This window comes from Gadus morhua, chromosome 6 (genome assembly GCF_902167405.1).
Source record: "Gadus morhua chromosome 6, gadMor3.0, whole genome shotgun sequence".
Taxonomy (NCBI): Eukaryota; Metazoa; Chordata; class Actinopteri; order Gadiformes; family Gadidae; genus Gadus; species Gadus morhua.
The window spans coordinates 171369-226065 of NC_044053.1; the positions used below are offsets into that span (position 1 = coordinate 171369).

General features: G+C 45.1%; 4 protein-coding genes across 4 annotated transcripts; all 4 read right to left on the reverse strand.

Annotated features, from left to right (window-relative positions):
• Positions 1-7977: 7977 nt before the first annotated feature.
• Positions 7978-11161, reverse strand: LOC115545323 (beta-galactoside-binding lectin). Its single transcript, XM_030358351.1, has 4 exons — positions 11073-11161; positions 9965-10041; positions 8993-9164; positions 7978-8442 (listed from the first exon to the last, which is right to left on the reverse strand). Exons 1-4 carry the CDS (start codon positions 11082-11084, stop codon positions 8296-8298), a joined length of 408 nt encoding a protein of 135 aa, XP_030214211.1. The 5' UTR covers positions 11085-11161; the 3' UTR covers positions 7978-8295.
• Positions 11162-18030: 6869 nt separating this feature from the next.
• On the reverse strand, positions 18031-21251 carry LOC115545327 (beta-galactoside-binding lectin-like). The gene is made up of 4 exons (XM_030358354.1): positions 21152-21251; positions 19997-20073; positions 18934-19090; positions 18031-18496 (listed from the first exon to the last, which is right to left on the reverse strand). The coding sequence occupies exons 1-4, from the start codon at positions 21155-21157 to the stop codon at positions 18350-18352; spliced, it is 387 nt and encodes a 128-aa protein (XP_030214214.1). The 5' UTR covers positions 21158-21251; the 3' UTR covers positions 18031-18349.
• Positions 21252-27849: 6598 nt separating this feature from the next.
• LOC115545322 (beta-galactoside-binding lectin-like) lies at positions 27850-30951 on the reverse strand. Its single transcript, XM_030358350.1, has 4 exons — positions 30823-30951; positions 29767-29843; positions 28782-28953; positions 27850-28314 (listed from the first exon to the last, which is right to left on the reverse strand). The coding sequence occupies exons 1-4, from the start codon at positions 30832-30834 to the stop codon at positions 28168-28170; spliced, it is 408 nt and encodes a 135-aa protein (XP_030214210.1). The 5' UTR covers positions 30835-30951; the 3' UTR covers positions 27850-28167.
• An 8444-nt stretch (positions 30952-39395) lies between these two features.
• Positions 39396-42981, reverse strand: LOC115545733 (beta-galactoside-binding lectin-like). The gene is made up of 5 exons (XM_030359152.1): positions 42952-42981; positions 41807-41876; positions 40304-40319; positions 39911-40079; positions 39396-39608 (listed from the first exon to the last, which is right to left on the reverse strand). The coding sequence occupies exons 1-5, from the start codon at positions 42979-42981 to the stop codon at positions 39462-39464; spliced, it is 432 nt and encodes a 143-aa protein (XP_030215012.1). The 3' UTR covers positions 39396-39461.
• Positions 42982-54697: the final 11716 nt, after the last annotated feature.

Sequence of the window (54697 nt, forward strand, 5' to 3'; positions counted from 1 at the left end):
CTGTTACTTCCAGTTTTTTCAAATTGGCTTAAGCAAAGTTTTCAAAACAAGTCCAGTTTCTTCAAAACACTACACACAATTAGCACAACCACACACACAATTAACACACATCAGACCCTTTGCACAATGAAACACCCAACAAATTCATAAAAAATAAAATCGTCACCATATGAAACACACACGCGAATGACTTTGATTCGGTTGGAACCAGTTAAACACTGCCGTTGTTATCCTTAAACACGTTTAGCCATTCTACTTCTCAGTGATTAGAGTACAGTTTATGTAGCCGGCTCGGTCTGCCCGTTGCCGACTGCTGCGTTGTGTACCGGTGCACTGAGAACAGGACGCTGACCTTCTCTTAGGCCCTTTCTGTCTAATATCACAGAGAGCACGCATTCACATTTACATCTTCAATGAGAATCAGCCTCTCTCAGTCAATAATAATACGGACCGCTATCTAATAGCATTAAAAAATAAAGAAAAGAAAACAAATCTGGGCTGTTCAGTGTGATAAAACATCAGACAATACAAGAAAACTTTTTGGTTCATCAATTTTTAAAGCACAAATCTAAAATTGTACATCACAAATATTAATCCGAAAGTCCAAGAGCACAAACTCCCACCACCCCAAACCCTCCCACACACCCACCCTAACCCTCCCTTGACAAAACAGACACCCAAATACATCACAGACACACAAATCATATGCACAGTAAAGCCAAAAAAATAAATAAAAAACATGGTAGACAGATTATTGGTGGTTGGCTGCAGAACAGCCACAGTTAGGGTGTGTTGGTGATAATGGCATAACAACAGAGACATAGAGGCCCCAAAGTGGAGGGTTGGAAGAGTTAACAGTTAGAATTGAGAAGAATAGATATGTGTCCTAGAAATACTAGGCCAGGTAGAAGGAGAATATAATAGAATATAATTTAAGTCAGTAAAGTATTGTATAAAACAGTTTGAAACATCTGCTTGTGTCCCCGCGTAGAGTGAATTGGACTTTCTCTAATTTACAAAAAGACATGAGGTCTATCAACCAGACAGATACAAGAGGGGGCTGTGGGGGTTTCCACTTGAGTAGAACTCTACGCCTAGCCTGTAGGATGGCGAATGCCACAACATTTGCATGGGTCTTGCTGAGGACGTGTGGGGTGGGTGAAATACCTAATATGGCCACAAGAGGGCACGGTTCCAAAGTTAACCTAAAGTTTCTAAGAGGATTTTAAAGATGGAGATCCAGTAATGTTCAAGTTTGGGGCATGACGCAAACATATGAGTCAAGTGGCAGGGTGTGCCTCCACACTTAACACAGATGTCCTGATTGTCTGGGTATATTTTGTATATTCTTCAAATATCATCATCAAATCATAATATTCAAATGTATAAAATTGTTCAGAAATATCTTACTTTTTTAAAGTTGCAATTAGGTGATACATACAGTATAACGACTGTTGCCACATTGTACAATACTGTGAATATATCATGTAACATTCTTCATTGACACAATGGTATCAGAATACGATACAATGCATATTTGTCTTTCCAATTAGCTCAAATGGGCTAAAGTGGGCTTTAGTTACTGTAGCACAGTTCTTAGAATACACCAACGTTGCCTATTTCGGCAAAACTCACAGTACATTAATTGCACTGATAAGTACAATGAAAAACACTACAGAAAATCAGATCTACATGTAAATCAGTCTGTATCCCTTGTAATTTGCTCAAATCGAAAGTACTTTGAGAGGGAGACAAAGACAAAGAGAGAGAGAGAGAGAGAGAGAGAGAGAGAGAGAGAGAGAGAGAGAGAGAGAGAGAGAGAGAGAGAGAGAGAGAGAGAGAGAGAGAGAGAGAGAGAGAGAGAGAGAGAGAGAGAGAGAGAGCATTTCAAATACATTGTGAAGTGCATAATATAATTGGAGGTCCGTGTGTCAGAGATAGTAGAGTTATAGTATAGATACAGGGATAGCATATAGTATTGTATTTTATAGTAGATAGTTTAGTATTGAGATTGTATTGTATAGATAGTATAGTATTGAGATGGTATTGTTCCCCTAAATCGTTGAAAAGATCATCCTTGCCGAATTACACACAGTATGAAACTATGAAGTTCTATTTCATGTAGGCTACGCCGTCTAGGCTTCGCCTTATGGGTTTGTCCCGTGCGCGCGCCTGCGCGCGCTGAAAATTCAAACTATGCACCTATCAGCGTGGGCACCGCCCACATTTCCCACGGTATCGTGTCTATATAACGCGGTGTATACCGTCGCTCATCCTCCTTTTTCTTTCAGCACTTGTGCTTATCAGCGAGAAATTGAGAACTACTATTAAGAAGATGAGAACTACAACACGGATCTCCCAAGCCGGTGGCAGCGGCTCGGGCGAGGCCGCGGACAAACGGCCCTTTTCAGGGCCACCTGAGAGCGCTCCTAGAGCTAGGTCCTTTTCAGGACTCCTATGCGCCTCCTGTCCCGCCTCCCTGGCACCGGGTGACGGGCACTTGGCGTGCTTTTGGTGCCTCGGCGCCGACCACGCCGCGGCTGCTATGGCGGCCCCCGTCTCCTGTGTCGCCTGCCGGGAGCTGCCTGAAGAGGGGATCCTCTCCAGGCATCTCTTCTTTTCCCCTGCGGTGGAAATGGCTGACGCCATCGACCTATTCGGACCTGACGTCGACGATGGCATCATCGACGCCTCCCTGGACGACGTCTTCGGCGACTCGGCGTCCGGTTTTTCCCGCTCTCGGGTTACAACCGCCACCGTCATACAACACGAGGGTCCGCGCCGGATGACCGATCTCTTCCGGGAGATCATGGGTGAGGCGGCGGCCATCAAAGGGATTCCCATGCCGGCCCCGCCTCTCGCCCCCGTATCTGACGATATGCAGGGCGAGTGCTTTCGCACCCCATCTTTTTTCCCGGCGGGTTACCCAGTGCCCCTTGTTCCCGCCTTTGCAGCACTTGTTTATTGCTGCCGGTGAGGACCCTTCGACCCTGAAGGCTCCGGTAAGATCCTACACGGATTTCACCACCGTGGAGGGGTGGGCCGATACTCAGGCGAGGGGGATCCCTCGTCTGGAGCCTCCCCTGGCAGCGCTTCTCTGTCCGGGCGCCGGATGGCTCCTTGACGAAAAGCCGCTGCCCCCCGACCGCCTCCAGAAGCAGATTGTCGGCCTAACGGACAGGGTGTTCGTTTGTGCCTCTCAATCCGCGGCGGCGGTCAACAACATCGCCCTGCTCTCCTCTGCCATGGTCTCCTTGTCGGCTGACAGGGAGGCCTACGGCCCGGAGGAAGCCACGAGATGGCTGGCGGTTTCCCGCTTTTCCAGCACCATCCTCCAGTTATGCCAGCCGATAGCCGTTTCGGCCGGCCAGCATATGGCGGGGCTACCATGATTCAAAGGGTCATATGGCTCTCCCACACTGCGGTGCCGGAACGAGAGCGGGCCAGCCTCGTCCAGGGTCCACTAGCGCCGGATGGCCTATTTGGTCCCAGGTTTTCCGAGGTGCTCGCGCACCAGCAGTCAGTCCGTGAGAATCGTTCCCGGTTCGGGACGATTCTCACGGGCTCCTCCCGCCAGCAGGCTGAGAGGAAGCGGGGTCTAGGCCGGTCCCAGCGTTCCATGGGGCCACCTCCGACTCCAGCCCCGGTGCAGCAGCCGCAGCCGCCGCGCACGGGGAGAGCAGCAGCGCCACGGACCGGGAAGTTCCGGACGCTTGCTCCTACTTTTTCTTTCCCTATTAAAGAAAAGAGTAAAGACCGTTTGTCCCCCACCCTTTATGGGGTTGGTGGAGACCACGCTACGGGACCCGGCTGCGAGCACGGCTCTGGCAGCAGAGGTGGCACGTCTCTTGGTAAAGGGGGCCATCACTGTCGTTCCCCCCCACGAGTCTCACCTAGGTTTTTATTCCCGCTACTTCCTGGTTTCCAAGAAGTCAGGGGAAATGAGACCTATTCTGGATCTTTGCGTGTTCAACAGATTCGTTGCCACGAGGAAGTTCAGAATGCTCACGGTCGGAGCATTGTTCCGGTGTGTGAGAGAGGACGATTGGTTCACATCCCTGGATCTCAAGGATGCTTACTTCCACGTCCCAGTTCGGCAGGCGCACAGGAAGTTTCTCCGCTTTGCCTTTATGGGGATGGCGTACGAGTACCAGTGTCTGCCGTTCGGCTATTCCCTGGCTCCGCGCACCTTCTCGAAGTGTGTGGAGACGGCGTTGGAACCGCTCAGACGTCAGGGAAAGAGGATTCTCTTCTACCTAGACGATCTGCTTATTCTGAGCAACTCAGAAGAGACCGCGAGAAGGGTCACCATGTTGGTGATAAACCATCTCTCCTTCCTGGGTTTTGCCATCAACTGGGAGAAGAGCTCCCCGCTCCCCAGCCGGCAGACAGTCTACTTGGGGCTTTGCCTAGACTCAGCCACCATGACTGCGATGCTTTCGCCTCCTCGGCGAGACGCCATCCTGTCGGCGCTCTCCCGTTTTCACGTTCGCAGAAACGTGACCGCACTGTCCACCTGTTGGGGCTGATGGCAGCTGCCCACCCCGTGGTTCCCCTGGGTCTGCTTTTTATGCGCAGACTCCAGCGGTGGTTTGCTCGCCAACGGTTGGACCCCAGACGACACAAGCTCAGGGTGCTCCTCGTCCCCCGTTCGGTGTCGCCAGACCTGGAATATTGGAAAGGACCCTCCGCCCTTCTCAAGGGTGTTCCACTGGGCAGGGTGGCGTCCTACGTAGTGGTCTTCACGGACGCCTCGTTGACGGGTTGGGGAGGAACGTGCCTCTCTCACTCGGTCGGAGACGAGTGGCGCACGCCCCCTACAGCACACATAAATGTGTTGGAGCTCGACGCTGTGAGGAAAGTGCTGTTGCATTTCTTTCACCTGGTGCGCGGCCGCCACGTTCTGATCAGGAAAGACAGCGTGTCGGCGGCGGCGTACATCAACAGACAGGGGGGAGTCCGCTCCCCTGCTCTCCACCGAAAGGCGGTCGAGCTCTGGCTTTGGGCTCATCAGTATCTCCGCAGTCTGAGAGCCCTGCATATCGCGGGCGCCCAGAACTTTGGGGCGGACCTCATGTCTCGAGGCGGTCCCCGCCGAGACGAGTGGCGGTTACATCCCGACATTGTCAGACTGATCTGGCAGAGGTTCGGGACAGCGCAGGTGGACCTCTTCGCGTCCCGGGAGAACACGCACTGCAGGTGGTGGTTCTCCCTCAGCCCTCGGGATCTTCCCCCGTTGGGGGTAGATGCGTTGGCACACACACCTTGGCCGCGGGCTCTCTTGTATGCGTTTCCCCCGCTCCAGCTGATCCTTCCTCTTCTGGAACGGGTCAGACAGTTGAGACTGTCCCTGATATTAGTGGCCCCGGAGAACCGTTCAGCTCTGTGGTTTCCAGAGCTGGCCGCGCTCTCGCGGTCGGCGCCTTGGCCAGTACCATTCAGGCCGGATGCGCTTTCACAGGCCCACGGGACGGTGCACCACCCGCCCGATGTCTCGGGACGGCTGTTGGTTTGGCTCCTGAGAGGTTGATCCTGCAGGGCAAAGGTTTGCCTGAGACGGTTATCAACACTATTCAGAGTGCTCGTGCGCCTTCTACTTCTTCCCTCTATGCGGCGAAGTGGTGCGCCTTCTCTAATTGGAGTGAGACGAACCACGCTGTCCCATCTCAATGCGAGGTGGGAAGCGTGCTTTCGTTTCTGCAAAACTTATTGGAAAAAGGTTTGGCCTTCTCCACTATCAAGGTCTATGCGGTAGCCCTTTCGGCTGGCCATGCAGGCTGTGATGGTGGACCGATCTTCAGCCATCCACTGGTCAAGAGATTCTTGCGTGGGGCTAGACGGGTTAGGCCTGTTTCACGCGTGCTTACACCACGCTGGGATCTCCCCACCGTGTTGCGCGCATTGTCCAGGGATGGCGAGCCTCTCTCCCAGGCCCCTTTGGATGCCCTGTTATTTAAGACGGCGCTCTTGTTGGCCTTGTTTTCTGCCAAGCGGGCCGGTGAGCTAACCGCTCTGTCTGTCAGCCCGAGTTGCTTGTTGCTAAACGAGGACAGCTCCTTCGCGTTGCTCAGACCTAATCCTGCGTTCCTCCCGAAGAACATTAATAGTTATTTTCGGTCGAGGGATATTGTGCTTAAGGCTTTTCACCCCCCGCCTCATTCTAGTGAGGCGGAGGCGGGGTTGCATCTCCTGTGCCCGGTTCGGGCGTTGGCTATGTACGTGAATCGCTCGGCAGCGTTCCGCTCCACACAACAGTTGTTTGTGTGTTAAGCGACGCTAGCAGGGGCCGCGCTCTCTCTAAGCAGCGGTTTTCTCGCTGGGTATGTGAGGGTGTTTGCCTAGCCTACTCTCGGCAGGGCTTGGCGCCACCGTTGGGCGTTAAAGCTCACTCCACACGGAGCGTGGCCGCTTCAACGGCTCTACTCAAGGGCGTTTCGGTGGAAGACATCTGCGCGGCTGCGTCTTGGTCTTCCCCCGGCCCCTTTGTCCGTTTTTACATGTTAGACATGTCCAGGGGCTCACTCGGCAACTCTGTGCTAGAGTCCGGGACCCCCTTTACGGCTTAAGAATATAGACATGTTCTTTAAAGCGGCGTGGTTGGATTTCCTCTCGCCGGCTGGCGAGTTGGTCTTGATTACCAGTCTCTTACTCTCCCACCTTTTTTCAAATGAAAAACAGGCTAGGGGGTTTTCTATTGGCTCGCCAATTGTCTGGTGGTTTTGTTTACCAGTGAGGCACTCCCGCCGTTTTCTTCAAATAAGAAACGGCCGAGAGAGTCCCATTATTGGAGAGCCGAATTCCGTAGCTCCGTCCCCGGTGGTAGCGGACCTAATGGAAACCGTGTTGCTCTGGTTTTCTTTTCCTTTTCATGGGTTCCATGAAGCACGGAATAGAACCGGAGTCTTTACAGACTCACTTTTTTTCTCCCTTGATCATTGCCTTGCTTGATCTAGGAGGAATTAGTTTTTATAAAGCTGTTGTGTTTTACACTTCCTTGGCTTTTTGAGTCTTAATGTGCTCTGGTGACTTAGGTCGTTTTGACTGGGGTCCAGCAGGAGTACATTGATAGGGCTCCGCTCGCAGCTTCACCTTAGCCCATAAGGCGAAGCCTAGACGGCGTAGCCTACATGAAATAGAACGATAGTTATGTTATTATAACTCTAGTTCTATGATTGTAGGCGTAGCCGTCTAGTTTCCCACCTGCTGTACCCTCCAAATGCTGAAAGAAAAGCGTGGAGGATGAGCGACGGTATACACCGCGTTATATAGACACGATACCGTGGGAAATGTGGGCGGTGCCCACGCTGATAGCTGCATAGTTTGAATTTTCACGGGACATGCCCATAAGGCGAAGCCTAGACGGCTACGCCTACAATCATAGAACTAGAGTTATAATAACATAACTATCGTTATATTATTAGCTAGATATTATAATTGGTATTATTTCCTAGTTATTGTCATCATGTTATTTTCAGGCCAGACTAGCGTGTGAGATAGAGATGTATCAATGCCTGGAGTCCAGGCTAGGGCATGAACACCAAGGTGCGGGTTCGATTCCCAAAAGGCCAACCCATGCACTGCATCAAATATTTATTCTGTGGGAAGTATTAATGAACACTTTCCCTTATATGAAGCTTAAGTTAAGGAAATATGGAATATTAACTGCCTCGCCAATGGAAATGCTTATTTTTCCATTCCATTAGCTACAGAAACTACACGCACACACACACACGAACACACACGAATACACACACACATACACACATTTACATGTACACACAAACAAACACGCATACACACACACACACACACACACACACACACACACACACACACACACACACACACACACACACACACACACACACACACACACACACACACACACACACAGAAACATGCACACACACACACACACACATACACACACAAAATGGTAGACAGCGACAACTTGATAAATAAATCACTAGATGCTGATTATCATTGCTAAAAAAATCGTTTTTTAATCCACATCAGTTTTACGATTCAAGGAGGAAGGGCTGACGGGCAACAGATGGAGAAGATGGCCCAAGACAGGCCATGGTGGAAGCGATCATCAATGGCCGATGTTCCCAAAGGAATACAAAGGCCTAAACAAAACAAATCAATCAGTTTTACCATTGCAGAAAAAGCTTTGTAAAGAACATCTAACACAGGGATGTCAGAGGTTGATGTAGTGAGTGGTTCTCATCTGCCTGTGAACCGGTCTGCTGTGAGGAGAGGCCACCAGACTGAAGGAGGAGATCCAGCTCAGGGTTAGTTGATCTCAAAGCTGCGGATGAGGACGCCCTTTTCGAAGGAGAAGTCGTTGTACTCACACGCCCCCATGCGGTTGGGGAAGTGGACCTCAGAGCCATCGCTCAGGATCACCAGGAACTCCTCACGGGTCAGGGTGACGGTGAACTACAGAGAGTGAGGGAGAGAGAGAGAGAGAGAGAGAGAGAGAGAGAGAGAGAGAGAGGGAGAGAGAGAGAGAGAGAGAGAGAGAGAGAGAGAGAGAGAGAGAGAGAGAGAGAGAGAGAGAGAGAGAGAGAGAGAGAGAGAGAGAGAGAGCAACAGGAAGAAAATGGTAGTTCATTTACTTAATGTATGTTCAATCACCCCCCATCTCCCTCCCCCTCCCTCCCCCCACCTCCCTCCCCCTCCCTAACCCTCCCTCACCCCTCCCTTCCCCCTTTCCCTCTCCCCCCTCTAGCTCTCCCCTCCATCCCCCTCTCAACTTGAAAGACTCATCGTAGTTGAAGGGGAACCACCCCTCTCCCTCGCCCCTCTCCCCCTCTCCCTCGCCCCTCCCTCCCCCTCTCCCCCTCTTACCTTGAAGCGCTTGTTGTAATTGAAGGTGAACCCCCTCTCTCCCCCCCTCTACCTACCCCCCCGCCTCTCCCCCTCCCTTCCCCCCCCCCTCTACCTACACCCCCGCCTCTCCCCCTCCCTCCCCCCTCTCCCCCCTCACCTTGAAGAGCCCCGTTTGTTTGAAGGGGGACAACCCCGTATGGATCTCCTCCTGCCAGCATCCCCCCTGCTTCGTGTTGTAGACCACCAAGTCCTTGTAGCCTGATGTTGTGTTCAACCACACGCTCATGTGGAACGCGATGTCGTCCCCGTAGTCGATGTTCATTATAAAGCTGGAGGGAGGAGGAGGAGGAGGAGGAGGAGGAGGAGGAGGAGGAGGGAGATGAGGAGGAGGGAGATGAGGAGGAGGAAGAGGAGGAGGAGGAGGATGAAGACCACCCGGTACTCATTAGTCACTACAGCTGCAGTACAATAACCGCGTCACGCACGGGACTGAAGCTGCTCCAGTCACCGGTTCAGACCCCGATCCATCGATGAGTCGACTCATCGACTTCACTGGGGATTGGGGATTCACTTTATCTGAATCATTACAGCGAAACAGCTTCAAATAACATTCAACCCCAGGAGAACAGACTAGCAGGTGTGCTTGTATGATTGATTGATTGATTCTTTTTAATGACCACACAGCCAGGCTGGTGGAATTTGTTGTCAGCTTGGTACAGGTTCGAACTTACAAAACATATAACACAGAAATACATACAGAAATACACACTACACAATACATAAGGGCCGTGCTTAATCCTTAACGTTCAGAGTTCTGAAAGTTTACTGCAGTTGGGATAAAACTGTTTTTTAACCAGGTTGTTGTGGAGGCAACTGTCCTGTAACCTTTGGCCCCTGCACCCGGCCCCCACCCTCATGATTAACCTCTGAACTCCAGGACTGGACTTTGAAGGATTTCTATTGCAGTTCAACTTCCTTAAGTAAAATGAAAAAAACAAACAAGGAAACGTTCCAAGCTCTTTGTTTTAAACTTTGGAGGACAGATTCATGGGCTTTCTGCGCGTGGAAGGCACCGCCCCCTAGTGGGTGAAAGTGTTAGCGGAGAGATGGTGGATCCACTGATACTCACCGTTCAGCACCCTCCGTGGGGAACCCGGTGACGGTCAACGTGTGGCCCACCTTCAGGGGCATATTCTTCACCATCATCTGAGAGAGAGAGAGAGAGAGAGAGAGAGAGAGAGAGAGAGAGAGAGAGAGAGAGAGAGAGAGAGAGAGAGAGAGAGAGAGAGAGAGAGAGAGAGAGAGAGAGAGAGAGAGAGAGAGAGAGAGAGAGAGAGAGAGAGAGAGAGAGAGAGAGAGAGAGAGAGAGAGAGAGAGAGAGAGAGAGAGAGAGACAGTTGAGCTGTTTGATATAGAAATACACTGGTTTATTACCGTTGAGATATGGTTTGGACCCTCTCAGTCCGTCTGCTGGCTTCCCTCGGTGGGGTCTGGCCTCTAAACTGAGGCCTGCTAATACTGAAACTACTCACTCCTTATTCTACTACTGGTAATCTATAGTTCTACTGGTCACACTTCCTCAGGTTGAACTGAAAGAAGGAAGGTAGTATGGTCTCAGTAAGATGTTTGCACCTTCTGTTTAGTTTAAGATTTGTACATTTTTATAAAAGGATAACTTTTACAAGCATTTTTTAACAAATTGTGTGTCAGTAAATCGACATGAGAACGAAAAGGTGTGTCATGTCTCTTACAATGATAGAGTAATCCTACACTCACTTTAAATAGGTTACAGTTTAAATATAACTTTCTTCAAATTATCTTTAAAAGTCGCAAAACCGTGTCCAGAGTTTTCACCGGCCGGGTGAATATATATATAATATTTAATATCCCATGTTAAGGCAGTCTAACCAATGATAAGACTGGATGTCTCGATCAATGGCCAAGCCAGCAAATAGTTTGACGATAAAAGGGAATAAAACAAATGCACAACAGATTATGAAAAGTTATGAATGATGCCCGGAGTAGTGATCCCATCACCGCAAGAGACAACTATTGGTTCTGATCCGCGCGTCTGGAGAGGTGCCCACATTTAAACCACGCGTAATGACACGCGTAATAACAGCTGTCACTCTATTCAGAGCAGAGCAGCAGTAAACCATCCGGAATGACACAAACACAACTGATGTCCAGAGAAACACTGCAGGGATCAGTGGAAACGCTCGTTTCTTTATACTTACAATCCCAGCCATGTTGCCGTCCGATCGGTTGAGTTTACGCGCAGGGAGGAGAGGATGCAGCAGATGAGAGTTCTGTCTGCTGGGAGGGTATTTATAGAGAGACGCTCTATGCTTCTGTTTTCCAAAATGAGTGACGTATTCAGGAAGATATTCAGAAAAGAAATCCTACCCGGCAAACATTTAATCGACCTGTGTCGAGGCCAACAAGTCTATTAGACGTCGAGTCACAACAGGTCTTAATTTCCAGCTTTTGCCGACATGAAAACATAATCTTGTTTAGGTGTAACCCTAAACACTCCCAGCTAAATGTCTGCATCCACAAGTCTAATGTATGTCGAGTCACAATGTGACTTTATTTCAACCATGTGCGCGACATGAAAACATGCCTAGGGAAATGGTGATTTCGAGGAAAGCTTGTTTGACAGTGTTGTGACTGAATAAACACTGTATAAATCAACAAAGATATAACTTTGTAACTTTGAACGGTAATGTTTTACACATGTATGGCATTGAAAATCCAGACTGTCCGGCCTAAAGCCGGATGCCTGGTCACCCTAAGGTGATATCAGTTCGCCGTCAAGGTCAACAGGCATGCGAGTGGCAGGTGAGCTTCGAAAAGACACTCCAATTTAAAATGCAAATGTACTTGTAAAGACATTATCCTTTATCATTTGCATGCTAGACTGTTGAATTTGAAGCAACATGGCGTATTCTCATAGATAGTTTGTTTTCGTATATGTAACGTTACATACACATGGTATGGTTGTATATAGCCAATGTAGGGGCTAAAATGTTTTATTACAGTATTACCTCGAGTTCGATGTAGGAAAAAAATTGTCATTGCCCACTAACACGTAAACCCAACAAGTAATCCATTTGGCCTCCAACGCATGGGCAGTAGGTGATATAGGGTGACCATTTCCAAAACACCAAAAAGGAGGACATTATGTGGCATATCAATAAATTACTACGGTGTACATAGGACTCTGGTAAACTCTCATTTATAGTACAATTTTGAGTGGTTAAAATATGATGTTTGTGTAGCTGAATAGTAAAAAATATACTAATGAAAAGTCAAAAAGTGTTTGTTCACAGTATTTGTATTTATTCAATACATTTTGGTGTTCAAAAAGTGACCACTGAGATTAATCTTTTAAACTGAAGAGTGCCACAAAGCATAACATGTGTGGACTTAAATGTCCAAAAAATTAACAGGTAACATGCATGATAAAAAAAAAATGCTTTTTAAAAAAGCCTAAATAACCATTTATGTAAACAACAAAAGAGATTGTAAAAAAAAATATACATTCAACTGGTCAAAAAGTATAGCATTTCTAAAGTGCTTCAGTCTTTTGGGGACTTGTCTTCAGTGTCTGTGTGTGTGCAGCAGACCTGTCTTTAGGCAACTCCACATTCACCCTCTGTAGCAGCTCAGGATCCACAGCCCCTCTGTCATCATGGCTTCCAAGCCTCCACTGCCCTGGGCCTTTTTACATCCTGCAGAGACAAATAACAACAGAGCAACAACATAGTTATCAACCTTCCAAAATCTGCATTGTTTTCAACCCAATAATATTATAAATATTGCATGTAGCCCATCAGTGAAATCCTAAGATTAGTGTGCTCACCAAAATAGTTGATTGTCTATCTGCAATACTTCTGTTCTTTCATGGCTGCATCCAAGAGTTTTTTGTTTCCAGTGAACTTCTTGTACATTTCAGTGTGGGGATAAGTGCAATTGACACACACTTGCAGCTCAGCCTTGACATTGTCCACATCAAGACGATTCCTCTCATTTGTCCATGCAGTTGTCATTATTGAAAAGACACGTTCTGTGTGTGCATTGCTGCATGGGATGGAGAAAATATCTAGGCGCTGACCTTCCTGAGATTCACAAGTGGTACATCTGCTTTGGAGAACAGTTTTAAATATCGTTCCTCACTGTGGCAACCTTCCATTTCTGGTGAACTGAACGAACCTTCCACCCTGGCATATTCCTCATACAGTCCATCCATATCAATGTCCAGATTGCAGGCCTGGACAGCAGCACTGTAGTCTTCAAATGGCACAGCAGTTGTGAGGCCAAGCTTGGCCACTTTGCTATGAACGTTTGAATCAGACATTTCTTTAACTGATGTATTTCTTTGCTCTTTCATAAAAAAGCAGAAAATCTGCCTCACATTTTTTTGACTGGCAAGGGGGCAGCTGCTTCAGTTTGGTGTTGACTGTAAACCCAAAGAACCTGTCCTTCATTCTTCTTTCCAGCATTTGTTTTAGTTCAGTCATTACCTTAAACACCGATGATATGCTGAAGGATTTTGACTCAAGTGCTTCGATCGTGTCAGAGAACACCTTAAGAACATGGCTGAGAAACAGACAATATGTCTCTGATACCTCATTTCTTTCTTCTCCAAAACATCTCCAAACAATTCTGGCACATTCCCCCTCACCCTCACTCTGGACGTAGCTGGTCAAGGCCTTTCAATATTTCAGGATTCTGTCAATGGATGGCAGCAGGGACAACCACCTGGTGACTACATGCCGCAGCAGGTTGCATTCCCCCACCTCCACAAACTCACAGACTCACAGAATTCCTTCAATTGTGCTGCTCTGCTTGCTGATATGTGGAAATGGCTAGGCTTCTGAGGCCTGCTGCCCTCAGAGACCTACGCCCTTGGATTGACATCTTCAGCGAGATATTCAGATTCTGAAGCAGAGATATTCCGAAGAAAAATCCTAGTTGGGACTCTTTTCCTGCGAACATGATAACATCAGGTTATGCCGGCCTGACAGACACCCTTCCAGAGCATTCTAGCTGATATTCTGAAGAAAATTCCATGAGTCACTCTTTTCCTGGGAACATGATAACATCACATCATGCCGGAAGGCTATAACAGAAACACATCCATCAATCTCCTGTCAGATTTCTTTGCTCATCTGATACTTCCAGTTTTTTCAAATTGCTTAAGCAAAGTTCAAAACAAGTCCCGTTTTTTCAAAACACTACACACAATTAGCACAACCACACACACAATTAACACACATCAGACCCTTTGCACAACGAAACACCCAACAAATTCATCAAAAAAACATATTTTCGTCTTATGAAATACGCACGCGAATGACTTTGATTCTGTTGGAACCAGTTGTTAGATTTCAGCTTATTTCTAAACTGTTCGGACAGACTCTGCGTTGTGTATTTTCAGTCGTAGTAGTAATTCTTGAAGTCGAAATCAAAGCAGCTTGACAGGTTGGATTAGAGGGTGGAATAGATGGTTGTAGTCTTCAAATGGCACAGCAGTTGTGAGGCCAAGCTTGGCCACTTTGCTATGAAAGCTTGTGTCAGAGAAGACACATTTTTCACTGATGTATTTCTTTGCTCTTTCATAAAAAAGTAGAAAATCTGCCTCACATTTTTTTGACTGGCAAGGGGGCAGCTGCTTCAGTTTGGTGTCGACAGTAAACCCAAAGAACCTGTCCTTCTTCCTTCTATCCAGCTTTTGTTTTAGTTCAGTCATTACCTTAAACACCAATGTAATGATGAAGGATTTTGCCTCAAGTGCTTCGACCGTGTCGGAGAACACTTTAAGAACATGGCTGAGAAACAGACAATATGTGTCTGACACCTCATTTCTTTCCTCTCCAAAACATCTCCAAACAATTCTGGCACATTCCCCCTCACCCTCACTCTGGACGTAGCTGGTCAAGGCCTTTCAATATTTCAGGATTCTGTCAATGGATGGCAGCAGGGACAACCACCTGGTGACTACATGCCGCAGCAGGTTGCATTCCCCCACCTCCACAAACTCACAGACTCACAGAATTCCTTCAATTGTGCTGTTCTGCTTGCTGAAATGCAGAAACGGCTAGGTTTCTGAGGCCTGCTGCCCTCAGAAACCTACGCCCTTGGATTGATGTCTTCAGCGAGATAATCCGAATTTCCTGCGAACATGGTAACATCAGGTTACGCCGGCCTGACAGACACGCTTCAGAACATTCTAGCTGATATTCTGAAGAAAAATCCATGAGTCACTCTTTTCCTGCGAACATGATAACATCACGTTATGCCGGTATAACAGAAACACATCCATGCACAGCTCTCAATCTCCTGTCAGATTTCTTTGCTTACCTGTTACTTCCAGTTTTTTCAAATTGCTTAAGCAAAGTTTTCAAAACAAGTCCAGTTTCTTCAAAACACTAAACACAATTAGCACAACCACACACACAATTAACACACATCAGACCCTTTGCAAAAAGAAACACCCAACAAATGAATCAAAAAAAATAAAATCGTCACCATATCAAATCCACACGCGAATGACTTTGATTCGGTTGGAACCAGTTAAACACTGCTGTTGTTATCCTTAAACACGTTTAGCCATTCTACTTCTCAGTGATTAGAGTACAGTTTATGTAGCCGGCTCGGTCTGCCCGTTGCCGACTGCTGTGTTGTACCGGTGCACTGAGAACAGGATGCTGACCTTCTCTTAGGCCCTTTCTGTCTAATATCACAGAGAGCACGCATTCACATTTACATCTTCAATGAGAATCAGCCTCTCTCAGTCAATAATAATACGGACCGCTATCTAATAGCATTAAAAAATAAAGAAAATAAAATACATCTGGGCTGTTCAGTGCGATAAAACATCAGACAATACAAGAAAACTTTTTGGTTCATCAATTTTTAAAGCTCAAATCTAAAATTTTACATTACAAATATTAATCCGAAAGTCAAAGAGCACAAACTCCCACCACCCCAAACCCTCCCACACACCCACCCTAACCCTCCCTTGACAAAACAGACACCCAAATACATCACAGACACACAAATCATATGCACAGTAAAGCCAAAAAATAATAATAAAAAACGTGGTGGACAGATTATTGGTGGTTGGCTGCAGAACAGCCACAGTTAGGGTGTGTTGCTGATAATGGCATAACAACAGAGACATAGAGGCCCCAAAGTGGAGGTTTGGAAGAGTTTACAGTTTGAATTGAAAAGAATAGATATATGTCCTATAAATACTAGGCCAGGGAGAAGGAGAATAGAATAGAATATAATTTAAGTCAGTAAAGTATTGTATAAAACAGCTTGAAACATATGCTTGTGTCCCCGCGTAGAGTGAATTTGACTTTCACTAATTTACAAAAAGATCCAAGGTCTATCAACCAGACAGATACAAGAGGCGGCTGTGGGGATTTCCACTTGAGTAGAACTCTACGCGTAGCTTGTAGGGTGGCGAATGCCACAACATTTGCATGGGTCTTGCTGAGGACGTGTGGGGAGGGTGAAACACCTAATATGGCCACAAGAGGGCACGGTTCCAAAGTTACCCTAAAGTTTCTAAGAGGATTTTAAAGATGGAGATCCAGTAATGTTCAAGTTTGGGGCATGACGCAAACATATGAGTCAAGTGGCAGGATGTGCCTCCACACTTAACACAGATGTCCTGATTGTCTGGGTATATTTTTGTATATTCTTCAAATGTCATCATCATATCATCATATTCAAATGTATAAAATTGTTTAGAAATATCTTACTTTTTTAAAGTTGCAATTAGGTGATACATACAGTATAACGACTGTTGCCACATTGTACAATACTGTGAATATATCATGTAACATTCTTCATTGACACAATGGTATCAGAATACGATACAATGTATATTTGTCTATCCAATTAGCTCAAATGGGCTAAAGTGGGCTTTAGTTACTGCAGCACAGTTCTTAGAATACACCAACGTTGCCTATTTTGGCAAAACTCACAGTACATTAATTGCACTGATAAGTAAAATGAAAAGCACTACAGTAAATCAGATCTACATGTAAATCAGTCTGTATCCCTTGTAATTTGCTCAAATTGAAAGTACTTTGAGAGGGGTGGAGAGAGAGAGAGAGAGAGAGAGAGAGAGAGAGAGAGAGAGAGAGAGAGAGAGAGAGAGAGAGAGAGAGAGAGAGCATTTCAAATACATTGTGAAGTGCATAATATAATTGGAGGTCTGTGTGTCAGAGATAGAGTTATAGTATAGATACAGCGATAGCATATAGTATTATATTGTATAGTAGATAGTTTAGTATTTAGATAGTATTGTAGTGTATAGATAGTATAGTATTGAGATGGTATTGTTCCCATACAACACAATCGTTGAGAAGATCATCCTTGCAGAATTATACACAGTATGAAACCATGAAGTTATATTATTAGCAAGCTATTATAATTGGTGTTATTTCCTAGTTATTGTCATCATGTGATTTGCAGGCCAGACGAGCGTGTGAGATAGAGATTTATCAAGGCCTCGACTCCAGGCTAGGGCAGTAACACCAAGGTGCGGGTTCGATTCCCAAAAGGCCAACTCATGCACTGCATCAAATATTTATTCTGTGAGAAGTATTAATACTACTAAGGAACACTTTCCCTTATATGAAGCTTAAGTTAAGGAAATATGGAATATTAACTGCCACGCCAATTGAAATGCTTATTTTTCCATTCCATTAGCTACAGAAACTACACACACACACTCACACACACACAAACGCACACACATACACACATTTACATGTACACACAAACAAACACGCATACACACACACACACACACACACACACACACACACACACACAGAAACATGCATACACATACATACATACACACACACACACACACACATACACACACACACACACAGAAACATGCATACACATACATACACACACACACACACACACACACACACACACACACACACAGACACACACACACACACACACACACACACACACACACACACACACACAAACAAACAAACAAACAAACAAACAAACAAACAAACAAACAAACAAACAAACAAACAAACAAACAAACAAACAAACAAACAAACAAACAAACAAACAAACATACACACACACACACAAAGTGTTAGACACCGACAACTTGATAAATAAATCACCAGATGCTGATTATCATTGCTAAAAATATCATTTTTAATCCACATCAGTTTTACAATTCAAGGCGGAAGGGCTGACGGGGCAACAGATGGAGAAGATGGCCCAAGACAGGCCATGGTGGAAGCGATTCATCAATGGCCGATGTTCTCAAAGGAATACAAAGGCCCAAACAAAACAAATCAATCAGTTTTACCATTGCAGAAAAAGCTTTGTAAAAAACATCTAACACAGGGATGTCAGAGGTTGATGAAGTGAGTGGTTCTCATCTGCCTGTGAACCGGTCTGCTGTGAGGAGAGGCCACCAGACTGAAGGAGGAGATCCAGCTCAGGGTTAGTTGATCTCAAAGCTGCGGATGAGGACGCCGTCGTCGAAGGAGAAGTCCAGGTACTCACACGCCCCCAGGCGGTTGGGGAAGTGGACCTCAGAGCCATCGCTCAGGAGCACCAAGAACTCCTCATGGGTCAGGGTGACGGTGAACTATAGAGAGAGAGACATCGGGACACACAGAGAGAGAGAGAGAGAGAGAGAGAGAGAGAGAGAGAGAGAGAGAGAGAGAGAGAGAGAGAGAGAGAGAGAGAGAGAGAGAGAGAGAGAGAGAGAGAGAGAGAAGCAGAAAGAAAATCTATGTTCATACACATGATGTATGTTCATGCACCACCCCTCTCCCTCCCCTCTCCCTCCCCCCTCTCTCCCCCCCTCTAACTCCCCCCTACATCCCCCTCTCACCTCGAAGAGCTCATTGTAGATGAAGGGGAATCCCCTCTCTCCCTCCCCCTCTCCCTCCCTCAGCCCTCTCCCCCTCCCTCCCCCCTCCAACCCCTCTCACCTTAAAGAGCTCATCGTAGTTGAGGAGGAACCCCCTCTCTCCCTCCCCCCTCTCCCTCCTCGCTCCCTCCCCCCTCTCCCCCCCTCACCTTGAAGAGCTCATTGTGTTTGAAGGGGAACCCCCCCTGGCGGACCTCGGCCCCCCAGCACCCCGCCAGGCACGAGTTGTAGGCCACACTTGTTTCGTCGAACCGCACGCCCATGTGGAACGCGATGTCACATCCGGAAAGGACGTTAATCTGAAAGCTGGAGAGAGGAGGTGGAGGAAGAGGAGGAAGAGGAGGAGGGGGAGGAGGAGGAGGAGGGAGAGGAGGAGGGAGAGAAGGAGGAGGAGGGGGAGGAGGAGGAGGGAGAGGAGGAGGAGGAGGAGAAGGAGGAAGAGGAGGGAGAGGAGGAGGATGAAGACCACCCGGTACTCATTAGCCACTGCAGCTGCAGTACAATAACCGCTTCACGCACGGGACTGAAGCTGCTCAAGTCACCGGTTCAGACCCCGATCCATCGATGAGTCGACTCATCGACTTCACGCTGATGTTACTTTACAGCACCTTTAAGATTGTGGAGAGATTATCGTGAGGGTTGTGGATTCACTTTATCTGAATCATCACAGCGAAACAGCTTCAAATAACATTCAACCCCAGGAGAACAGACTAGCAGTTGTGCTTGTGTGATTGATTGAATGATTCTTTTTAATGACCACACAGCCAGGCTGGTGGAATTTGTTGTCAGCTTGGTACAGGTTCCAACTTACAAAACATATAACACAGAAATACATACAGAAATACACACTACACAATACCTAAGGGCCGTGCTTAATCCTTAACGTTCAGAGTTCAGAAAGTTTATTGCAGTTGGGATGAAACTGTTTTTTAACCGGGTTGTTCTGGAGGCAACTGTCCTGTAACCTTTGGCCCCTGCACCCAGCCCCCACCCTCATGATTAACCTCTGAACTCCAGAACTGGACTTTGAAGGGTTTCTATTGCAGTTCAACTTCCTTCAGTAAAATGACAAAAACAAACAAGGAAATGTTCCGAGCTCTTTGTTTTAAACGTATGGAGGACAGATTCATGGGCCACCTGCGAGTGGAGGACACCGCCCCCTAGTGGGTGAAAGTGTTAGCGCGACGGGATGGTGGATCCACTGATACTCACCGTTTAGCATCCGCCTTGGGGAACCCGGTGACGGTCAACGTGTGGCCCACCTTCAGGGGCCTGTTCTTCACCATCATCTGAGAGAGAGAGAGAGAGAGAGAGAGAGAGAGAGAGAGAGAGAGAGAGAGAGAGAGAGAGAGAGAGAGAGAGAGAGAGAGAGAGAGAGAGAGAGAGAGAGAGAGAGAGAGAGAGAGAGAGAGAGAGAGAGAGAGAGAGAGAGAGAATAATCAATCAGGAGAATGAGAGAGTGAGAGTGGGAGAGCGAGGGACAGTTGAGCTGTTTGATATAGAAATACACTGGTTTGTTACCGTTGAGATATGGTTTGAGCAGCAGACTTCCTGTGTCCACCACCGCCTCAGACCAACATATCCTCTCCATCAGCAGACATGGACCCTCTCAGTCCGTCTGCTGGCTTCCCTCGTGGGGTCTGGCCTCTAAACTGAGGCCTGCTAATACTGAAACTACTCACTCCTGATGCTACTACTGCTAATCTTTCTACTGGTCACACTTCCTCAGGTTGAACTGGAAAGAAGGAAGGTAGTATGATCTCAGTAAGATGTTGGTACCTTTTTTGTGGTTTAAGATTAGTATATTTTTTTGAAAGGTTAACTTTTACAAACATTTGACAAATTGTGTGTCAGTATATCGACATGAGAACGAAAAGGCGTGGCATGTTTTTTACAGTGATGGAGAAAAACTACACTCACTTAAAATAAGTAACAGTTTAAATACAACTTTCTCAAACTATCTTTAAAGAGTCGCACAAAGTGTTCAGAGTTTTCACCGGCCAGGTGAATATATGTTTAGGTTGTCCAACCAATGATAAGACTGGATGTCTCGATCAATGGCCAAGCCAGCAAATAGTTTGACGATAAAAGGGAATAAAACAAATGCACAAAAGCACAACAGGTTATGAAAAGTTATGAATGATGCCCGGAGAAGTGATCCCATCACCGCAAGAGACAACTATTGGTTCTGATCCGCGCGTCTGGAGAGGTGCCCACATTTAAACCAGGCGTAATGACACGCGTAATGACAGCTGTCACTCATTCAGAGCAGAGCAGCAGTCAAACCACACAAAGTGAACCAAACACAACTGATGTCCAGGGAAACACTGCATGGATCAGTTGAAACGCTTGTTTCTTTATACTTACAGCCATGTTGCCGTCTGATCGGTTGAGTTTACGCGCAGGGAGGAGAGGAGGCAGCAGATGAGAGTTCTGTCTACTGGGAGGGTATTTATGGAGAGACGCGCTACGCTTCTGTTTTCCAAAATGAGTGACGTATTCAGGAAGATATTCAGAAAATAAATCCTACCCAGCAAACATTTAAGCAACCTGGGTCGTGGCCAACAAGTCAATTAGATGTTGAGTCACAACAGGTCTTGATTTCGAGCTTTTGCCGACACGAAAACATAATCTTAGAGGAATGGTGACTTAAAGGAATACTCATTTTAGAGTGGTGTAACCGAATAAACACTCCCAGCTAAATGTCTGCATCCAACAAGTCTAATGTAAGTCGAGTCACAATGTGACTTTATTTCAACCATGTGCGCGACATGAAAACATGCCTAGGGAAATGGTGATTTCGAGGAAAGCTTGTGTGACAGTGTTGTGACTGAATAAACACTGTTTAAATTAACAAAGATATAACTTTGTAACTGTGAACGGTAATGTTCTACACATGAATGGCATTGAATATCCAGACCGCCCGGCCTAAAGCCGGATGCCTGGTCACCCTAAGGTGATATCAGTTCGCCGTCAAGGTCATCAGGCATGCGAGTGGCAGGTGAGCTTCAAAAAGACACTCCAATTTAAAATGCAAACGTATTTGCAAAGACATTATCCTTTATCATGTGCATGCTAGACTGTTGAATTTGAAGCGACATGGCGTATTCTCGTAGATAGTTTGTTTTCGTATATGTAACGTTACATACACATGGTATGGTTGTATATAGCCAATGTATGGGCTAAAATGTTTTATTACAGTATTACCTCAAGTTCGATGTAGGAAAAAAACTGTCATTGCCCACTAACACGTAAACCCAACAAGTAATCCCTTTTGCCTCCAACGCATGGGCAGTAGGTTATATAGGGTGACCATTTCCAGAACACCAAAAAGGAGGACATTATGCGGCATATCAATAAATTACTACGGTGTACATAGGACTCTGGTATGCTCTAATTTATGCTACAATTTTGAGTGGTTTAAAGATGATGTTTGTGTAGCTTAATAGGAAAAAATATTAATGAAAAGTTAAAAAGTGTTTGTTCACAGTATTTGTATTTATTCAATACATTGTGGGGTTCAAAAAGTGACCACTGATATTAATCTTTTAAACTGAAGAGTGCCACAAAGCATAACACGTGTGGACTTAAATGTACAAAACAATTAACAGGTAACACACATAGTAAAAAAATGCTTTTTAAAAAAGCCGAAATAAGCTTTTATGTAAACAGCAAAAGGGATTGTAAAAAAAAATACATTCAACTGCTCAAAAAGTATAGCATTTCTAAAGTGCTTCAGTCTTTTGGGGACTTGTCTTCAGTGTCTGTGTGTGTGCAGCAGACCTGTCTTTAGGCAACTCCACATTCACCCTCTGTAGCAGCTCAGGATCCACAGCCCCTCTGTCATCATGGCTTCCAAGCCTCCACTGCCCTGGGCCTTTTTACATCCTGCAGAGACAAATAACAACAGAGCAACAACATAGTTATCAACCTTCCAAAATCTGCATTGTTTTCAACCCAATAATATTATATTATAAATAAATATTGCATGTAGCCCATGAGTGAAATCATAAGATTAGTGTGATCACCAAAATAGTTGATTGTCTATCTGCAATACTTCTGTTCTTTCCTGGCTGCATCCAAGAGTTTTTTGTTTCCAGTGAACTTCTTGTACATCTCTGTGTAGGGATAAGTGCAATTGACACACACTTGCAGCTCAGCCTTGACACTGTCCACATCAAGACGATTCCTCTCATTTCTCCATGCAGTTGTCATCATTGAAAAGACACGTTCTGTGTGTGCATTGCTGCATGGGATGGAGAAAATATCTAGGCGCTGACCTTCCTGAGATTCACAAGTGGTACATCTGCTTTGGAGAACCGTTTTAAATATCGTTCCTCACTGTGGCAACCTTCCATTTCTGGTGAACTGAAGGAACCTTCCACCATGGCATATTCCTCATACAGTCCATCCATATCAATGTCCAGATTGCTGGCCTGGACAGCAGCACTGTAGTCTTCAAATGGCACAGCAGTTGTGAGGCCAAGCTTGGCCACTTTGCTATGAACGTTTGAATCAGACATTTCTTTAACTGATGTATTTCTTTGCTCTTTCATAAAAAAGCAGAAAATCTGCCTCACATTTTTTTGACTGGCAAGGGGGCAGCTGCTTCAGTTTGGTGTTGACTGTAAACCCAAAGAACCTGTCCTTCATTCTTCTTTCCAGCATTTGTTTTAGTTCAGTCATTACCTTAAACACCGATGATATGCTGAAGGATTTTGACTCAAGTGCTTCGATCGTGTCAGAGAACACCTTAAGAACATGGCTGAGAAACAGACAATATGTCTCTGATACCTCATTTCTTTCTTCTCCAAAACATCTCCAAACAATTCTGGCACATTCCTCCTCACCCTCACTCTGGACGTAGCTGGTCAAGGCCTTTCAATATTTCAGGATTCTGTCAATGGATGGCAGCAGGGACAACCACCTGGTGACAACATGCCGCAGCAGGTTGCATTCCCCCACCTCCACAAACTCACAGACTCACAGAATTCCTTCAATTGTGCTGCTCTGCTTGCTGATATGTGGAAATGGCTAGGCTTCTGAGGCCTGCTGCCCTCAGAGACCTACGCCCTTGGATTGACATCTTCAGCGAGATATTCAGATTCTGAAGCAGAGATATTCCGAAGAAAAATCCTAGTTGGGACTCTTTTCCTGCGAACATGATAACATCAGGTTATGCCGGCCTGACAGACACCCTTCCAGAGCATTCTAGCTGATATTCTGAAGAAAATTCCATGAGTCACTCTTTTCCTGGGAACATGATAACATCACATCATGCCGGAAGGCTATAACAGAAACACATCCATCAATCTCCTGTCAGATTTCTTTGCTCATCTGATACTTCCAGTTTTTTCAAATTGCTTAAGCAAAGTTCAAAACAAGTCCCGTTTTTTCAAAACACTACACACAATTAGCACAACCACACACACAATTAACACACATCAGACCCTTTGCACAACGAAACACCCAACAAATTCATCAAAAAAACATATTTTCGTCTTATGAAATACGCACGCGAATGACTTTGATTCTGTTGGAACCAGTTGTTAGATTTCAGCTTATTTCTAAACTGTTCGGACAGACTCTGCGTTGTGTATTTTCAGTCGTAGTAGTAATTCTTGAAGTCGAAATCAAAGCAGCTTGACAGGTTGGATTAGAGGGTGGAATAGATGGTTGTAGTCTTCAAATGGCACAGCAGTTGTGAGGCCAAGCTTGGCCACTTTGCTATGAAAGCTTGTGTCAGAGAAGACACATTTTTCACTGATGTATTTCTTTGCTCTTTCATAAAAAAGTAGAAAATCTGCCTCACATTTTTTTGACTGGCAAGGGGGCAGCTGCTTCAGTTTGGTGTCGACAGTAAACCCAAAGAACCTGTCCTTCTTCCTTCTATCCAGCTTTTGTTTTAGTTCAGTCATTACCTTAAACACCAATGTAATGATGAAGGATTTTGCCTCAAGTGCTTCGACCGTGTCGGAGAACACCTTAAGAACATGGCTGAGAAACAGACAATATGTCTCTGACGGTCTGACACCTCATTTCTTTCCTCTCCAAAACATCTCCAAACAATTCTGGCACATTCCTCCTCACCCTCACTCTGGACGTAGCTGGTCAAGGCCTTTCAATATTTCAGGATTCTGTCAATGGATGGCAGCAGGGACAACCACCTGGTGACTACATGCCGCAGCAGGTTGCATTCCTCCACCTCCACAAACTCACAGACTCACAGAATTCCTTCAATTGTGCTGTTCTGCTTGCTGATATGCAGAAACGGCTAGGTTTCTGAGGCCTGCTGCCCTCAGAAACCTACGCCCTTGGATTGACGTCTTCAGCGAGATAATCCGAATTTCCTGCGAACATGGTAACATCAGGTTACGCCGGCCTGACAGACACGCTTCAGAACATTCTAGCTGATATTCTGAAGAAAAATCCATGAGTCACTCTTTTCCTGCGAACATGATAACATCACGTTATGCCGGTATAACAGAAACACATCCATGCACAGCTGCCAATCTCCTGTCAGATTTCTTTGCTTACCTGTTACTTCCAGTTTTTTCAAATTGCTTAAGCCAAGTTTTCAAAACAAGTCCAGTTTCTTCAAAACACTAAACACAATTAGCACAACCACACACACAATTAACACACATCAGACCCTTTGCAAAAAGAAACACCCAACAAATTAATCAAAAAAAATAAAATCGTCACCATATCAAATCCACACGCGAATGACTTTGATTCGGTTGGAACCAGTTAAACACTGCCGTTGTTATCCTTAAACACGTTTAGCCATTCTACTTCTCAGTGATTAGAGTACAGTTTATGTAGCCGGCTCGGTCTGCCCTTTGCCGACTGCTGTGTTGTGTACCGGTGCACTGAGAACAGGACGCTGACCTTCTCTTAGGCCCTTTCTGTCTAATATCACAGAGAGCACGCATTCACATTTACATCTTCAATGAGAATCAGCCTCTCTCAGTCAATAATAATACGGACCGCTATCTAATAGCATTAAAAAATAAAGAAAAGAAAACAAATCTGGGCTGTTCAGTGCGATAAAACATCAGACAATACAAGAAAACTTTTTGGTTTATCAATTTTTAAAGCACAAATCTAAAATTGTACATCACAAATATTAATCCGAAAGTCAAAGAGCACAAACTCCCACCACCCCAAACCCTCCCACACACCCACCCTAACCCTCCCTTGACAAAACAGACACCCAAATACATCACAGACACACAAATCATATGCACAGTAAAGCCAAAAAATAAATAAAAAACATGGTGGACAGATTATTGGTGGTTGGCTGCAGAACAGCCACAGTTAGGGTGTGTTGGTGATAATGGCATAACAACAGAGACATAGAGGCCCCAAAGTGGAGGGTTGGAAGAGTTAACAGTTAGAATTGAGAAGAATAGATATGTGTCCTATAAATACTAGGCCAGGTAGAAGGAGAATATAATAGAATATAATTTAAGTCAGTAAAGTATTGTATAAAACAGTTTGAAACATCTGCTTGTGTCCCCGCGTCGAGTGAATTGGACTTTCTCTAATTTACAAAAAGACATGAGGTCTATCAACCAGACAGATACAAGAGGGGGCTGTGGGGGTTTCCAGTTGAGTAGAACTCTACGGCTAGCCTGTAGGGTGGCGAATGCCACAACATTTGCATGGGTCTTGCTGAGGACGTGTGGGGTGGGTGAAATACCTAATATGGCCACAAGAGGGCACGGTTCCAAAGTTAACCGAAAGTTTCTAAGAGGATTTTAAAGATGGAGATCCAGTAATGTTCAAGTTTGGGGCATGACGCAAACATATGAGTCAAGTGGCAGGGTGTGCCTCCACACTTAACACAGATGTCCTGATTGTCTGGGTATATTTTTGCATATTCTTCAAATATCATCATCAAATCATAATATTCAAATGTATAAAATTGTTCAGAAATATCTTACTTTTTTAAAGTTGCAATTAGGTGATACATACAGTAAAACGACTGTTGCCACATTGTACAATACTGTGAATATATCATGTAACATTCTTCATTGACACAATGGTATCAGAATACGATACAATGCATATTTGTCTGTCCAATCAGCTCAAATGGGCTAAAGTGGGCTTTAGTTACTGTAGCACAGTTCTTAGAATACACCAACGTTGCCTATTTCGGCAAAACTCACAGTGCATTAATTGCACTGATAAGTACAATGAAAAACACTACAGAAAATCAGATCTACATGTAAATCAGTCTGTATCCCTTGTAATTTGCTCAAATCGAAAGTACTTTGAGAGGGAGACAGAGAGAGACAGAGAGAGAGAGAGAGAGAGAGAGAGAGAGAGAGAGCATTTCAAATACATTGTGAAGTGCATAATATAATTGGAGGTCCGTGTGTCAGAGATAGTAGAGTTATAGTATAGATACAGGGATAGCATATAGTATTGTATTTTATAGTAGATAGTTTAGTATTGAGATTGTATTGTATAGATAGTATAGTATTGAGATGGTATTGTTCCCCTAAATCGTTGAAAAGATCATCCTTGCCGAATTACACACAGTATGAAACTATGAAGTTCTATTATTAGCTAGATATTATAATTGGTATTATTTCCTAGTTATTGTCATCATGTTATTTTCAGGCCAGACTAGCGTGTGAGATAGAGATGTATCAATGCCTGGAGTCCAGGCTAGGGCATGAACACCAAGGTGCGGGTTCGATTCCCAAAAGGCCAACCCATGCACTGCATCAAATATTTATTCTGTGGGAAGTATTAATGAACACTTTCCCTTATATGAAGCTTAAGTTAAGGAAATATGGAATATTAACTGCCTCGCCAATGGAAATGCTTATTTTTCCATTCCATTAGCTACAGAAACTACACGCACACACACACACACGAACACACACACACATACACACATTTACATGTACACACAAACAAACACGCATACACACACACACACACACACACACACACACACACACACACACACACACACACACACACACACACACATACACACACAAAATGGTAGACAGCGACAACTTGATAAATAAATCACTAGATGCTGATTATCATTGCTAAAAAAATCGTTTTTTAATCCACATCAGTTTTACGATTCAAGGAGGAAGGGCTGACGGGCAACAGATGGAGAAGATGGCCCAAGACAGGCCAGGGAGGAAGCGATCATCAATGGCCGATGTTCTCAAAGGAATACAAAGGCCTAAACAAAACAAATCAATCAGTTTTACCATTGCAGAAAAAGCTTTGTAAAGAACATCTAACACAGGGATGTCAGAGGTTGATGAAGTGAGTGGTTCTCATCTGCCTGTGAACCTGTCTGCTGTGAGGAGAGGCCACCAGACTGAAGGAGGAGATCCAGCTCAGGGTTAGTTGATCTCAAAGCTGCGGATGCGGACGCCCTTTTCGAAGGAGAAGTCGTTGTACTCAGACGCCCCCAGGCGGTTGGGGAAGTGGACCTCAGAGCCATCGCTAAGGATCACCAGGAACTCATCACGGGTCAGGGTGACGGTGAACTACAGAGAGAGAGAGAGGGAGAGAGAGAGAGAGAGAGAGAGAGAGAGAGAGAGAGAGAGAGAGAGAGAGAGAGAGAGAGAGAGAGAGAGAGAGAGAGAGAGAGAGAGAGAGAGAGAGCAACAGGAAGAAAATGTTCATTTACTTAATGTATGTTCATACACCCCCCATCTCCCTCCCCCTCCCACCCCCCACCTCCCTCCCCCTCCCTAACCCTCCTTCACCCCTCCCTTCCCCCTTTCCCTCTCCCCCCTCTAGCTCTCCCCTCCATCCCCCTCTCACCTTGAAAGACTCATCGTAGTTGAAGGGGAACCACCCCTCTCCCTCCCCCCTCTCCCTCGCCCCTCCCTCCCCCTCTCCCCCCCTTACCTTGAAGCGATTGTTGTAATTGAAGGTGAACCCCCTCTCTCCCCCCCCCCTCTACCTACGCCCCCGCCTCTCCCCCTCCCTCCCCCCTCTCCCCCCTCACCTTGAAGAGCCCCGTTTGTTTGAAGGGGAACAACCCCGTATGGATCTCCTCCTTCCAGGATCCCCCCTGCTTCGTGTTGTAGACCACCAAGTCCTTGTAGACTGATGTTGTGTTCAACCACACGCTCATGTGGAACGCGATGTCGGCCCCGTAGTCGATGTTCATCATAAAGCTGGAGGGAGGAGGAGGAGGAGGAGGAGGGAGATGAGGAGGAGGAAGAGGAGGAGGAGGAGGAGGGAGACCACCCAGTACTCATTAGTCACTACAGCTGCAGTACAATAACCGCGTCACGCACGGGACTGAAGCTGCTCATGTCACCGGTTCAGACCCCGATCCATCGATGAGTCGACTCATCGACTTCACGCTGATGTTACTTTACAGCATCTTTAAGATTGTGGAGAGATTATCGTGAGGGTTGGGGATTCTCTTTATCTGAATCATTACAGCGGAACAGCTTCAAATAACATTCAACCCCAGGAGAACAGACTAGCAGGTGTGCTTGTATGATTGATTGATTGATTCTTTTTAATGACCACACAGCCAGGCTGGTGGAATTTGTTGTCAGCTTGGTACAGGTTCGAACTTACAAAACATGTAACACAGATATACATACAGAAATACGCACTACACAATACCTAAGGGCCGTGCTTAATCCTTAACGTTCAGAGTTCTGAAAGTTTACTGCAGTTGGGATGAAACTGTTTTTTAACCAGGTTGTTCTGGAGGCAACTGTCCTGTAACCTTTGGCCCCTGCACCCGGCCCCCACCCTCATGATTAACCTCTGAACTCCAGAACTGGACTTTGAAGGATTTCTATTGCAGTTCAACTTCCTTCAGTAAAATGAAAAAAACAAACAAGGAAACGTTCCAAGCTCTTTGTTTTAAACTATGGAGGACAGATTCATGGGCTTTCTGCGCGTGGAAGACACCGCCCCCTAGTGGGTGAAAGTGTTAGCGGAGAGATGGTGGATCCACTGATACTCACCGTTCAGCCCCCTCCGTGGGGAACCCGGTGACGGTCAACGTGTGGCCCACCTTCAGGGGCATATTCTTCACCATCATCTGAGAGAGAGAGAGAGAGAGAGAGAGAGAGAGAGAGAGAGAGAGAGAGAGAGAGAGAGAGAGAGAGAGAGAGAGAGAGAGAGAGAGAGAGAGAGAGAGAGAGAGAGAGAGAGAGAGAGAGAGAGAGAGAGAGAGAGAGAGAGAGAGAGAGAGAGAGAGAGAGAGAGAGAGAGAGAGAGAGAGAGTTGAGCTGTTTGATATAGAAATACACTGGTTTATTACCGTTGAGATATGGTTTGGACCCTCTCAGTCCGTCTGCTGGCTTCCCTCGTGGGGTCTGGCCTCTAAACTGAGGCCTGCTAATACTGAAACTACTCACTCCTGATGATCTATAGTTCTACTGGTCACACTTCCTCAGGTTGAACTGGAAGAAGGAAGGTAGTATGGTCTCAGTAAGATGTTGGCACCTTCTGTTTAGTTTAAGATTTGTACATTTTTATAAAAGGATAACTTTTACAAGCATTATTTAACAAATTGTTCGTCTGTAAATCGACAAGAGAACGGAAAGGTGTGTCATGTATCTTACATTGATACAGTTTCAATATAACTTTCTTCAAATTATCTTTAAAAAGTCGCAAAAACGTGTCCAGAGTTTTCACCGGCCAGGTGAATATACATAATATTTAATATCCCATGTTAAGGCTGTCTAACCAATGATAAGACTGGATGACTCGATCAATGGCCAAGCCAGCAAATACATTGACGATAAAAGGGAATAAAACAAATGCACAAAAGCACAACAGATTATGAAAAGATGCCCGGAGTAGTGATCCCATCACCGCAAGGGACAACTATTGGTTTTGATCCGCGCGTCTGGAGAGGTGCCCACATTTAAACCAGGCGTAATGACACGCGTAATGACAGCTGTCACTCATTCAGAGCAGAGCAGCAGTAAAACCACACGGAGTGAAACAAACACAACTGATTTCCAGAGAAAAACTGCAGGGATCAGTGGTAACGCTCGTTTCTTTATACTTACAGTTCCAGCCATGTTGCCGTCTGATCGGTTGAGTTTACGCGCAGGGAGGAGAGGAGGCAGTAGAGCAGACTCCTGCCTCCTGGGAGGGTATTTATAGAGAGGCGTGTAGAACCTGATAATGTAATAAATTCCTAATAATGTAGTAACCCCATTACTACATTATAATGGGGACTTCCGCTTTTAGCAGTACTACCATGTATTGTTGAAAGGCATTCAGCCTGCCTCAGAAAACGTCTCGCGAGGAGACAATCTTACTGTGCGTTCACACCAAACGCCACATTTGTTGCCTGGTCGCAGTGTTGCATGAGTTTTGTTGCGGGACAAATCATAATCCGTTGCGGTAGTGATTTGTGCAAGTTTTATCCAGTGACTTTAGTCACGCATCTGTGAGGAAGTTGAGTTGTCTTGAAAGTACCAGAGACGTCGGAGAACCCGATGCAGTCTATTCATAATATTGTAATGACCACGGAAGAGGCAGTGAATGAAGTGTTGATTAGACAGTGATTTATTAGATACCAACGCTAATAAACAGTTGGAACACACAAGACCGGTAACCACAGCAATGCCGGTGTGGGTGTCAGATTGACTCGGCTGCCAGATCGACTCGGGGTCCTGCGCTTAAAGATGGCGTACCGACATTTGACGCATCGACACAAGCCAACGGACAGACCCGGAACGGTTGTTTATAAACGGGGCTCAATCATGGACATAAAAAGAAGGCTCAATCTGTTTTGGTTTTGATTTTATTGAAAGCAGCCCGTTCTTTCGCACAACAAAGTCTTATTCTGAAGGAGGAGAACGGAAGTGTCTGCGTGTGGGTCGCTGTATTGACTCTGTTGGGAGCGCTGTTAAGTGAATGGAGTTAACCCATTCTTCTTTTATATATAACCCAAGTTTAGGCAACAATAATTTGTACATTAGATTATTATTCATAGATTAGAAAACAAAAGGAGATTGTTAATACTTGGGAATAACATCGGAATGAATGAAACGCGCATGGGCATTTAAAAGACAGCGTTTACAGGAAGTGCGTATTGCGCATCTAGGACCCTAGTCGATCTGGCAGCCGAGTCAATCTGACACCCACACCGGGAGTCGCAAACGGCAACAATCCCTTTCTCCTCCATGCTACGGTTCACTCCGGACTGAACTGCAGGGAATGGTTTGCCGGTTGAACGATTGGTTGTCTTTAAGCGACTGACGCGCAAATAACAGCCTCAGGCTGTGTTCCAACTGTTTTTTAAACATGCTATAGTCCAGCCCATTATCAAAAAACACAACCTCGACCACTCTGTTCTCTCCAGCTTAATGACATAACAGAAAAGTTTCAGTCTGGTTTTAAATCACGCCACAGCACAGAAATGGCACTTTTAAAAATCTTTAATGATCTTCTTTTAACTGTTGACTCGGGGAGCTCTGCTGCGCTCGTGCTTTTAGACTTGACTGCTGCCTTTGACACAGTCGACCACCAGATTCTTTTATCCCGCCTGGAACTCTGTGTTGGTATTACTGTAAATGTCCTAAAATGGTTCAAGTCATATCGGTCAAAGAGAACCTTCTCTGTTCATCAAGGCCAGTACTCCTCAGCTGCAGCCCCACTAGTCTGTGGGGTCCCCAGGGCTCTCTTTTATCACCAATTATTTTTGCGTTATATCAGCTGTCTCTAGGTTCCATCTTTAAAAAACACAACATTTCGTTCCACTGCTTCGCAGATGACCTAGAAATCTACCTGCCATTAAAATCAAACAAGGACTCCACAAATGCATTGTCAAGCTGTCTGAAAGATGTGAAAACCTGGTTGGAACTTAACTTCCCAACACTAAACAATAATAAAACCGAAATAATGGTATTTGGCCAATCCGACCTGCTGGATGGCATCGACAGTGTTCTTGGTCCCCTTGCCTCCTACAGCCGCCCTTCTGTCAGAAACCTCAGAGTTATTTTCGACAATGGTTTTAAATTTAACAAGCAAATAAGCTCAGTCGTGAAGACAAGCTCCTTCCAGCTGCGACTCCTAGCGAAAGTAAAGCCGTATCTCCCACCAAAGGACTTTGAAAGAGTCATTCACCTGTTCATAATGTCCCGTCTAGACTACTGTAATTCGCTTTACTTTGGTGTGGACCAATGTCTGCTCCGTCGCCTGCAACTGGTCCAAAATGCTGCTGCACGTCTCTTCACTGGGAAAAGGCGATATGACCACATTACCCCTGTCCTGGCCTCTCTTCACTGGCTTCCTGTGGCTTTTAGAATTAAATTCAAAATCCTGTTGTTTACTTTTAAATCTCTGCATGGGCTGGCACCTAAATATATGTCAGAGCTGGTCTGCATCCATGCTCCAGCTAGAGAAATTCGGTCAGCTCAGCAGATGCTGCTGGATGTACCCAGGTGCAGACAAAAGACAAAAGGCGACAGAGCCTTCGCTGTGGCCGCTCCTAATCTCTGGAACAGTCTCCCCCTGAGTCTGAGATCTGCCCAGTCTATCGACCAGTTCAAAACGCAACTAAAGACTCACTTTTTGACATTGGCGTTTAATACAGATTAAGATTTTATTTTATCTTATTCATTGTTGTTGCTAATATGCAATTTTAAGCCTTTTTGTTTTTTGTTTGTTTTTTGTTTTGTTTTTATATTGTATTTGGGTACAGCACTTTGGTCAACTACTGTTGTTTTAAAATGTGCTATATAAATAAACTTGACTTGACTTGACTTTACACCCACAATTTATGTATTAATGTATATTTTGAGCTACATCAAAACATGTTAACTAAACTAATTATGAGTAAGAATTAAGAATAAACAAATGGCCTAATGTTACTCTTGTTCGCGCTTTTGAAATGTCAGCAGCAACTCTTGTCATATGATTTCGGGTGATGATTAGCCTATGGAAACACCAACTACTGAGTCAAAAAATTCAAATTCGACATTATAGGGAATTAATTCCCCCATTTTATTTCAACAATCAGCTGAAGAACATACAAACACATGCTGAATAAAACATAGGCTTAGCAAGTGCATTGCAAATACATTCATCAAAAGTAGAAATAAGCTGCTATAGCCAGGCCTATACAGAACGCAATTCGGCAACATCTAACAAACGAACATAGCTTATGAGAAGCTTATGAGAAGCTGCTCTGACTCAGCTGTAGTCATGGGCGTAGTGATTAGAATGCAAAGTAATTTCAACGTTTCAGAAAACACCTCCATTAAGTTGTTCTTACTAAAAAGCTGAAATAATGCCATTGCGCTGCTGCATGCTCTGAAGTCTCGGTTTGCAGACGTGGTTTGCTCAACATTGGATAGGCATCAACTGCCTTTCCGAGAGCTGCTGTGGGGAAATCTGTCTGCGTATTCAGGAAAATGCTCACTGTCAAACAGTACAGCCGCAGCCAAGTGTCCAGTAAATGTAAATCTATCCTTTGCATTGGCAACTACAGTGTCACACACTTCAGATCCAATTTTCTGCAAGATTGGAGCGCCACCATGTCAAGGCGTGTCAGGACAGAATTGCGCACAAATTGAAGCCACTGAATCACAAACCTTTGAAATTGAGCTGACAAGGTTTGCTACGATCCTTTGAGTTTGCACCACATCAATGTTTATCCTCTGAAGCTGTGAAAAGAGTGTATCTACACGGGGCAGTATGGCATAGAACAGCTCAAGGTAAAAAAGGAATTCTTTGTCACCCAGCATTCGGCAGTAGCCCTTTGCCTCTCTGATTGAGATTGCATCAAATTCTGGAGATACTCGAATAGTATTAAAGTATTCCAGCAAGAGATCCTTATTCTCATAGATTGTACTGACTGAAGTACAATCTATTCCAGCGCGTCTGGGATGCGCTTGGCAACCTCCTTGCTACAATGCTGTCCAAACTGGCAGTTAAGAAGAAGGGGAAGTGGCTGTTAGGAAGAAGCCGTAATTGAGGAAACGGCCTGTTGCCTAACCAAATTCAGTTGGTATGCGTAACAGTGTAGGAAATGGACATCAGGATAAATGTCCTGAACCTTCCTCTTCACTCCACCTGTTGCTCCACGGATCACACTCGCTCCATCATATGTTTGTGCCATCATCAGCCTGTCTCTGTCCACCTCATTCTCTGCTGAACGAACGACACCCAACTGTTGCAAAGTACATTAGAGTTGGTCTCTGTGGTCTTGCCTCCATCAATTTGTTTGAAACTAAAGAATCTCTCCTGCAATGTGTTGGCATCGTCTATGTTACGAAGCACAACAACGAATTGGCAATGGGTTGAAACATCAGTCCTTTCAGCGGCCTGCGCTGCCATGAATTCTGTGTTTTTCATATCCTTTATAAGGCGTCCCTGAATTACATCAAGCATGCAATCGAGAAGCTCATTCTGAATGCGGTTGGACATACCTTTGCACACCGTGGCCTCTCCAGATGTTCTCTCCTTGCGCTATCCAATGATGATACTAAATCCATTAAGCGGGAGGGGATATCAATATCGCAAGACATTGCGGGCGAGGGATCAATCTTGCCGTTGTCTTTCAACGCGCACTTGTGTGCGTGTGTGTGTGTGCATATGTGTGTGGCGTGTGTTGCCATTGTCTTTAAGCTTCATAGTCACCATACCGAAACTCGGCATTTGGAGTATTCGGCAGTAGCTTTTTGCCTCTGATTGAGATTGCACCAAATTCTGGAGATACTCGAACAGTATTAAAGGCCCACTATGCAACTTCGGGAATTTCTTCGCTGTTTTCTTGGTTTTGGCACGCACATTTCTCTACACAGCGCCCCCTACAGCTTCGTAGTAGATATTTTACAACACTGTCGTAACAACTCGTTGACGACCCTTCCCCATGCACTTCTACGCGAGCCATGTGCATTTGTTTTCAAAGAAGCCGGCGAATGCGTGGAGCCATGTCCGAAGTAAATGTTCATAGTGTAGGCAAGGTTATACATTTTTAAAATGGTGTATTTGTATTGCATAAACATAAAGCCATCCTTTTTATAGTTGACGGGGAGAATTTATATCCTAGATTGTAATTGTTTTATCTTAGGTTGAACAGAACAATCAGTGTGAGAGTGTTGGCCAACATAATAATCTAAATAAACAAGAACCTGGATTCGGGGATTCAGTCTGTATCTGGGGGACGAGACAGACGAACAGCAAAACACCAATGGAAACAAAGGTGTTTATATGGTTGCAACCAAGCAAGCTAGAAACATACAGGGCTCACAACAAAACGGTCGAGAAAACAATTTTTACAGGGCTCACAACAAAATGGTTGAGCAAACACATTTGTACAGAGAATATCAACATCAAGAATACCACGAGGACAAAGTTCACCCAAGGGTACTTTCAATTTCAAAAGCAACACGGCCAAGTCGGAGTCTGATTTGAAGTCTTCTTTTTCTTTCAGTTCACGCTATTCCTGAAAAGCTTGCCCAACGTTTACTCGTGTCTGGCCTCTCTGTCGGTCAGTCTCCCTATTCTCTTCTTCTGTTCCTCCGACATTGGGTTTCTCTTTCTCTTTTTAGTCGGCTGATCTATGATGAATGTAACAATCCCTTAGTTACTTGTGTTTATATCGAGCCGGTTCCGTGTTTGGGGGTCTGTGCCGCAAAGCAATTCGTTACTTCGCGAGACCCGAGACTCCCGCGAGAGTGGGCGGCGGGTCGCCGGCAGAAACATATTCATTTTCTCCGCCAAGATGCGCAAGGGGGAGTTGAAACAACGAACAATCGAACAAAAATGTATAATGGAACCATCGCAATGACTCCTAGCCTGTTATATTAAGGTAAATCGAAGCCCTTATCAGTCGATTGATCCATGATGAATGCAACAATTGCCTCGCAACTGGCTGTTTATATCTAGCCGGTGCCATGTTTGGGTGTGTGTCTGTGCCGTAAAGCATTTTCGAAACTACAATCTGACTACATTTTCGAGGATACTTCCGCTGCGTCACATCCGGATTGGCTCGGCCCGAACAGATCAAGTTGCATATGCGCTTTTTCACTGGAGAGGCGACATGGGTAAATGACACACCCACCAATCGACCCAGAAATGGATGCAGAACCATCAGCATAACTCTCAACCTGCATACTTAATGTAATTTTGGCTAAAAAAGTTGCATAGTGGGCCTTTAAAGCATTCCAGCAAGAGATCCTTATCTTCATACACTGTACTGCCTGCGCGACTATGAAAGTTCCAGCGCGTCTGGGATGTCCGTGGCAACCTCCTTGCTACAATGCTGTCCAAAGTGGCAGTTAAGAAGAAGGGGAAGTGGCAGACAAGAAGAAGCCACCCACTCAAAACTCTAAACACAAACCAGAGAAGAGTTAATCATCCTGTCAAAACTCCACAAATTTGTCTCAAAACAGATTTTTTCCACCAAACAGTAAACACGGCTTTCAAATGAATATCTCTTATAGAGCATCAATTAAACACTGGTGTGATCAATTAAAAACACTTTCAAAATACCATTTACATATTGTAGCGGGACAGTGGGTGTGGGGTTTCCACGCCATCAAGATGGACTGATAAAACGACACAACACAGAGTGAGCAGTTCAAAGGGATGGTTTATTTACCTAGTAACCAAAACCACCCGGGTGGGGAAAGGGTCATCCACCTCTTCTAGCATGCAGTCCAATTCAGTCCAACACTTTCCACCTATCTCTTTCCCTTAGGCAGTACCGTGCTTCCAGGCGATCACACAGATCCTGCCTATCCTCTGCTATCCCTAGCTTCCCTAGCTCCACTTGTCTTCTTCCTCTTCTTGTGTCTTGTTTTTTGGCGGAGGCAAACAACTTAAAGATGCATATCCGCCATCTACTGGTATGGAGTGTGGCAATATAACAACCTTGCTTCAAAAAATAAATAAAATGATTGTTGTGGGGAAGAAGGGCATGGACCTATAAAGAAAGAAGGGTCGCTCAAAGACTACGGCATCCAGCTCACGTTGCGTATCCTTGCGTGTGCGCGTGTCATATCATTAGCATCTGTACTTTGGCCACGGCACACCTCTCCCAAGTGTGCCGTGGCCAAGGGGCTGTTCCGTGCTGGAATACGGATGGCGTGGTCACACTAGCCAAACGTTCTAGACTTTAGTATGCAAATGAGCTTGGGCACGGGGCCGTGGCCCTAGTGTGAGTGGCCCCTGAGAAATCATAGGTAATTAGTTGATGCATTTTGAAGGCCAGTGTTTCCAGGTGAACCAAGTGTGCTATACGATGACGAGATTTGTGTTTAGAGTTTTGCAAAAATGTGATTTAGAATATCTATATGTGTGAAAACAGTGGAATTGTGCTGCTGTATAGAGTTTAGCAGTCTGGAGTCTTGTAGTTGATACATGAGCTTCAAGTTTTCAGAATTGTGTGCACAGTTCAATTTTTTGTGTGTATCCATCGAGAAAAACTGTAAATTACATGAAATGTTATTTGCTCAAATCCAAAGTACGTTTAGAGAGAGAGAGAGAGAGAGAGAGAGAGAGAGAGAGAGAGAGAGAATTAGAAAGAGAGAGAGAGAGAGAGAGAGCATTCAAGTGCAGAATATGATTGGTTGTCCGTTGTGTCAGAGATAGTATAATTATGGTTTAGATACTGAGATAGTATATAGCATTGTATTGTATAGTGAATAGTATAGTATTGGGATAGTATTGTAGTGTATAGTAGATATGCCAGTATTGAGATAGCATTGTATAGTAGATAGTATAGTATTGTATTGTATTGTATAGTAGATAGTAAAATATTGAGATAGTATTGTCGTTTATAGTCTAGTATTGAGATAGTATTGTTCCCCTACAACACAATCATGAAAAAGATCATCCTTGCAGAATTACACACAGTATGAAACTATGAAGTTATATTATTAGCTAGCTATTATAATTGGTAATATTTCTCATGGCATGGTCATCATGTTATTTGCAGGCCAGACAAGCGTGTGAGATAGAGTTGTATCAAGGCCTGGAGTCCAGGCTAGGGCATGAACACCAAGGTGCGGGTTCGATTCCCAAAAGGCCTGGTCATGCACTGCATCAAATATATATTCTGTGAGAAGTATTAATACTACTAAGGAACACTTTCCCTTATATGCAGCTTAAGTTAAGGAAAAATGGAAGATTAACTACCACGCCAATTTAAATTTTTCGATGCCATTAGGTACAGAAACTACACACACACACATATGCACGCACACAAACACACACACACACCGGCACGCACACACAAGCACGCACACACGCACACACACACACACACACGCACACATATACATGCACACACATACACACACAGACACACATACACAGACACACACACAAAATGGTGGACAACTTGATAAATAAATCACCAGATGCTGATTATCAATGCTAAAGAAATATTTTTTAATACACATCAGTTTTACGACTCAAGAAGGAAGGACTGACGTGGCAACAGATGGAGAAGATGGCCCAAGACAGGCCAGGGAGGAAGCGATTCATCAATGGCCAATGTTCTCAAAGGAATACAAAGGCCTAAACAAAACAAATCAATCAGTGGTACCATTGCAGAAAAACCTTTGTAAAGAACATCTAACACAGGGATGTCAGAGGTTGATTTAGTGAGTGGTTCTCGTCTGCCTGTGAACCGGTCTGCTGTGAGGAGAGGCCACCAGACTGAAGGAGGAGATCCAGCTCAGGGTTAGTTGATCTCAAAGCTGTGGATGAGGACGCCCTTGTCGGAGGAGAAGTCCTTGTACTCAGTCGCCCCCAGGCGGTTGGGGAAGTGGATCTCAGAGCCATCGCTCAGGAGCACCAAGAACTCCTGACAGGTCAGGGTGATGGTGAACTACAGAGAGAGAGAGAGAGAGAGAGAGAGAGAGAGAGAGAGAGAGAGAGAGAGAGAGAGAGAGAGAGAGAGAGAGAGAGAGAGAGAGAGAGAGAGAGAGAGAGAGAGAGAGAGAGAGAGAGAGAGAGAGAGAGAGAGAGAGAGAGAGAGAGAGAGAGAGAGAGAGAGAGAGAGAGAGAGAGAGAGAGAGAGAGAGAGAGAGAGAGAGAGAGAGAGAGAGAGAGCAGCAGAAAGAAAATCTATGTTCATACACCAACCCTCTCCCTCCCCCCTCCCCCCCTCCCCCCCTCTCCCCCTCTCACCTTGAAGAGCTCATTGTACTTGAAAGGGAACCCACCCTGGTGGACCTCGGCCCCCCACCGCCCCGCCTGGTGCGAGTTGCAGACCACCTGCCTCATGTCTTGGTAGCGGTTGAACCGCACATCCATGTACAGCGCAAGGTCATCCCCAGAGCTGATATAAAACTCAAAGCTGGAGACAGGAGGAGGGCCTATCCTATCCTGGGGGCCTGGTGGCTACACGTCCCCAACCCCTCGGGTTGGGCGGCCCAGGGGAGAGGTTGTGGAGGGCGTGTACCGCCTATATCCAGCAGATGGAGCCAGAGGACGTCCATTACGTCACCCTAATCGGCCAGATAGAGAACACCTGCGGTGGGGAACGAGGAGGAGGAGGTACCCTTTAAAAGGCTGTGTCACCTGTCCTTAACGAGAGCTGGAGACACGGGAGGACCAGAGAACCCCCAGAACCCCGTATGGACGAGAGGACGACAGGAGTTAACTGAGCCGTTCCCGGGACATCCCAAGGAGGACGCACGCCGACTAAGGACCGCGACCGCCGTAGATCGGAGCCCCGACGGGATCGACCTCCCTCTCCCGGAGAGACCAGAACATTGACCCCTTTTTTCATGGCTCACGGAGTCACCGTATGATAATCGTTTTACCCGAGTTGGATTTCAACAAACCGTAACGTGTGGTAATTACTGCCTGACCGAGACATTCCACAGCGCGCATCCGCCGTGTTCATAAACAAATAACCCCCCTATTGAACAATTTCGCGGTCACGGTGAGTGAATGCTCTCTCTCTCTCTCTCTCTCTCTCTCTCTCTCTCTCTCTCTCTCTCTCTCTCTCTCTCTCTCTCTCTCTCTCTCTCTCTCTCTCTCTCTCTCTCTCTCTCTCTCTCTCTCTCTCTCTCTCTCTCTCTCTCTCTCTCTCTCTCTCTCTCTCTCTCTCTCTCTCTCTCTCTCTCTCTCTCTCTCTCTCTCTGACAGTGCTGTTAGCCAATCAACGGTGATTTATTTGCATGTCATGAATATTCATTCAACAGACTCGGTGTGCATTCATTCATTGCTATTAGTGACCATCACAAAATCAATGAAAACGATGCAATGACACCTTTTGAGCAATATAACATGAGTGTGAGTGCGGTTAGCTTATTTATTATGGGGGGCGCTGTCATGCCAAATTTGTACCGGCTGCCAAATTTGTACCGGGCGCGTCATCCATACGTAATCCATTCCAAACCTGCATGGCAGCAGATGATCGCGTCGTCCGTTGCCGGGCAGGTTTCAAAAAACATTCGCGCTCATTAACCCTAACCCTAACCCTGACCCAAAGAGGAAATAACATAATACAGTTAACGGATCGCTAGATAATGTAATTTTTTGTTGGGTTCCTTAATAAACACACGATGTATCTTGGAACAGACATCAACATGCAGCGCGCCAATCCATGCTCCGTGTGACGGTCTAATAACTGATGTTGATATCATTACAGACAACACTTGTTTTTACTTTATATTTGTATTGTATTTAATTGTTTAATCAAATTTTGCAAGTAACCTGAGTGTTTAAAGCAGGTCAAGGACGAAATAGCACAATACAGATAACGGATCGCTAGATAGAAGGTTCGCGAATGTTCACGTCATTCGACGCGCGATCATCTGTTGCCAGGCAGATTTGGAGTGGATTACGTATGGATGACGCGCCCGGTACAAATTTGGCAGCCGGTACAAATTTGGCATGACAGCGCCATAGAGTCAGGGGTAAGCTCAGGGGGCCGTTTGCTCAAAAAAGGTTGAGAACCACTGGTACAGGAGGAGTGATTCATGGGCCATCTGCGCGTGGAGGACACCGCCCCCTAGTGGGTGAAAGTGTTAACGCGACGGGACGGTGGATCCACTGATACTCACTGATTTGTACCCGCATTGGGGATCCCGGTTACGGTCAACGTGTGGCCCAACTTCAAGGGCATATTCTTCACCATCATCTCCTGTGAGGAAGGGGGGGAGGGAGGGGGAGACGGAGACGGAGAGACGGACGGAGAGACAGACAGACGGAGAGACAGACGGAGAGACAGACGGAGAGACAGACGGAGAGACGGAGAGACAGACAGACAGACGGAGAGACAGACGGAGAGACAGACGGAGAGACAGACGGAGAGACAGACGGAGAGACAGACAGAGAGACAGACAGACAGACAGACGGACGAAGGTTAGGGGAGGGTTGGTTTCCATTGGGCTGTTCTGCTCCGGTACTGCTTCACCACCCATAAGTGTTTCATATAAAGTAGACTAGTGTGCGGCCGATGGTGTGAAAGTGTATTCATATGATGTAAGTGTGTATCATTTTGTCATCAGAGTGAGATTTTGACAAAGGATTGTTAGGTTTCGATAGGAAGAAGGACGGTAGTATGGTCTCAGTAAGATGTTGGCACCTTCTGTTTAGTTTAAGGTTTGTACATTTTTATAAAAGGATAACTTTTACAAGCATTATTTAACAAATTGTGTGTCAGTAAATCGACATGAGAACGAAAAGGTGTGGCATGTCTCTTACAATGATAGAGTAATCCTACACTCACTTTAAATAGGTTACAGTTTAAATATAACTTTCTCAAACTATCTTTAAAAAGTCGCACAAACGTGTCCAGAGTTTACACCGGCCAGGTGAATATATCTAATATCTAATATCCCATGTTAAGGCTGTCTAACCAATGATAAGACTGGATGTCTTGATCAATGGCCAAGCCAGCAAATAGTTTGACGATAAAAGGGAACAAATGCACAAAAGCACAACAGGTTATGAAAAGTTATGAATGATGCCCGGAGTAGTGATCCCATCACCGCAAGAGACAACTATTGGTTCTGATCCGTGCGTCAGGAGACTTGCCCACACTTAAACCATGCTTCATGAAACGCATAATGACAGGCCTAATGACACCCGTAATGACAGCTGTCACTCCATTCAGAGCAGAGCAGCAGTAAAACCACACGGAATGATACAAACACAACTGATGTCGAGAGAAACACTGCAGGGATCAGTGGAAACGCTCGTTTCTTTATACTTACTGCCATGTTGTCGTCCGATTGGTTGAGCATACTCGCAGGGAGAAGAGGAGGCAGGAGGAGGAGGAGGAGGAGGAGCTGTTTGATATAAATACACTGGTTTATTACCGTTGAGATATGGTTTGAGCAGCAGACTTCCTGTGTCCACCACCGCCTCAGACCAACATATGCTCTCCATCAGCAGACATGGACCCTCTCAGTCCGTCTGCTGGCTTCCCTCGTGGGGTCTGGCCTCTAAACTGAGGCCTGCTAATACTGAAACTACTCCTGATTCTACTACTGCTAATCTATAGTTCTACTGGTCACACTTCCTCAGGTTGAACTGGAAGAAGGAAGGTAGTTTGGTCTCAGTAAGATGTTGACACCTTCTGTTAAGTTTAAGGTTTGTACATTTTTATAAAAGGTTAACTTTTACAAGCATTATTTAACAAATTGTGTGTCAGTAAATCGACATGAGAACGAAAAGGTGTGGCATGTCTCTTACAATGATAGAGTAATCCTACATTCACTTTAAATAGGTTACAGTTTAAATATAACTTTCTTCAAACTTTCTTTAAAAAGTCTCACAAATGTGTCCAGAGTTTTCACCGGCCAGGTGAATATACATAATATTTAATATCCCATTTTTAAGATGTCTAACAAATGATAAGACTGGATGTCGCGATCAATGGCCAAGCCAGCAAATAGTTTGACGATAAAAGGGAATAAAACAAATGCTCAAAAGCACACCAGGTTATGAAAAGTTCTGAATGATGCCTGGAGTAGTGATCCCATCACCGCAAGAGAAAACTATTGGTTCTGATCAGCGCGTCTGGAGAGGTGCCCACATTTAAACCAGGCGTAATGACACGCGTAATGACAGCTGTCACTCCATTCAGAGCAGAGCAGCAGTAAAACCACACAAAGTGAAACAACCACAACTGATGTCCAGAGAAACACTGAAGGGATCAGTGGAAACGCTTGTTTCTTTATACTTACAGTCATGTTGCCGTCTGATCGGTTGAGTTTAGGTTCAGGGAGGAGAGGAGGCAGCAGATCAGAGTCCTGCCTGCTGGGAGGGTATTTATGGAGAGACGCGCTACGCATCTGTTTTCCAAAATGAGTGACGTATTCAGGAAGTTATTCAGAAAAAAAATCCTACCCAGCAAACATATAAGGGGCCTGTGTCGAGGCCAACAAGTCCATTAGACGTCGAGTCACAACTGGACTTAATTTCGAGCCTTTGCCGACATGGAAACATAATCTTAGAGGAATGGTGACTTTAAGGAAAATTTACCGAATAAACACTCCCAGCTAAATGTCTGCATCCAACAAGTCTAATGTAAGTCGAGTCACAATGTGACTTTATTTCAACCATGTCCGCAACAGGAAAAAACATGCCTAGGGAAATTGTGATTTCGAGGAAAGCTTGTTTGACAGTGTTGTGACAGAATAAACACTGTTTAAATTAACAAAGATATAACACTGTTACATCAGTGTGAACGGTAATGTTTTACACATGAATTGTGTTATTGAAAAGTGTTATTTCTGCTATCACTATCACAAAGTGCTATCACTGCTATGCTGACGACACTCAGCTATTTCTCTCTTTCCCCTCATCTGATAAAGCCCTGATTGCAACACGCATATCGGAATGTCTGGCGGACGTCAGCACCTGGACAACTGCCCATCACCTGAGGCTTAAGCTCAACAAAACCGAGCTCCTCCTAATCCCAGGGAAAGATTGCCCACACATGGACTTACTGGTCACCGTTGAGAATATCACTGTATTTCCTTCTCCAACTGCCAGAAACCTCGGTGTGGTATTGGACAATCAGTTATGCTGCACCGCAAACATCACTGCGGTGGCCCGATCCTGCAGATTTGCACTTTACAACATCCGCAGAATCCGTCCCTTCCTCACAAGGGAAGCAGCTCAGCTTCTAGTCCAATCACTGGTCATCTCCTGCCTCGACTACTGCAACTCACTCCTGGCTGGACTTCCTGCCTCTGCGATTAAACCCTTGCAGCGCATCCAGAATGTGGCAGCGCGCCTCGTGTTCAACCTACCGAAGTTCTCCCATGTGACCCCCCTGTTCCGGGACCTCCACTGGCTCCCTGTAGTAGCTCGCATCAAAATTAAGACGATGGCTCTGGCATACCATGCAGTCGATGGAACTGCCCCTGCCTACCTCCAAGCATTGGTAAAGCCACACACCCCAGCTCGATCCCTCCACTCAACTACCTCAGCTGGACGCCTGGTACCGCCATCGCTAAGAACTAGCAAAGGTCGATCAGCAAAGTCACAACTTTTCTCTTTTTGGGACCTCAGTGGTGGAACGAGCTCCCTGCCGTTCTCAGGACCACAGAGTTGCTCACTATCTTCCGAAAAAGACTCAAGACTCACCTGTTCAGAGTCCACCTAGACTTTGCATAGCCACCCTCCCCCTTCTGGCCACCATTGTACACTGTATTGTATTGTGTTGTATTGTATTATAGTACTTAACTGTGTAGCAACTGCAGTAGCTGCTATCATTGCATGGCTCGGAAAGCTAGCACGCTAACATTAGCTTAGACCCGAAAAGGGACGCAGCTACTTGCAACATCCCGTCTAGGGATGCTATGTTAGCTGTGCGTTGTTGAAAATAAAACACGTGAATAGTCGGGTGGAAAGCACTATTTCCGTGCATTAATCCTGTGAAGTTAATTTTGGGACCCATTCTTCTATTTTTCCGGTGATTATTCATAGCGAGAGCGGTGATAGTTTCTGATGTTGCTAGCTAAATGGACTTGATGTAGCCAACAGTTAGCCCTTTAGGCTGGCGGCCTCGATGTTGAGACTGTGTCTTCGTCCACTGAGCCTAGCACCAGTTAGCCCTTTAGGCTGGGGGCCTCGATGTTGAGACTGTGTCTTCGTCCACTGAGCCTAGCACCAGTTAGCCCTTTAGGCTGGGGGCCTAGATGTTGAGACTGTGTCTTCGTCCACTGAGCCTAGCACCAGTGTGTTGTTCAAATGAACAAGTGGTGACTCGGTGGTATCTGTGACAATGGCTTCATGGGGGGGGGGGGGGGGGGATACCGCCCATCGCTCTCCAACTACAGATAAGGCCTACAGTGGTCTTTAGTAAACGGCAGCTCCAGGCTAAAGTGTGGGTCTGAGAGAGAGAGAACTGGCTTCTGGCTTCCATAACAATCTTCGCTATTGCAGAAAATTCTAGTGAGAAATTATTCCGTTTTTATTTTTCAGCTGATAAAGCTCCAAATAGTTAATTACAGATTTCAAAGTCAAGCCTGTACGTACATAGACTAGTCAACGTATGTTATAGTTCAAATGGAATTATTAAGAGTGTCCTCTGTGGGGCTTATTGACAAACCCTTGTGTATTTTGGCAGTCAAACTTCTCACCCTTCCCCATCCTGGTACTGGTGTTTTCATGCACAAGATTATCGATGGCAGGAAATCTTTGTTTTGGGGGTTGACAGACTAAACATGCTCCATCATCAGAAGACGTGCTCTGTTGAGATGAATATCAGTTTTTTGTTGTTCCTTCTTTCCAGCTGCTGTGAAGAGATCAAATTACAAGACCACAGATACAGAAATCCAAGTAGCCATGAGTTTACCCCTGAAACATGCACCCGCCAGGACTGGGGGGGGTTTTGGTCCCAATAAAGCGACCAAAAATGAAATTAAAATGTTGTTCTTCTTTAAAGAAGATGTAGGGCCTACTACAAAATAATGTTTTGAATATTGCACTTTATACCCTGACATTTGTCTTTTGTTGAAGAGTATTAATGCTTGATTTAGAGTATTAATAACTAAACAAATATTATAGACAGATCTATCCAGCTCAACATTCAGACATGCAAGCGGAGCGCTTTTTGCCGCGAGTCACTTTGTTATCATACATTTTGGGGACCTGTGTGGTTCGTGCAGATTCGAAGAATTTATGGGGGGGGGGGTCAATCGGTGCGCACGTGCAGGTGTCAGTAATCCGTATTCTGACTCCATAACCACGGAGACCCCTCGAGCCTCCGAAGTAATGAAGAGTGATTCTGGAAATGATTTTGTTAGGGGACCTATCACAGCCCTTGCCGTCTCCGTTGCGTCGACAGATAGTTAAAAAATATTAGATGCGCATCCGCACGTAGAAATCGGAAATATTGACACATAAATAACTAGAGGGTGTACTGTACTGTCTGCGCGAACCATTCTGCAGCCTCTCTCTCTCTCTCTCTCTCTCTCTCTCTCTCTCTCTCTCTCTCTCTCTCTCTCTCTCTCTCTCTCTCTCTCTCTCTCTCTCTCTCTCTCTCTCTCTCTCTCTCTCTCTCTCTCTCTCTCTCTCTCTCTCTCTCTCTCTCTCTCTCGTTTCGTTTTGTGGAGCACGTTAATTGTCTGAGAAATGCACGTTCTGTGGAGCACATTCGTCTGAGTTTTTGAGAAGGTCTGCTTAAAAAATCTGAAATATTGACATATTATAACGAGCTGGGTTGATGAAGTTCTGTTATTACATTGTCATCCTTTTCGGTTAAAAGTTCAAAGAAGTTGTCCTCGAATGACCATTCCCCAGAGAGAGAGGGAGAGGGGGAGGGGGAGGGGGAGGGGGGGGGGGGGGGAGAGAGGGGGAGAGAGAGAGAGGGGGGGAGAGAGAGGGGGGGGGGGGGGGAGAGAGAGAGAGAGAGAGAGAGAGAGAGAGAGAGAGAGAGAGAGAGAGAGAGAGAGAGAGAGAGAGAGAGAGAGAGAGAGAGAGAGAGAGAGAGAGAGAGAGAGAGAGAGAGAGAGAGAGAGAGAGAGAGAGAGAGAGAGAGAGAGAGAGAGAGTAAGGGAGAGGGGAAGGTTAGGGTTAGGGGAGGGGGATGGTTAGTTTCCATTGGGCTGTTCTGGTCCGGTACTGCTTCACCACCCATAAGTCATATAAAGTAGACTAGTGTGTGGCTGCTGGTCTGAAAGTGTATTCGTATGATGCAAGTGTGGATCATTTTGTCATCAGAGTGAGATTTTGACAAAGGATTGTTGGGTTTCGATAGCAGAGTTTAAATTTGACATACAGTAGATGTGAATAGTATTTTCACAGTGTTGTGTCTTATTTGCTTGTGTGTTGAGTTTTGACGCAATGAGACAAGTTTTGCAAAAAACGTGTGTAACGCTCTGTAGTGGCAACTGTGGTAAGAACAATGTTGTCGTATGGTCTTTAAGATAACACAAGATGAGCTAAGATAAGATGGGCAATCATAACTTAATCACTGGAGGGGAGGGCTGAGGATTACACTGGCACTGCGGAGGCCGATGTTCGGTGGCATGAAGACCTGTTTCTTCCTCGCCTGACATTGGATTATTTGGCAGGACATGCGGCAGATCATCATGACTGCACATTTAGGGTACAATTACAGTATTTGTTGTTACTGTAAAGTGTTGTGTGTTGTTTACTATTTGAGTTCACGTAAAATCTTTATGGGTAATATTTTACAGTTTTTCTCAATCGTTTAAAGACGTTTCCTGCAACTATGGCTAAATTTCTCAAAACTAACTAAAAAAAGTTTACCATTTTGTCAAAACTCCACGAATCTCTTGCAAAGTGAGCAAAATCTCACAATACTGTGAATATATCATATAAATATTGCATTGAGACAATCATATCAGAATAGGTTACAATGCTTATTTGTCAATCCAATGAGCTCCAATGGGCTAAACTCAGGATCCCAGATTCCCAGAGTCATACTGTGTACACCTATAGTTGAAACTGCAACATTGTTGGAGTTCTGAGAATATACCAATGACACCTATGTTGGCAAAACTCACAGTACAGTAATTGGACAGATAAGTTAAATGAAAAACCCAACAGTTATAAAATGTTTAGACTCTCTTTCGGGGGATGTAATTATGAATTCACTGCACAAGTCCAAAACGGTAACAAAGCAAATGTTTATTTGTTACTGTAATACAGTAAAATGTTCAGCTGAACTGACTGCAAAAAAAGCTTTTCGTAGGCCAAAAAAAAAAAAAAAAAGAATATCAATGAGGTGAAACAGGTCTACATGTACATCAGTCTGTATCCCACCTCTGATCCTGATCAGTAGGAGCTCATCTACAACCCAGCAGAGCTCACCTGAGGCCTCTTCATGCTCTCCCACATGACTGCAGTGTTTTTCCAGTTGAGTTTGAATAGTTGAGAGCTGAGTGAGACCAATTGGTAATTGGGTGTGGCGTTTGGAAGGCCAGTGTTCTCGTGGTGAACCAAGTGGGCTAAATGAGGAGATTTTAGCTTAGAGTTTTGCAAAAATGTGATTTAGAATTTCTACATGCGTGAATACAATGGAATAGTCCGAGAGAGAGAGAGAGAGAGAGAGAGAGAGAGAGAGAGAGAGAGAGAGAGAGAGAGAGAGAGAGAGAGAGAGAGAGAGAGAGAGAGAGAGAGAGAGAGAGAGAGAGAGAGAGAGAGAGAGAGAGAGAGAGAGAGAGAGAGAGAGCACTTCAAATAAATTATCTTACAGAATATGATCGGAGGTCCATTGTGTCAGAGATAGTATAGTTATAGTACAGGTACAGAGATAGTATTTAGTATTGTATAGTTAAGCAATAGATCACGCCAGGCTGTGGTATGTGCTCATTATACCACTGTTAAGGGGCGTTGTCCGGCCCCGACGCGCAGCGGAGGGCCGGCGACCCCCTTCATATCGACATGAGAACGAAAAGGTGTGGCATGTTTTTTACAGTGGTAGATAAAAACTACACTCACTTAAAATACGTAACAGTTTAAATATAACTTTCTCAAACTATCTTTAAAGAGTCGCACAAACGTGTTCAGAGTTTTCAGGTGAATATACATAATATCTAATATCCCATGTTTAAGCTGTCGAACCAATGATAAGATTGGATGTCTCGATCAATTGCCAAGCCAGCAAATACTTTGACGATAAGGGAATAAAACAAGTTCACAAAAGCACACCAGGTTATGAAAAGTTATGAATGATGCCCCGAGTAGTGATCCCATCACCTCAAAAGACAACTATTGGTTCTGATCCGCGCGTCTGGAGAGGTGCCCACATTTAAACCAGGTGTAATGACACACGTAATGACAGCTGTCACTCCATTCAGAGCAGAGCAGCAGTAAAACCACACGGAGTGAAACAAACACAACTGATGTCCAGAGAAACACTGCAGGGATCAGTGGAAACGCTAGTTTCTTTATACTTACATTTCCACCCATGTTGCCGTCTTATCGGTTGAGTTTACGCGCAGGGAGGAGAGGAGGCAGCAGATCAGAGTCCTGCCTGCTGGGAGGGTATTTTTAGAGAGACGCGCTGAGTGACGTATTCAGGAAGATATTCAGAAAAAATAATCCTACCCAGCAGACATTCAAGCGACCTGTGTCGCAACCCTGTCTCATCAAAATTATGTATTCGGCATTCTCAATTACGTTTGTCAAAAAATGTATTTTGTCCGTGATAACGTTTTATTTAATGTATCGCAAATACGTTCGTTCTCAGCCAATTTTTTGCAATTTATTTACCTCTGGGATTATGTTTGGTTGAAACGTATCCCAGATATGTTAAATGTCAACGTATATCACATTATTGTCATTAAGGCATATTTCCCTTTTGGGGAACGTTTCATTTAACGTATTTTATTGAACAACCAACAAGGTTATAAAATACATCAATTCCTGGTTACATAGGCCTACAATACATGATTTATAATTATTTGGAAACGTCCCATCGCTGCCAGTACGGGTAACGGTTTTCTTGGGTATTCAAAACCCAGCGCAGAAAACAGTTGGGGTGTAATATGTATTGTATAATCTTCTTGAAAACTCAGTCAGAACTATTAAAAACCAGAGGATGCGCGGGGTTGGGCAGTGGACACACACATGCACCAACCCAGTACCAAGCCAAGGCGTGAAATAGATACGTTGGTCCACATCGCAAGGCGTGTTCAGGGTCAAGCTTTGCCTGACCCTGAACACGCGTTCCTCCATTCTAAATGAATGGAGGAATAGCACCAACCGGGGGCGAAACGTTCTCCTAGCATTTGGTGAAATTGTTACGTAGCCTATATTAATCTTTATTATCTGAATGAAAATGCAATATTTTAGGACAGATACACCATTAAACGTGTTTCTAATAACCTTTCTAGCGAGAAATATACCTTTTCCTTGCATAATAAGTGAATGTGTATGATCTTTATTAATCTTTCTTACCTGAATGGGAAATGCAATATTTTAGGACAGATTCACCATTAAACGTGTTTCTAATGACATTTCTAGCGAGAAATTTACTTTTTCCTTGAATAATCTTCAGTCAGTGATTGTGTATGATCTTTAGTTTTATAGTTATTAGGAAGATTTTATCGGCTCGTTCGCATGTTTCAACGACGTCTTTCTTGCCCGAAACTTGGCCCGATCAGACCCCGAGGGCAGGCCCCCCCTTCCTGCCCTCGGGGACCGACCGGGCCAAGTTTCGGTGCGGGGGTCCCAGTTAGGCCCTAGAATAAGGTATTCAAATTTCAGGGCAGTAGGACCTTCCTATCTCAAAAACAGGTTTTCCACCACATTCTGAACCATTAGGTCTTGCAGGCAACACTTCTGAGGGGCTTTGCCCAAATGACAGTCCATTTGGGAAAACATTTTTTTTTCTAAGGGCTAAAACTCCAAATCTCGGATATGTCGTTCTCTGGGCCCCGCGAAATGTGTGTAAACATTATAGCATCCCTAGCTATCTCGAAACGGCCGGAAAAGGGGCGTGACCTCCAACAGTATAGTAAATGTACATAAGACAGAGGTCTCCATTTTTTGTGGGATGGAGGTGTACATTTGTGGCTTAAGGTGTGTAGACACAGCTGGCCTGTGGCCACGTTTTTGAAGTCTGGGGTCAAAAGGTCAAAAGGAGCCGGCACCACGCCGCTTATGAGACAACAAAAAATGTATGTGTATTTCTTTCATAACCTTTTGTCATTATTAAAGAGAGGCCTGATTCTCAGATATGCATGTTAGATGGCTAGGGTGTAGGTCTGGGAAGAACTTCAGGCCAAGATCTTGCAAGCGAGCCGCTGGGTGAGGTGCAACGAGATGGAGCACTTGCTGAGTCAATTCTTGTTGGGCTGAAATCCCCAGGTTGATAATGATATGTGATAATGATATCAATACAATTTATGTATTTTCAACACTGGACTGGGCCTGTGAGTCAGAGTTCAGCACTGGAGAATACTGTGGTGCATCTCTCCCTTCAGCTCAGCCTTAATTGATGGCCCATCAAGGGGAGGGCCCCTCCCCCCCTGCACCTGGACTGCTGCTGCCTGACCCAACAGCGGTCTCTTAAAATAGCTGAATCAATTCATTAGTCAATCAGAAGTATGTAAATATCTTCCCGGTGGCGTAAGAGGGCGAACAACGCTTCCAGGCGATTGCAACGATGCCACACATGAGCATATTCGAACATGTTTAGTGGTAGTAATTAGCTGTCGAAATCTGAGGCCTTAATCAATAATGATCAGCTATTGATTTGCTTCCCGATAGAAATTTGTGACAAATGACATGTTATTTAGCATCTACGTGTTGAGTTGAGTCCAATGGCACCAAGCATGACACTCTAGCAAAAAGGTACATGTATTTTACATGGTATACCTATGGTCTAGGACATGATCTCGGTGTGGCACAAGGTCGAGCTTGGTCTCATTGGACTCAGCGCAACGTGTAGATGTTAAACCACATGTCATTTGTCAAAAATCTCCTTTGGGAAGCAAATCTATAGCTGGTCATTATTGATAAAGGCCTCCAAAATCGACAGCTAATTACTACCCCGAAACATATTCAGATATGGTCATGTGTGGCACCGTTGCAATCGCCTCGAAACGTAGATGTCAAAGGACACCTTGTTCGCCCTGTTACGCCACCGGGAAGATATTTTCATACTTCTAATAGATTGATTAACTATTTTAAGTCATATTTTTTCTTATTTTTCATATTTTAAGTCTGCTGGCAGCAGCACGTGCAGGGGGGGGGAGGGCCCCTGCCGTTAGCATGCGCCCTCCTTAGTTTGCATCAATTCCATAGCCAAGGACAAAGGTCGACATTACGTTGGGACTGAGGTCTAGAAAGGGGGGAGGGTAGTACGGTCTGTGTTGTCGATGCGGGTTAGGGGTGGGCGTGGAAGGGGGCGGGGTGGGTGTGGTGGGGACCTGATATGTCAGGTGCTCACACAGTTCACACAGTTATTCTAGCAATGACCACTAGGGGTGCACTCACACACACACACACACACACACACACACACACACACACACACACACACACACACACACACACACACACACACACACACACACACACTTTAAGTCCGGTGAAACCTACCCGACATGGACCAACAGGGATTTTGAAGGGTACATTGCCAAGCATGTTAAAATGGTGTTTTCTATCATTTGCAATGCTTGTGCCTCTGGGGACCTGGACTCAGGTCCCCACCGCACACGAGGTCCCCACGGGTTTGGTGTGCAATCAGGCTCAAGTCCCCACCAAGTAGCAAAAACAAGTACACACAAACACACACACACACCGGCACGCACACACACACACACATGCACACAAACACATATACATGCACACACACACACACACACACACACACACACACACACACACACACACACACACACACACACACACACACACACACACACACACACACACACACACACACACACACACACAATCACACACAGACAAAGAAACATGCACAAATATACACACACAGACACACACAGACACACATACAAGGCAAGGCAAGGCAATTTATTTATATAGCGCATTTCATACTCCAGGTAGACATAAGGTCTCTCAGCTTGGCAATATTTTTCAGGTGATAAAAAGATGTCCTAGTTACAGCTCTCTAGGGATGGGCAAAATGATTCTTTTCCGGGAACTAGTTCTTTCAGTTCAGTTCACTATAACGATTCGTTTATTTGATTCGGTCGTTTTGATTCGTTCGTTACGTCAGATTACATCTTAAAAAAATAAAAATAAAAAAAACTTTTTTCTATAATTTTTTATTGGTCATGGGTCCGGATAGGACCGTCAAGACCGCAGTCCGCCGTTTGGAGATGCCTGCTATATAGTAAATCGAACGTCCCACCAATATTTATACCACTTACTTACTCTCTATATTTCATTCATGGTTTTACATTTATAATTTTATTTTACTTTACATTTAATTCTTCATTGTTCAGGCATTACAGAACTTGCATGGTCATAAATAAAAAATACGAACTACAGTTTAATTTCTTTGTTTGTTCTTAAATTGACGTAGAATGGAGCAAAGACTCCTGGGATTGGGAAATGCGTTTATCCAATAAACGCTGGAGGTCAAGTCTATTTTCGAAAAAATGTAGGGGGATATATGAGTGGCCCCACGTCGAATGGTATGACCCAAGATACGTCAGACAGAGAAAGCGCGCATATTCGACGGTACCGCCTTGTCATTGGTTTACCCAGGTGCCATTCCAACACCATTGCTACCTCTCATTGGCTGAATCTTTGAGGAAGTTGTAGATTCAATCAATATGAGTCGCGGGGAGACGGAGCTCTGTTCGTTTGTATATTTTATTTACGTGACCATATGTTTGGTTTATGTTAAAAAAAATAATCAAAGAACCAGTTCTTCTTGTTTTGGGGAACCAGTTCTTGTCGTTCACGTTCGGGATTCGTTCGTTGTAACGAATCAGTCGCGACCGACACATCCCTACAGCTCTCATATGATTGTGAAAGTTGAGGTCGCTATCGATT

Bases quoted from the DNA above. Each gene is read 5' to 3' on its own strand.
- LOC115545733 (XM_030359152.1), bottom strand. From the start codon at position 42,981: ATGCTCAACCAATCGGACGACAACATGGCA. The intron at 41,877-42,951 runs GTAAGTATAAAG...CCTTCCTCACAG, and splicing joins AATCGGACGACAACATGGCA to GAGATGATGGTGAAGAATAT. The intron at 39,609-39,910 runs GTGAGAGGGGGA...CTCTCTCTGTAG, and splicing joins AGTACAATGAGCTCTTCAAG to TTCACCATCACCCTGACCTG.
- LOC115545327 (XM_030358354.1), bottom strand. The intron at 19,091-19,996 runs GTGAGTATCAGT...TCCTCTCTCCAG, and splicing joins CCCAAGGCGGATGCTAAACG to CTTTCAGATTAACGTCCTTT. The intron at 18,497-18,933 runs GTGAGGGGGGGA...CTCTCTCTATAG, and splicing joins AACACAATGAGCTCTTCAAG to TTCACCGTCACCCTGACCCA.
- LOC115545323 (XM_030358351.1), bottom strand. The intron at 9,165-9,964 runs GTGAGTATCAGT...TCCTCCCTCCAG, and splicing joins CCCACGGAGGGTGCTGAACG to CTTTATAATGAACATCGACT. The intron at 8,443-8,992 runs GTGAGGGGGGAG...CACTCTCTGTAG, and splicing joins AACAAACGGGGCTCTTCAAG to TTCACCGTCACCCTGACCCG.
- LOC115545322 (XM_030358350.1), bottom strand. The intron at 28,954-29,766 runs GTGAGTATCAGT...TCCTCCCTCCAG, and splicing joins CCCACGGAGGGGGCTGAACG to CTTTATGATGAACATCGACT. The intron at 28,315-28,781 runs GTGAGGGGGGAG...CTCTCTCTGTAG, and splicing joins AACAAACGGGGCTCTTCAAG to TTCACCGTCACCCTGACCCG.